The sequence below is a fragment of the Nylanderia fulva genome, unplaced genomic scaffold (assembly GCF_048542155.1).
Source record: "Nylanderia fulva isolate GAGA-0341 unplaced genomic scaffold, ASM4854215v1 Scaffold363, whole genome shotgun sequence".
Taxonomy (NCBI): Eukaryota; Metazoa; Arthropoda; class Insecta; order Hymenoptera; family Formicidae; genus Nylanderia; species Nylanderia fulva.
This window is the reverse complement of record NW_028190437.1, coordinates 42,151-109,514: the sequence shown is the minus strand read 5'-3', so window position 1 is coordinate 109,514 and position 67,364 is coordinate 42,151. Positions and strand designations below refer to the sequence as shown.

The following is a 67,364-nucleotide window of genomic DNA, read 5'->3' as shown; positions in this document are numbered from 1 at the left end:
TTTTTTTCCCCCGGGTTTGTTTTGCAACGAAATTTTGAAAGCAGGGGGGTAAAAAAACCGAAATCCCCGGATGGTCACAAAAATAAACGAGAAAACGGGAAAAAAAAAAACCCCAAGAAAAAAAAAAGGGGCAACCCAAAAAATTCAACAAGCAAAAGCACCGGAACGGTATTCGGTACTAAAATAGTAGAGTAGTATAGATTGGCGGATGGTTCCAGATTGGGCCCCCCCCGAGGGGCCCCTGATCCAGGACCCCCATTTTGCCCCCAACTCTTTTTAAAAACGAGTGTGTTTAGCCAGATTTTTCTCCATGGCTTATGAGTTCCACCCCCTTTTTTTTTTAAAAATTTGGATTTTAAAGAAAATTTCCCCCCCAAAATTGAATCTTTCTACCCAGAGCCGGACTTTGGCACAGAATGTATGGGTTTTTCCCTTTTTTTCCCCCCCCGCATAGTCGAAATTTCTGTTGCGAAGCGATATTGAATGGTGGGTTTTGAGTTTTGGTGAATGTTGTAAGGCCATCCCCCCCCCCCCAATTTTCCCTATTAAACCCGTGACCCGGGCCCGGGGTTTTTTTCATTTATGTCCTTTATCGGAATTGGCCTGCGGGGTTTTAGATTACCCCCCGGGGTTATGTTGTTTGTTTTTTTTTCCCTTTGTAAATTCTTACCCAAAAAAAGGGAAAACCCCCCATCTCCCGACTTTTGGGTTTTTTTTGTAGCCCCTTTCTACCCAGGGAGTCTGTTTTTGTTTCCCGGTATGCCTGAGCCCGGGCCCCCCCCCCCCCTTTAACGTTACTTTTTTTTTTTCCAAAACAGCTCCTCCAGCGAAAGCGCAGTCCCATCCCAAGCAAGACTCGGGGTCCCCACCCCCCAACCCAGAAGGGCCCCCCCCCCCCTTGTTTGCGTATATATTTTCCAAAAATTTTTTCCCCCTTTTGGTTTTGGTTAAGTTCGGAATCGAGGAGGGCGGATTTTCCCCCCTAAAAGACCGTGCAGTCCCCTCCCTTTTGGAATATTCTCCCTTTTTTTTTCCCCGGTATATATGGGGGCCCCAAAGCAGGGTTTCCCCCCTGACCCCCCCCGGAACCACATGTCCCCCTTTTTTTTCCATGTTTCCCCCCCCGGTTTTTTCAGCACTCATTTATCGGGTTTATCCATACAAAAGGGGGTTTCCCCTTTTTGATACTTTTTGTATTTCTGTTTTGTATCCCCTCAAAGGGGGTTATTTTTGGGAAGACCAAGCCTGGGGCCCCCCCCCGTGTTTCCCCTTTTTTTCACCCGCATTAGAGGGGTATGCCGTGGGTTTTGGGATTTATCAGGCCCAAAACCCTTTTTGGGAAAATGAGTGCTTTTTAAAAACCCCCTCGTGGGTGTGGTTTGGGGGCCCCCCTTACTGCACCCCCCTTGGGTTTTTTTCCCCCTTTTTGCGGGGTTCTAAGATTTTCTCTACCTCCCTTTATTTATTTCGCCACCCAACGACGGGGACCGTATACCCAGCCGGGGTACAGGACCGCCTGTCCCCCCCCAAAAACCCCTGCACCAGCGCGAGGGCCCCCACGACTTGTCATTCCCCTTTCCCCAAAAACCCACAGGAGGGCATAGAATTTTCCCCCTTTTGTCTATGAGATGTTTCCCCGCTAAGTTAGGCTAGAAAAATTTCCCAAGAAAATTTTCCCCGAGTTGTAAACGGATTCCTCTCCCCAGAGTTTAACGTTTTTGGGTTTTCAGGTTTTTTTTTTTTGGTAAAGACCATAATTTTTGTCTTGCTTTTTTAAACCCCGTTAGACATCTGTTCTCACACCAGTTTTGAACCCCCCCTTTAAAAGGTATCCTTTGCTTGGTCCCTAGGTGTTGAGAAATGGTCCTCAACCCCCACTATGGCACGTACCCGCATAGAAAAAGGTCGAAAAAAACCCCCCTCTGTGTTCCCTTTTTGGGGGTCGTCTTCATAGACACCCAACAAGGAGAAAAAAACCCCCCCCCGGGGGGCGCCTCTTTTGGGGTTTTCCTCGGGGGGGAAAAGGGGTTTGGACTCCACGTTAAGCGTCTTCCACTAGCATTTTTCCCCCCAGTCCATTTAGTGATTAAAAAACCCCATTTTTGGGATAGGCCTCCCTACCACCTCGGTGAAGTGCTATCGAAGCCCCCCTCGATGCCCAAAAGACCCGATCGAAGCCTTCCCCCTCCAGCTGACTCTAATTTCCCCCCTACAGGTAAATGTGGGGGGGTTCGGTGACCCCCCCCTGTAGGCTTGGAGTGGTAAAAGGTTGTTGTTATGGGGAGTTGGATTTGGGGAAATCTGCCACCAGCCCTTTTAAATTTTTCCAAAAAAAAGGGGAATTTAAGGAAATTTTGGTCTATAGTTTTTCCCCCATACGTGACCGTTTTGCCAGGTTTGGGTATAAAACCCCCCCTTGGTTTCCCCCCCCTTTGGGGGGGGCCCCATGTCTAAGGGAAAACTTCCCCTGTAGATTTTTGGGGGCCTAGCAAGAGGGCTCAGCCCTTTGCGGGAGGACGGGTTTTCCCCATCAGGGGGGGCCCCCTTTTAGGGCTCAAAGGGAAACCCGACCCCCCCCATTCCACTGTTGGGAAGACCACTAGCTGCACCCCCCCCCCCTTGTTTTTTTTGCAGGGGTCAGGGTTCCCCCCTTTTGTTTTTCTACCTCCCTAAACGGGAAAAAAAAATTTCCAAAAAAGGGGGCCGTAGGGTCTCCCCCCCGTTTTTGTCCCCCCATGGGATTTTTTAAAGGGGCACCCCAATTTTTTTTGGGGTTTTTCCTTGCGGGTATTTATCAGTCAGTTTGCTTCAGGAGCATTCCTTAAATTTTTAACTTGACCCAAAATTTTTCCCCTCCTTTTTTAGTTTTACTATGGTTTTTTTGAAAATTTCTTTTAGTTTTCCCGACCCCCCCCCAGGATTCGGTGTTTTTAATTCTACCCTTTTTTAAAGAGTTTTCCCCCCCACCCTTAGTTTGCTAGGCTTTTTTTTCCCCAAAATGGGTTTTGGGAAAGGGTTTTTTTAAACTCTAATGGGCAGTTCTTCGATGATTTTTTAAAATGGTTTTAAGTAGTCTCCCGTTTTTTCCAAATTTTTTTGGGTAATTAGTGGGGGTGTTCCTTGGGGTCACTCAAGGCTTCCTGTTTTCCAATTTTTTTTCTTAGGTTTTTTCCAACCCTTGGTCTTTTATTTTTTCCCCAATGGTAAAGGGGGCCCTGCCTGGCTGTCCTGAGGGCTAAAGGGGGACCCCCCACCCCCTAAACAGGCCCCAGTATTCCCCCTGAGTTTGGGTTATATTATATTCGGGTTTCTAGAGTCAGGAAGGTGGGGTTCTGTTCTTTTAGGAGTGAGCCCCAAAACCTCCAAAATTTTTGAATAGGCTCCCCCCCGGGTTTTATGGGTGCCCCCCACACCAGATGGTGCTTTTTTGCATGCATCCGGGTTTTTTATTTTCCCCTTTTTCCCCTTGCTAAGTCGTGATTTTAAATATGTTTTGGGGGGGGCCCTTTTTTAAAATTTTGTAGGGCATGAAACACTGCCCCTAAATAGACCCTGGATTCCACCGGCCCGTCTTTATCTTAGTCTGAGGAAAAAAAGAAACCTTTTCGGGCAAAATTTTGGGGGCAGGGGACAGGCGCATTTTTTTTCGCTTTTAAAGGGCACGCCCGGTGGTCGTTTTTCCCGGCCCAGAATAGTTTTTTCCACAGCCCAAACCCCCTCTTAGTGTCCCTTACCCCCAAGGGTTTTCCTGTATTAAAAAATATTTTACTTGTGTGCATACCGTGCGAAACCGGCTAGTACGCCGAGGGCTTTTGCTTTTGATGAAAGGGAAATTTCTGCGAAAAGGGTGAATCCGGTCCCCCAATTTATGTGAGGGTCGGTGATTTTTCCTTTGCCCCTTTTCCTTTTATTTTTTTCCCCAGAGGAACCTGATCGTTGCCTCCCCAAGTCCAAGGGGTTTTTTAAAAATTAAAAGCTCTTACCCCCAAAAAAGCCCCATCCCAAAAAGGGCAGCGAAGGGGGCTGTGGCGTCCTGCTTCGTACCCTTGCGACCCCCAAGTCCGGTGATGGAGCCAAATTTCTGCCGGGTCAAGTAGCCCCAACGTTTCCTTGCCCGGTATGTGGGTCCTCAAATGCAACGACGATGTTCTTAGGGACTCTTTCGACTCGCGGGTGCACGCGGGTTCGATCCCAAAAAATTTTGGGGTTTTGAGGTTGGGGTTTAAAAACCACCCCAGTTCCCTTTTTGGGTGCATTTTTAAAAAAAATGCCCCCCCCCCATGGGGTTTTTCCTCTGAAGAGGGGTTTGGTACCCTTGCTAAGAAAAAGGTTACGCCTTTGACCGTTTCTTTCAGAAGCGACCCCCGTCTTTTTCCAGTCTTTTTTGGGAACCCCAAGGGGAACCGGGAAAAACCCCAAAAAAGACCGGAGGAAAATTGGGAAAAAACCCTTTTTATCAGTTATGATTTTGGGGCCCCCTTTTAAACTGAGTGTTTCGCAGGCTGGGTGCTAGTCCGATTGAGTCGTTAAAACCCCCCCAAAAGGGGGCTCGCTCCCCCGGGGAGGGGAAAAAAGTAACTGCGAAACGAGTCATTTTCCGGGGGGTTTTTTTAAGTTCCCCCTTTTGTCCATCTGCTTTTTTTTTTTTGCGCCCCCTTTCCCCTCCCAAAAAGCCCCCCAGCGATTGGGGGGGGGGGCCCTTTTTTGGCTCCCCCCCAAATTTTCTGGGCTTTCCCCCCCCGGTCGTTCGCCCCAAGGTGGCCCCCCCCCGGGGGGGCTTCCAAAAAATTTTCTTTTTTATTTTGGTTGTACCCCTTTTTTATCCCCCGGTACCGCGCCCCCCCCCGGGGGATCACCGGGGGAAAGCCGCGAATGCCGGGGCCCTTTTGGCTCGTTTTTTTCCCAAGTCCCCCCGGTATCCGAGGGCACTTTTTTTAAAGAAATCCCCTTACGCCAGCAGCCCCAGCACTTTGGCAACACTTTAGTTGGGGGGGTTCTCTTTTCCGCCCCACAGGGGTTGCATTCCGAGCGAGGGGCCCCCCCCCGCGCGCCCCCCCCAACCCCCCTCCCCCCGCCCCCCCACCCGGGGGAGCCAAGGGGGCCCAGGCCAGCGGCACCCCTGAACGGGTGATATCCTTCCCCCGGCCCCCCCCCAAAAACCCCCCACCGCGGGGGTTTCGTCAAGGTGAAAAAACCCAGGGGGGGGACCAGTATAGGAACAAAAAAAAAAATTCACAAATTTTTCTTTTTCGGGCTTAAAAAAAGGTCGAAAAAGAAAAAAAAAAACTGGCAAAATTTTCGGCACTTTCCCCTCAAAAGTTTTTTAAAAAAACCGGTACTTAGGGGCTTCAATACGCGTCACGTACAAATCCCCCCTTTTCCCCCATGGTCAAAGTTTAAGAAGCGGGGGGCCGGGGCGAAATTTTCACCCAAAAAAAATTTCCCCCAAAAAACCTAAAAATCTTCCTTTACAGCACACTGTGACGACACTAAAAATTTTCCCCCTAATTAAAAAAAAAATAATTTAAAAAAACAAAAAGGGGGAAAAAAAAAAAAAAAGGGGGAAAAAAAATTTTTTAAAAAAACCCCCAGAAAAAAAATTTTACCCAAAAGAGAAAAAAAAAATAAAATTTCGGTAAACAATTTAAAAAAAAAAAAAAAAAAAGGGAAAAAGGGAAAAAAAATGGTGGTTTTTTAATACTCTCTCTTCCCCCTTTGGGGGTTTTTTCCCCCCGTTGGGCGCCAAAAAAAATTTTTTTTAAAGTCTTTTCCCGCTCCGAAAAAGCCCCAATCGGAAGGGGAGGGTTCAAAATTTAAAAATTCCCCAAGTTTTTAAAAAGGGGAATTTGGGGGGAAAAAAAAAAAACGGTTTTTTTAAGAGTTAATTTCTCGCACTTAGGGGCGTTTTTAAAACCCCGGTAAAAATTTTTGGGGGCCCCCCCGAAAGGAAAAAAGCGCACGAGAAATGTGAACGGGGGTTTAAATTTTAAAAACCCCGATGTTTTACAGATCGCGGGCTAAGGATGGTTGGGGGGATGGGAGAGAGGGTATAGAGAGACAACCGTGGTGGGTTTAAAATTTTTTTTAAAATATAAATTTGAAACTTTTTATTTAAATTTTTATTGATAAATATAATGGAATATAATTATTTGGTTTAAAAAAAGAATTAAAATAGCGGTAGGGAAAAAAAAATTAAAAAAAATCTGCGAAAACGGTATTCGGAATGGGTCTAAAAAAAATTTTAATTTCAAGTGAAACCCTTTTTAAAAATTTGCGACAAAAAATTTCAAACGAGAAAACAAAAACAAAATCTAAAAAGTTATTTATGGTAAAATTTTTTTTGCGGGCACGCCCGGGTTTTTGAAGGGTCACAATAAAATACTCCGGGAAGGCGCGGTTTTGCCCCAAAAAAAAGATAACAAAAAGAGACGGAAATCCGTGACTCTCTCGCACCGATTTTTCCCGAGTCGAAAAACAAGAAATAGTAACAAACCCGCCCCGGGGGGGTTTCCGGGGAATTTTTAGGGACGTTTTTTTTATGCAGATTAATAGATTTGGAGTTTTGGTTTTTAGCCTTTTCCCCGAGTTTGTTCGTATTTATTTTTTTTTACCCCGGCCCGGGAGAACGTGCGAGAGGGGTCACGAGATTTCCGGCATCTATTTGTTATCTTGTTTTCATACCCCCGCCGTGTCCCGGAGTTTTATTGGACCTCTGTCTATACCGCGTGCCCGCAAAAAAAGTTGGACCATCAAGTCTTCCCGCCTCCCCCCTAAAGGGGGGGAATTCTCTGCCGGTTTTTCCTGCTGCTCGAGGGATTTTTCCCGGGGCCTTTTCCCGCGGCTTTTTTTCCGGGGGACCAAGCGGGAGGCTGGCCCGGGCCCCCGGTCCTCTTTCCAGGAGCGGTCCCGGTGTAGGGGCGAGTCCTCTCGGGGTATCCCAGAATTCCGTACGGCTTCAACATTTGCGCGAGAGATAATAAATTAAATTCGGCTACTGGGGTACTTAACTGGCGCGGTCCCGTTGCTCTTCTCTCTCACTCTCGACCCCATCCTCTCTTCCCCTTTTGGTATTCCAGCATCTCCGTCTCCTTTTTGCTTTACAACTTCTCCTGCCCTCTTCGGGTCGTTTTGCTGCGCTTTCCCTACGAATCGGGGTTTTCACGCGCATCGGCGGGCCGGCGGGGTCGCGCAATGCGATTCTCGCAAAAATACGGGAAAAAAACGAAAAAAAAAACGCCGACGGTCGCACCCCCCCCCCAAATGAGGGGCGGGTCTAGTCTCCGCGTCTACCCGATCGGGCTTTTCGCCCTTGTGCCCGGGGCTCTCAAAAAACGGGCAGTCCCCAATATATAATCCCGATGGCGTCAGCGGACCGGACAGAGAAAGAAGAAAAGTTTCTTAAATTTTTATGAAAAAAGTCACCCTTTTTTACCGCTGTATTTTCCAGAACGGCTTGAAACCCATTTATTTCTTCTTGGCTCAAATTACTCGTGGGATGCCCCCTTTTAGGTTAATTACGTGGGAATTCAAAATTTTTTTTATTTTGTTTGTTTACCCCCCCCAAAAAAAAGGACTTGATGGGTGCCCCCCGGATAAGAGACTTTTTAGTGTTTTTTAAAGGGCTTTTAGGGTTTTTTAACCTGGCCGGAGACAATACCGCGTCTCCTAAAATTTTTATAGTTTAAGAAAAAATTGTATTTACCAAGTAAGGACTCCAACATGAAGTTACATATAGGGAACTATTGTACAATATACAATTTGACCCGTTTGGAATTTTTTTAAAACATACATAAGAAAGTAAGGGGTTTTTATTTAATCTATAAAAAAATACTTTTACATATCAAAAAATAAAAAATCTTAATAATTTTAATAAATCTTTAAAAATTGACGTACTCACCATTGTTAAAAGACAAAAGTTAAAGTTTTTATGACAGGTAGTTAATTAGAACCAAGTAGAAGAAATTAATTTTCAGCGTTTATAGAATAGTACCATTAAAACTTTCTGGCTCCATTACAATTTGGTTTGGGTTGTTTACATAAACAAAAGTATTTTTTGATTCACGTAGACAAAAAATTTTTCTTTAAACCCATATGACAAATTTTATTATCAATTTTAAAAAAATAGCATTTTTAAAAATTTAAATTAATATTTTTCTAAACTTACCAAAAATTTAAAAAAAGGGAAAAAGCCTTTTAAAAAGTGTTTGAATGTAAGTTTACAACCCCCAAAATCGCTGGTCAGTTTTTTAAACAAAAACTTATCCAAAGGTGAATTTAATAGATATTATTTAATGTAAAAAATATGTATTAAAGAAATAAGGGATTAGTTTGTGACTCACTTCCCAATAAAGAGAAAAAAGACTTTTTGCCAAGCTCTGAAATGGGTTACAAATTGTGGGGGAACTAAATTTAAAGATTTGACTCTTTGCATTTTTAAAAAGTGTATAGATTTTATTTACGTATATAAAAAAACAACTTTTTTTTTAAAAAATATATTCCTGTAAATAGTTATTAAAATCCCATGAGAGGTAAAGGAAATGAAAATAGCTTCTCTTTTGCAAACTTCACAGTAATATTATAAAATTAATTGATATAAATGATGCATTCCACACTCAACTTCATTGCTATATACCATGATCTATGTCCTATCGCCATAATCCCAAACACTATTAAAAACTATTTTCCCAAATTTAAATGTAGAGTTCATAGTTTTTAAAAGTAGATGTATGATTTTTTTTATTTACTGTAAAATGCAATTTTATTCAAAAAAAATTATAAAAAAAAGATTCATTATAGCGAAAAGGGAATCTAAACTTTTTCTTATTATTTCGCCTTTAAACCATGTATAGGCAGATTACATTTTCAAATTACGTCGACAATGGGTAAATAAACAAAATTTCAGAATATGCAATAATTTTCGACCCTTCCCCGAAGATGTATGTGCCCGGGAAAGAACAAGATAAAATGCATATTCCCGGCTTACCTACCATATGGCCCCCCTTTAATACACGTCGCCCCGTTCTTTACCTTGTAAGCAACAGGTGATCGTTCCCTAAACCCGGGTCGGGCTGCCTTTGGGGGAGCTAAAGAGTTTGGGCCCGTCGCTTCCTTGTAGGCTGCTGCGGGTCCTTGATGAAAGGGCCCCTGTGCGCTGTTGACCGTTTTTACGTAGGGTGCGTCTGGGAACTTCGAAAATTTTATACTCTTTGCTTTCAGGTCGCGAGGGATGTCCGTTGGGGGGCAAAAACGTCTAAACTAAAGGGGACAAACGTGGGATACGTGGGTGAAAAGGGAAGTATTCATACAATTTTTCTTGTCAAAGGCAGTATTTTCCATTTAACGCAGTGTACCTTTGTGACTTCCGTCAAAATTCACGTACAATTTCCGACAAATGTGCCGACGAATTCGAAATCGATCGGGGGGATTGCGCGGGCCGCGGGAAAGCGTAATTCCCCTTTCAAAAGTCGTCTATCGGGCGAGACGAAAGAACGAACGTTTTTCCGAAAAACACGGAACGAAAAGCAATGCCGATATGAACCCGACTTATGCACTAGTCGACTTCTGGTCATGATCAACTATTCACGGAACCGAAGTTTGCGGGTTGGAAATCCATTTACTGCGTTAACTCTCGGTGAGAGGTCGTCAAGAACTAAGTCCCGAACTGAAACACCCAGGCCCCGGGGGGAATTTCCACGGGGGTTTTTTACCCGGCCGCTGTCTATCTCCCGCTTCGGCGCCGGGAAAACCACCGCTACCCCCCGGGGGTCTCGGTTTAAAACGCCGCGTCGGGGAAGATCGGTTTTGTCGCGATTATTTTCCGAGTTGTTTAGGTAACTGTGTTTGTAAAAATTCCTATTTACTTAAACAACATGTAAGTTAAAACTGCCTGTCTCATTTATGATTATTATACATTAATACTAACTTATACCCACTTAAAATTTTTTATTTATTAGATTTAAATTTTTTTAAATGACAATATTTCATTTTTTTAAAAATAATTAACTTAAAATTATGTTTTTGTCACAAAATAATATTTTGCGCTTAACCTTTTCAAACTAAATAAAACGGAATCACAAATCTGTAAAAACCTCTAAAATGAAATTTGACAAATTATTTAGGGTAACTAAAACTATATATTTGTTCGATGAGGTTTTTTGAGGATCGGTCAAACGTCATTGCACAAAATAAAAAAAAGGAAAATTAATTTTACGCGACTTGACACGTCATATGTGACTCAAAAGGTTAAAATAAAATCATGCGCATCATCGTTTGGGCGTGAAAAAAATAAAAGCTGGGGACCTTGCGTCGCAAACGTATTACATTAATTTATATAGACTAAAATCAAAATAAAAAAAACCTCATTGGCGCGAGGAAGCGGGATGGGATCGGAAAAGCGAGAAGACACAACCCCTGCACTCGACACACGTATTGTTATATAAATTTATTTTAAGACTAAAGACAAAGAAAAATACAAGTATTGAAACCGCAACAGAATTACAAAAGATAACAAAATTTTAAAATAAACCAAAAGAAATAGCCGATTTCTTATAAAAATAACTAAATGTTCGCAAGCAAGGGTAATTAAACGGGATAAAACAAAAAAAAGACAAGCGATCCTTTTTTTACATAGAACCCACACTCTTGACGCGACGAAAATCGGAAAAGCGCCGGGGGATCACAGAGGGGGAGGTTTTATGGGCCTGTTTCTAGAATAGTCGGGGAATAATTTCTTTATTCTATCATTGGGTGAGGCGAAAGACGTTATGTAATATTTATTTTCCGGAAAAAAATCGTTTTGTGTTATCGGGACTAATTTATCTCCTCCTCGCGCGACCGCGGTTTTACATACCCGGTGATTTTGCCCTTTAGCGTTCTTTTCGCGCGCGGGGGTTATTTAATTACCGGGGGCCGCCGACGCATTTGAAAGAATTAATAAAAATGTGCATATGCATGTTGATGCCGATGCATAGTTTAACGCCAAAATTTTTTTAAGCCTTTTCCCCGTTCGTTAGCCGTTCGATTTTCAAAACATTCCGCCCGCTTTGCATATTACCTGCAATCGACTAAGTGTGCGAGAAAAGGGGGCCGCGCCTATTCACGCTCTCGCGAGTGACGGGCACGTGGAGCGCACGTCCCGGGGACGGATTTCGCTCAGGAAAATGCGAACGAACAGCTTTTTTTTCGAGGCAGAATTTAAGACGCTGTCGGTGAACGAATCGGGGGAATACCGACAATTCGTTTTGTAAATTTTTATTCCGTGATTGAATAATGAAACGATAGTGAGTGATAAAAAGATTGCAGCAAATAAAAAGAGTGGATGTAGTTAAAGTTTGATGTGGGGTATTTGGGAGGGTTGAAAATAAAGTGTTATAAAATTACAAATTGCTTGTGGTTTTAGGGGACGATCGTCAGCGTCGGGAAGAAAAACGAGTTGCAAAGGGGGTTCGCGTCAAGACGTGGTGGCGTGCGGACCTCGACGGGGAAAAGTGCCGTCGCTCCGGGGTGCAAAATTTTGGGGATGGTGCTAAGGCCCTCGTTGGCGCGGGGGCATTTCGTAAGTACAAAAAAGAGTCGGGGCGACGCGAAACTTCCGGTTTATTTGAACCATTTCGGGGAAAGAGCCAGCGGGGGGGTAGGTATTCGCGGGACCATCGGGGCAAATGATCCTTCTCTGTTTGAAAGCTGCCCCGGGAGAGGGGCGACGGCGATTCTTCATCAGCGGGCCCCGGGTTCGGGGGCGGGGGAGAGCGCGGAGCCGATGAGGAAAAGGGGCCCGGTGTCAGCGCACTGAGTCCTCCGGGTCGTCGGTTCAGCGGTTTTTTCCGCGGCCGAGAGTTGGCCAGCCTCGACCTGGGGGAGGAGAGTGGCCATCTCGTAGGTGAGTGTAGCATTCCTATCACTCGGGGAAGATGGTGCTTCACACTTGATGCGCTTCCAGATCCCCCGAAAATTTGGGGGCGCGGCGGGTTTGAACCCCACTGAATTGTCCGAAAAAGAAGGAGGCCCACGCGACGCTTCAGGGGTTTTTGGCTGAGGATAATTGGAGTTAGTGTCGGCGTCTATGAGGTTTGGGCCCACAGTGCTTTTTAGCGTTTTGGGGAACACTCGCGACGATTTTAAAACCCACGCAAGGATGCCAAGAAAGGGTCGGGCCGAAATAGTCCGAGGGGGACTTTAAGATGACCCGGGCCCTGGGAAAAAAAACATGAAGGGGCGACAATGAGGCTTAAAAAATTGTGCCCCCGGTCTTTGGGGGTTGCGCCAGACGGGGCCGGCGTAGCGACGCCAGTATGGAGGAAAAGGTCTTCCTGCGGCAATCGGGGGGCAGGGAAATCACCCTGAGAGGCTGGCTGTAGCCGACCCCCATCCCCGGGATCAACGCAGCGGTTTTATAAAGGTTTTTGACGAGGGATCGTCCACGAGGAACCAGAATTCTTGACGGATGGAACACAGGGTCTGCTGGGTGCCCCCATGCACGATCGTCGGTGATGTTCATCGATGACGAGGTGAGTAATTCGCGACGAACTCGGTAGGATGATTGGATGGGTAGCCTCAAAAAGACATTTGAGAATGTACGTAGACGCCCATCCGACGCGAATAACGCCCGAATCGTCCACAAACGGGCTGAGTTTATTGAGTGGGCTTCGGTGGGTAGTGATGTCAGTCCTCGCACCGATTTTAATTATTCTTGAAATTTGCAGCTTGGACGACCCGTATCCAGTGGATCAGCGCGTCATGAAGTTTTTCAGCGTCTACCTCGCCGTCGCGAATGAGAAGGATGGGCTGCCGTCGGCGTTGTCGTAACCACCGGAGACACAGGCGGTGATGCGAAAAGTAGTCGCTGCAGGGAGGAGTATCGGAGTAGCAGCTCCGGTTCGTCTCCCTCGCTTATCAAGACTGCAGCGTGCGAACGAGCTCGACGCTCGGGTAGCTCGACGTTGCTGAGATCATCTCCGAAGACAGTCCAAGGGCCGCTCTCCGTTTCAGCCAAGAGGGACCCTGCCACCAAAGTGATGCGCCTCAAGCTCTCCAGGGAAGATGCATCGAGAGGGCGGCAGCTCGGCCGGGTTTTCGCGTCCAGGGAATGATGCCAAAGGACGCGGGGAGCGACGTCTGAAATTTCGCTGACCCCGGTTGGCAACGAATGTGACCCAGGAAGAAGGATGTCCACGGATCCAGCCGGAGAGCCACCGTGGAGTCTGACCAGAGATGAAGAGGCGCCTTTTCATCTTCGATGAGAGGCAGCGTTTGCTGAACAAGGCGGACCAGAAGAGTTGCGGCTGATAATTCGAAGCCGAGGTAAGGAATTTGTTTCAGCGGAGCAACTTTCGTCTTGGCAGCAATCAGCGTAACTCCATACTCCCCGTTCTTCTCGGTTTTTAGGTACATCACAGCAGCGTAGGCACGGAACTGAGGCGTCAGCGGATCCGTGGACTTCCAGGCGGCAGTCAGTCGATCCTCCGCCCAGCCATCGAGGAACGTGCAGTCTCTCCAGTTGGAGGAGCTCCGCTTGGAAGCGTAACCAGGCCTTCTCATGGTCGTCCGGAAGGAGGAGTGTCCCAGTCGATACCGAGTAACTACGTAGACTGGATTAGAGTCTTGGCGGAGAACAGTCGTGGAGACAAGCAACCGAGCGGGTCCAATAGCTTCGCTGTCAACGATAAAACTGACCGCTTTGTGATCGTGGACAGCGTTGGTTGGCTGGTGGCAAAGGAGAAGAGTCGTCGCAAGGTTGCCACCGTAATCCTAGAGTGGCATGACTTTCCCCAGGCAACCACCATCTTGCCTCTTGCTGGAGGCAGTCTTCGGTAGGTAATGTAGACAGTAACTGAGGGTGATAGCTGACCATTTTTTTTAGAGGGAAGCCTCCCGCCTTGCAGACCAGAACAAGTTGTTGTGCCTCCGAGAAGGCACGGAAAATTTTGGGGTCTTAGTCGACCTGAAAGATGAGGATCCTAGGATCGGCGGGCGTCTCCACTTTGATTAACTTCGCTTTGTGTATTTGAATAATCTTTTATTTCGCTTATTTCTTGAGTTGGATTAATTATGTATATCCCACCTGGGTGATTAGTTAGGTGTGCTCGCTCTCGATAATCGGATTACAGGTGATAGTTATATCTGCGGCTTGTATTCGACGCCTAGTAGTTCTAGTTAGCGACTCGGACCTTTTGGATTTTCGTTAGCGACTGCCTTCGTCGCCTCGCTTTCCGTTCGCGGTGGTCTCCTGCACTTTTCTACATCTTTCGGGGAAAGATGTAGAGAAGCTCTTTCATTGGCTAATTTTTATTCACACACTTTTATCTAGGTGCAAGCGAAGCAGGTTGATTCTTCGCTTGCGGTCCGCGGGTTTCGGCGTAACGCTTATGTTTCATCGCGTTTGCGTCTTTTCGCGATAAGCGCTTCGCGAGAGCGTGAGAACGTTTCTCAAATGATTATATAATAGCTGACTTACTAATTTATTATAAAACTATGTTAATATAATATAATATGATATAGTTATAGTCATTCGGACTATAACATTTCTCCCCCGTTGAAAAGAACAACGGAGGGTACGAAGTTTTTCGTTCTTAATTTCTTACTTACATATAATAGTGGTTTCCCGTACAGTATAGTATTACAATCGTTCTTAAATTCTAGTACTTTGACTTCTTCTTAGGATTGATCTCGGTATTTCGAAGTCAATATTGTTTGTAGTTTTCGGTTGTTTTTTGTTTTTATTTTTTCTTTTATTATTATTATCCATGTTAAAATAAATATTGTAGCTACTGTCATTACTGTTCCGGTAAATGTCATTGGGTAGACAAATGCTTCCGTGCATAAAATTTTGTTCGTTGTTTTGTAAGTCGTTGTCTATAGTTTCTATTTTGTCTCTGAGTTTTTGTCAATTCCAAACGATGTTGTGAGATGTTTTCTAATGTCCTGATCATGTCCTATTTTTCCGTCTCGTTGGGAATTGTTCTATTTATATTTGGTAGGAAAGTTTCTAAGGAATTTCCGTACAGTTTTCCTGCCGTTTGTAATGTTGTGTCTGTTGTTGTCAGTTTACAATTTTTGTTTAATGTAATCTCGCCTGTGTTTTTGATTACTTTACTTTCTGATCGTCCGTCGCATCGTATGGTTATTGTCTGTTCAGCGGAGGTCAAGTATAGCCAAGTGTCTTCTTGGTGTAAGGTTATCCATATCGTGCGGGACGAGGTATAACATTACATTTGTCCTGATAACGTTGTCGCAGTGTATACATTTGAATTTCGCACGGTTCGTCTACATCTATGCGATATATAGGTGTATTTGTTTGCAAACATATTGTGTATTTATTTTACTACATTGGTTCTAACTTCTTTTCTGTTATTATGGCGTATGTTAATTTTTCCTTATCTACTACAATAATTGGGTTATTTATTTTAATATAATTGTATACATTCTTTATGTATGGCGTAGAAAATTTCTATCGCTTTTATAATGTCGTATGTCGGCTGTACAATTAAAGGAAAACGCAAAATTGTATATATTGTATCTGATTCGTGGTACGCTGTTATCGCAATGTTTTTCTTCTATCGATAACCAGTAGTCTGTACGAATTTTAAAGGGGGAAATACAATCCTTCGGGAAGTTTGTGCTGCTGCATCTTTTAAATTATTTATAATCTCGTCTATGGTATTAATCTGGGATGCATTTTGCCCTTTCGTATATATGTTAAGTATTCTAATACGTTTTCTGTATCTTTTATTAGTTCGTTTATAATTGCTTCTATCGCTCTGAAATGTTCGTTTATTTTTTCGAAGGTAAGAGTTTTGGCCATAGTTTGTTTTAGCAGTTTCTCATTATGGTCGATTATGTTTTCTAATCTATCTAAATGTGCATACTGTAGCGTTTATTATTTTTAGTTGGTTTCCGAATCGCGTGTTCGGATACCCGTTGCTATTTGCTATTAATTCTAGCTGTTCGTTTATTTGTTTTTTGTCGTCTGCGTCCATGATTCCGAATAATGTTTTGTTATCGATCCTATACCGTCTATTAGTCCTCGACGTTTGTTTGTCGGTCCCTTGTATATCAATTTGATTTTTTATGTTGTTTAGGTATTTTAATTTCTGTTTTATAATACGAACCGAATTTACGCATGAACTTTCTGTTTCATCGCACATCATTTCTGTCTGTTTCATGTAATTGACAATTTGTTCATGTCTAAATTTTAAAGGTGCAAGGTTTAATTTTATCACTAGTTTCCATGTTTTCTTGGAAAAGTGTAGTTGTCCGATTTGCTCGAAATATATCCCTGGACTGTGCTCGAACTCTGTTTATCTTATACAGTGATTCTTCTCACTTTCCTTTCCGAGTACTTGCAGCGTTGCAGGCTAAGAGTGAGAGTGCCCTGTAATGATATACATATAATTCTTCTTACTACTTTTGTTTCTTGATCTTGAATATGCTTTCGTTTGCAATTTTTTATCAAGCAAGAGGGGCGTTCGGTCTATATGTCTCCTGTCGTCCCTTTAGTCTTATGACAACCTTTGATTTATACTATCGTTGCGTCTTCAAAAAAAAAATGGTTGGTTCCGACATGTGGTTCGATTGTTCGCGATGCCATGTGGAGTTTGTGCCCTGGTGGGAACCGCTATGCTTCTCGTGTTTGAGATTTCTTCGATGTGTGGGCCCAGTTGTGGGGCCCGCATTGCCGACCAGCCGTTTCGAACGGGCTTTGGGGGCTGTCGCAAGATATGCGGCTAGCTCTTTTCCATTTTCTTTACACGTAAGTGTAAATGTGAGGTCTGGTGTGCGCGTTGTGCGCGAAGTTGCTTTGGTGCCTCCCGAGGAGGGATTTATGATTCCGGCCATGCAGACTTTGAGAGCTTTGCAAGAGGGGCGGCCCCTTTTCCTTATGGGCGTTTATGTCGCGAAGACGAAGCAGGACAATTAGGTAAGTCCTAATTTTCAATAAATAATTTTAATCTATTGTGTGTATGCGTATCGCTCTTCTTCCTTTCTTTACTGTGTAATTTACGCTTGAATTTTTTTCTATTATTGTATACGGTCCTGCCCATAATGCGTCTAATTTCTTGGATCGTCCGCGTCGGAGTGTCTCGTCGTATACGAGTACTTTGTCGCCTATTTTAAATTCGGTTTCTTTCGCGGATTATCAAAGTATTCTTTCGATTTTATTTTTTCCTCTTTAATATTTTCTTTCGCAAGTTGATTTGAGGCACGTATTCTTTTCCCTTAGTTCCTGTAGATAGTCATCGTAATTATACGTCAGTTTAGGCGGTTTTGTTAGTGCCGTCGGTAGTTCGACTTGTCGTCCATATATTAGTTCAAAGGGGGTATATCCCGTAGCTGAATGAGGAGTGGTTTATATGTAAACATTGCGTATGGCACCCAATTCATCCCAGTCGGTTTGGTCAGCATTTATATATTGTCGCAAATATTCGGCTAATGTGCGGTGCGATCTTTCTAATGTTCCATTACTCTCGGGGTGATACGCGGTTGTTTGTATCTTTTTTATTCTTAATAATTTGCATATATTTTTAAATACTTCGCTCATAAAATTTGTGCCTTGGTCTGTTAAAATTTTTTCGGGAATGCCGTGTTCGAAAATTATTTTCGTAACGAACTCTTTCGCGACGGTATTTGCTTCCTGATTCGCGATCGGTATCGCTTTACTGAGTTTCGTCAGGCTATCCTGAAATGTTAGTAAATATTTGTTTCCGTTAGTGGTAACCTGTTAACGGTCCGACGATATCTAATGCACATTTTTCAAATGGTTTATTCGGAGTATCTGTGATTACGAGGGGTGCTTTTATTCGGCGCGATAATTTATTTTTTTTGGCAGGATTTGCATTTTGCGATATATTGTTCGACATCTTTTGTCAATCCTGGCCAGTTATAGTTAATCGAATTCTTTGATTGTTCGTTCGATTCCTTGATGCCCTCCTGTGGGTGCATCGTGATATTCATAGAGTATTTGTTTTCTTTTCCTCTTCAGAATATTTCCTTGTATTATCTGCGAATTCTTCCTCTTCTTTTTCTTCTTCGTCTTCTTCTAACGTGAAGATTCTATTTTTTGTCTCCTCGTTGATATCTCGGGTACTTGTCGGCTTAGCGCGTCGGCATTCGCGTTTGCTCGTCCGGCCTTGTGTATGATTTCATAATCATATTCCTCAAGTTTTCAGTCTCCAACGGATTAATCTAGACCCGGGGTCAGTTACATTGAATAGCCATATCAAGGGTTTATGATCGGTAATTATTTTAAACTTTGTGCCATAAATGTATGGTCGAAAATGTTTAACAGCCCATACAATTGCCAATAGTTCCTTCTCCGTAGTATTATAATTTTGTCCGCGCGAGATAATACTCGGCTGGCGTATGCGATAGGTCTATCCTTGCCTACCGTTCCTTGTGATAGTACGGCTCCGATTGCATAGTTCCGAGGCATCGGTAGTCACGTTGCATTCTTCATTGAAATCCGGATACTTTAGCACTGGCGCTGTCGTTAATTTTTCCTTCAATTTTTCAAACGCGATTTGTTGTTCGTTTTTCCATTCGAACGTTTCCGTTTTCTTCGTTAATTTTGTTAACGGTTTTGCGATTCGCGAAAAATTTTCTATAAATTTCCGGTAATAACCCGCTAGTCCGATAAACGATTGTACGTCTTTTACTTTCCGTGGTGTCGGAAATTTTTACCGCCTCTAATTTCGACGGATCTGGCAGTATACCGTTTTCGGAAATAATATGTCCAAGGTATATTACCTCTTTTCGTAAAAATTCGCATTTGTCAGGCTGTAGTTTGAGACCTATGTTTCCGTAGGCGTTGTAATACTTCCGCGAGTCTTCTGTTGTGATCCTCTAAACTGGATCCGTATATAACGATGTCGTCGAGATAAACGAGACATCGGAGTCCTTGTATCCCCGGTTAGCACTGAGTTCATGAGTCGTTGGAAAGTCGCAGGCGCGTTTTTAAGTCCAAACGGCATTCTATTAAACTCGTAGTGTCCGTAGGGAGTCGAGAAGGGCTGTTTATTTTTGTCGCGCTCGGCCATCGGTATCTGCTGATATCCAGATGCAAGGTCGAGCGTCGTAAAATACTTCGCGTTTCCCAGCTGATCCAAAATATCGGTAATATTCGGCAGTGGGAATGAGTCGCCTATAGTCAATTCATTTAACTTTCGGAAATCGACTACTACTCTTAATCGCGGTTTGCCTGTTGCGTCAGTCTTTTTTGGCACTACTAATAACGGTGCATTCCACTGGCTAATGCTTGTACTAATAATTCCGTCTTTTAGCATTTCCTGTACTTGTTTGTTCACTTCTGATTTGTGTTTTTCGGGAAGGCGATACGGTCTCACATTGACGGGTGAGGTATCGACGCGCGTGCTTATCTCGTGTTTTAACGTTGCTGTGCATGACAGTGGTTCTCCGCTTAAATAAAACACGTCGCTATATTCTTCGCATATTTCTGTATCGCTTTCCTTTCTTCCTCGTTTAAATGCTTTGTGTGTAACAAATTGTCAAATTCGTTCGTCACGCGTTAATTGATTCGGAGTCTCGTCTATATGTATCGTGTACAATTCGTGCGCGTTATTTTTGCAAGCGTCTTCTACGGTTACGAGGGGTGTGTGTATCTCGACCGGCTCATCAGTTGTATTAATTACACTGATGGGACATTGGTAATTCTTCGGTTCTACCAAACATCGTCCGATATAGATTCCTGGAGCGGTTTCTTTGGCTCGAATGATCCCTGTCTTATTATCATTTGTTATCGCGTGTATAATTGTTTCACTACGCGGCTTTAAGATAATTTTGTTGTACGGTTGCAATTTTAGGACGGCGTTTCCGATTTGTAATTCGCGTTTTTTGTAATCGCACGTGACTTGCTGCTTCTGAAGGAAGTCGATTCCTATGATCCCGTCATATTCCATTGGGAAATCATCTTCACGACGTAAATCGCGTGTTTTATCTTGTTTCCGTTTAGCTCAATTGTCGCGTATATTTTTCCGATCGTCTTTGCTTTATGACCGGTTATTCCAACGAGGGTTATTTTATTATTGTAAATTTCGGTCTCGCCCTTCAAGTGTTTCACTTTTATCAATGAAATCGTAGCTCCCGAATCGTAAAGCATATTTACTCTTCCGCGTTTTGCTTCTCGCATAAGCAGAGTAATTATATTTAAAACTCGCTCTTTCTCTCGGCGTTCGGCGCACGTGTGTCACCTGATATTCGAGCGCGCGAGTCTTCTTAATCTTATCTCCGCGCTCTCCGTCTTCATCGCTGCTACGTTCGGACTCGGAATTTCTCTCCTGCCGGATTCTTTGATTATCTATTTTATTAATACTTCGCGGTTTTTTCGATCCTCTGGCTTGTTCCGTGGGGGCGTATTATTTTCGGTCGTCCGTTTAATTCCCAACATTCTTCGCGGTTATGTCCACGTTTTTTGCAATGGTTGCAAAATTTTCGATGGCGGATACGCGCGAGGATTTTTCCGGTTTTGGCAGAAACGTTTGATTGTGCTACGACAGTCTCGTCCGTAATGTCCGGGTTTTCCACATCTATAACATTGTCCCGTCGTTCGCTGTCCTGACCGCGTTGATTCAGGCTTATTTAGCGAGGAATTAGTTGCCCGTGACATGCTAGGTCCGATAAATCTCTCTTCCGCGCTCGCGCCGGCTATCGCTTCTTGAAGCGTCATATATCGTTGTGAGCGTACGAGTACCTTTAAGTCGCTTCGTAGCCCTAATTGAAAATTTAATAATGCTTGAGTTTGGATCGTTTGTAAGATAGTGCGTTTCTCTGAGCTCGTTTGGTTTTCTCCCTCTATCATTGAATCGTATAAATTCATAGCGAGCTGGTCGACGCGTTGCCCGAAATTTTGTGTTGTCTCATTATATTTCTGCTTTAGCGAATTAAATTTTAATTGCAAGTGGGCAGTACTTTGCTTGCATTGGTATGCGGTCTCTAGTTGTTGCTTTAATTCTTCAAACGTTGTATGTCTCGCGTTTCAAAGACTTGCATGGCTTTACCTTTTAATTTAGTAAATAGTATGCCCTGTATCAGAGACTCTTCGTCTCCGGGATGTATGTTTTGCATTGTATATGTGCATGCGTTTAGAAATTCCTGAAGGCGGTGTGTCGCGATGTACCGTCGAATTCGGGTATCATCATTCGCGCTTCTTTTAGAGACATATATTGTCGTGCAGTACCTTCCGTCGATTTCGTACGTCGCGCTCAGTCCGTCCGTAAGTCATACGAGGCTCGTAATCGGACTCCCGCTGTTCGTCTGTGTGTGTGTGTATGCCTGTGCGGCTTCTATCCTATTCATACGTGTGTTTAGTGTATGTAGCTCTGCATGTATCGCTTGTATTATATTAAGCATTTGTGAAGTTTCTCCGGGCGCTACGACGGAGGGTTGTTGTGACGTGACGTCTAAATTCTGTCCCATTTGTGCAAGGGTTTGTCGGAGTATGCTTATTTCGGCATCTATCGCGGTTGGCGGAATAGTTGCGTTCGCGTTTGTATTTTCTGCCATATTTATTTCGCTATAAATTTCTTCGGGATCGAATATTTCGCTGTCGTATGACGTTAATGAAAATTCTCTTCGCGAAGATACTCTACTCGGAGTTCGGCTGATATACGGTCGCAATCGACGCGGTTCGTTTTGAGTTACTTGAACGGAGTCGCTTGGATTTTTTGCGAATATACTCGCATCAAAACTAGTAAACGGAAATTCTCGTTCGTTTATTACGTTCGGAGGTAACTCGGTATTATTTTCGTTTGTCAAGTCGCTGTCTAAATTCTACGAACGCTTTCGAGATTTTGCGCAGTTAAAGGCAATACTCGCGTCGTTAACCGTACAGGTGTACTATGCAACCACGATTGGTTTTTAATCGCTTGTCGGGGTGTTTCGTCACCTTCCGACATTCACGCTATCAAATAAATTCGGACTTACAGTATTACGGCTCGCATCGTTACGCTCTATACGGGTCGGCTGCTGCTGCTGCAACTCGATCGCTCGTGGGCTGATAACGGCGGCTCCGTGTTGGTGATAGATACGGCGGGTCGTCGCTCGTGTTGATGCGCTGCCCGTGAGGTTGTCGTAGGTCGGCGTTGTCCTTGGACGTCGGCGATCCTTTCGATTCTCTGCTGTTTATCACTCGTTGCACTGTTTATGTTGTCTGCTCTCTCGTTCTCTCCTAGTCGTGGCTTCTGCTTATTTCCGTCAGAGTTACTGACGTGCCCGTCTAACACTTGTTATAATTGTATGTGTTTTACAGGTCTTCGCCGCTGTGAAGATTTTAGAGACGACGTCGGCCCTGCGGCTGAGATCCCACCGCTGCCACCAAATTGTTGTGCCTCCGGGAAGGCACGGAAAATTTTGGGGTCTCAGTCGACTGAAGGATGAGGATCCTAGGATCGGCGGGCGTCTCCACTTTGATTAACTTCGCTTGTGTATTTGAATAAATCTTTTATTTCGCTTATTTCTTGAGTTGGATTAATTATGTATAATCCCACCTGGGTGATTAGTTAGGTGTGCTCGCTCTCGATAATCGGATTACAGGTGATAGTTATATTCTGCGGCTTGTCTTCGACTCCTAGTTAGGTTCTAGTTAGCGACTCGACCTTTTGGATTTTCGTTAGCGACTGCCTTCGTCGCCTCGCTTTCCGTTCGCGGTGGTCTCCTGCCCTTTTCTACATCTTTCGGGGGAAGATGTAGAGAAGCTCTTTCATTGGCTAATTTTTATTCACACACTTTTTATCTAGGTGCAAGCGAAGCAGGTTGATTCTTTGCTTGCGGTCCGCGGGTTTCGGCGTAACGCTTATGTTTCATCGCGTTTGCGTCTTTTCGTGATAAGCGCTTCGCGAGAGCGTGAGAACGTTTCTCAAATGATTATATAATAGCTGACTTACTAATTTATTATTAAAACTATGTTAATATAATATAATATAATATAGTTATAGTCATTCGGACTATAACAAAGTTGTCGGAGGATTTCCTTGGCTTCCTGGAGGGTAGAAGCTCCAGACAGGATGTCGTCCATGTAAACGTCGGAGCGGAGGACCGCGGCTCCCTCAGGATGACGATCGCCTTCGTCCACGGCGAGCTGGTGCAGCGTGCGGATGGCCAAATATGGAGCGCAGGCTAAGCCGTAAGTTACTGTAGTCAGCCAATATTCCTTGATCTCGGTCTCTGAATCCTTCCTCCATAATATCCTTTGCACACTGTAAAATAATTCAGTAAATTTACACAAATAATAGATGTAAAAATTACATGACTAGTCTGGTAAATATAAAAAATCATGTAATTTTACAGAAATTATGTAATTCCACAAAAATTATGTATATTTGTCTTTTATTGTGTAAATATATCTTGTTTTACATGGAAACTTACAAAATAATGTAATATTTTAAATATTTTATGTAATTATCGAAATTTTTGTAATATTATGAAATACAACCGTAATATTCTAAATCGTGTGGTATATCCGTATGCCATGCGCGCTATATTACGCGATCATAGGTGGAAGTTGGGAGCGCTGTTGTCGCATTTCCCGCTTTTTGGCAATCACGTCGCGACATGTTACTGTTCTTATTAACTGATCAACAGTGATGCGTATATCAAGTACGTCTTACAAGTGTATATTACGAGTGCGTATTAGAGTGTCTCTCCGCACAAGAAAAGGAAAAGATCCATTTTTGTCTACTTGCCTTCTACGTTTCAACTTTCTACAAGAAAGGTAACTATAATATTTTATTAATTTTCTTCGAAACACGTACAATAGGTTAATCAGCAAAGGGAAAAATAGTAGGTCTTTTGTACATAGACTTTAATAGTGAAATTATTTAATATATTTATATTTATATTAAATTTAAGTCTTTTATGTATATACTCGCGATTCCTTGTTTGATATTCATTCATTTCGCGCACAAATATTGTGAAAAAATGTTTCATATGGCATGTGAAAAAATATTTTATATGGCATGTGCTAAATTCTTACACAGTATATATACATGGCTATAGAAACAAAAAATGTAATCTAAAAATATTACATACTAGTATAATTTTTATCTAGTCGCAATCGCGTTAATTCCATCGCATTGTTTAGATCAGCTATTTTTTGTACAATTAACGTAACCTAAAATCATAGTGTTTTGTTTATTAATAGTTCGACCTGACTTGTCGATAAAAAATTGTTTCTGTACACGTTTCGGCCTTAGGGTACGGGCCCTTCTCAAGTGTTATTAGGTATATCCTAAAATATTATATGTATATAATTAATGATATATATTTATGATGTTATATATAGGTGCGCATGTGAACGTGATACGTTGCAATATCATTTCTACAAGACTGAAGGAAAAAAATAATCTGTATTATATTATTATTGTTCAAAAGTTTTAATTTAAAAAAAAGGTAAGCTCGATAGTTTTTTTATTTAATTATTTTGAGATCTATATTGCAAAAGTTGCAAAAAATTCATCGATTTTTTTTTATTAAATTTTGACACTAAATATGACAAATATTATTATAATACACACACACACACAATATCAACTCATATATAAAACATTTTATGTGCATATGCTTTTATATTTTTATATTCAATGTTTTGTAATTAGTTAAATTTAATATAATTGTAAATGTATTATTTTTTCGTAACTAAAACATATAACTAAATCATTAATAATTTATACAAAAAAATTGAATAATTTTTAGATATCTTGAATATAATTCAATACAAAATAATGACTATATAAGAGAGAATATAAAAACACAACACATATAATTATTTTCTGAGTTAATGAACATATACTATATATAAAATATTTATATTTGATAGTTTTATTTTCGTTTTTAATAATTCTATGTATTAAATGTTACAGTGTTATTACTTTTGGAATATATCTAAAATTTCCTTCATAAATCCAATTTTTTCCTTCCTTTCATATACAATTTTTTGATTAATAATGTTCAAATGTTTAATGTGCAACTGTGTATTTTCATCTATACTTTTGTACAATAAGCACCAAATTCTTCATAAAGACATGCCGTATTTAAAAATAATTTGTCTGTTCAAAAATTGTAGGCAACAATTTAATAAATATCTCAATTTTAAGAAACATATTTTTAGACAGCATTCAACAGATAAAAAACAAACATGCATAACTTATTGTTGTAAAGAAAGAAATTGCAATGCTCATTTTAACGATAGATTAAATTTTAATAAACATTTATATAAACATATAAGACAAAGTAAAATTGGGATTTATTGCGGATATCCAGCTTGTTCTACTAATAAAATTTTCAAAACAGTCAGCACTTATACAGTACACATATGTAGACATCATCCAAGTGATAATTTTGATAAGCAATTTGTTACTAATAAAGAATTGATAAATTTTGATACCAATAATTTTGATACCAGTAATTTTGATACCAGTAATAATGACAATCTTTTTTTGCAAAAGGAAAGTTTAAATCAATTTTTGTGTGATGTGAACAATAATGAAAAAGCTATAGCACAATTATATTTAAATTTGACTACAAAATATTTCCTAACAGAATTTGCTCTACAAGCTGTAATAGATGGTATGTCATCTATATTTACACTTATTCAAGAACACTTTATTACAACTTTAAATGAAAGCGATCTTAAAGACGATATAAAAGAAAAAATTAAAGATATTTTTTAACGTAGTTATTTTTTCTTTTTAAATGTTCATAATCCTATAAATGGTTGTCTTCGAAATACACATTCGAGGAAAACATATTTTAAACAAAATTTTCAATGTCGATAAATATCCACAAATTTTCAAAGATATGGATGAGGATAACAGATGTTTTGGAGACGGATCTCATTCAATATATTTAAAACTTCGAGACCGAAATTCTTATTTAAATAGACCACATATGAAAAGATGTCTAAGTCAAAGTTTAAATATACCTCTAAAAAAACAAAAAAAAGTATTATCTGCTAAAGCTGGATGTAATAATTGGCAGCCAGAAAAATATATTGACACAGAAACAGAAGAGACAATAGAGGACAAGGCTAAATTTCTACGTCAAATAGTTCACGATGATTCATCAAGCGATCCTAAGATTCAACATAAAATTAATTTGTATCTTGAAGCTACATATCCGGCGCAAAGATTGTTTCTTAATGATGTCTATAAAACACCTACTATTGAAGATGTTAAAACTACATGGCCAATTCTTTTAAAAAAAAAATATATGTTTTGGCATTACGAGCAATTAATGGGACATTCAGTAGATCTTCTAAAGCAAGAAATCTTAAAAAAACAAGACAAAATACTTATTTATGGACAGCATAAAAAATATAAAGATATCATTAATTCAAATAATCCTCGAAGACGCCTACGAAATCGTCAGGATCAACCTGGCTCGCGCGTTCCAACACCAGCAGCGAAATTACGACTTGCGCAGGCGTGACTGGCGTCCAAAAATTGGGGACCGGGTGTGGAAGAAGGAACACCCGCTATCGAACAAAGAGCGGGGCTTTAATGCCAAGCTGGCACCAAGATTTGGTGGCCCGATGACGGTTGGCCGCATCATCTCCCCCGTCATCATGGACCTGAAGGACGACCGAGGTCGGTGGCACCGACATGTCCACGTCCGAGATTTGAAGCCAGCCTCAGAACCGCCGCCCGCGGACGAACCGTAGGAGGGCACTCCTCATGGCCCGCGCTCTTCCGCTACCCGTTCGCGATTTCCCGACCGAGCACCGAGAGCGGCACTCTTCATGGTCCGCGCTTTCTTTTCGCGTGGCTGTCCGGCCGAACACCGAGAGCGGCACTCGTCAGGGTCCGCGCTTTTTCGCTACACGTTCGCAAGCTCCCGACCGAGCACCGAGAGCGGCACTCGTCAGAGTCCGCGCTTTTTTGCTACACGTTCGTGATTTCCCGACCGAGCCCCGAGAGCGGCACTCTTCATGGTCCGCGCTTTTTTTTCGTGTGGCTGTCCGGCCGAACACCGAGAGCGGCACTCTCCACGGTCCGCGCTATACTCCGGAGAGGTATAAAAGACGGGCGCTCTCAGCCCTGAGTCTATCCTCGCCACGATGGGAAGCCCAAAAGCTGACCAGTCTCAAGGAGACCAACCGTCCGTTTCCGGACGAAACAATCCGTCCGTTTCCGGACGAAACAACCCGTCCGTCTCCGGACGAACCAACCGGCCGGTGCCTCGGGTGGGGACCTACATCCAACGGTCCGACGTGGAACAACGGAGCCGGAAAATGGCGTTTCTCGCAGCACCTCCGCCACCCCCGAGCCACCGTCGACGACCACGGGTCCTCTCGGACTCGCCAGCCTGCGCCGTCATCACCATCGCCGCCGCCACCAAGCCTACAACGACACCGACCGACGCACGTCGCCCAGCCCGACCACCATCACGACCGACACATCAATCAGACGCCGTGTGCCGATCGACCACGCGTCCACCGGCACCCTCCACCGCCGTGCCGCCGACCATCGCGCAACGACCGGCGCCCCCTACAGCGGTGGGCCAACCGCACCCCGTGCAGGTTACCCTGGGGAACGGACGAACGGTCGACGTTCCGTTTTACGCCGCCACCATCTCGCGGCGATATAAAGTGCGCACCCCGGACGGCCGCTGGATCATCCGATTCAATCGGCGTGGTCAGCCACGGATGATCCGCCGACTACCTCACCCCCCGTAAAAAGGGAGGGTGATGTGACGACCCGTTTTGTCGTCACTAGAAGCCGCGCAAGCACGAGGCCGACCGTCCGCCCGCGCTCATATAAACGGCCCCTGTCGGGGCCACCACACATCGAACACGTGGGAATTTGCCTTTTCGCCCCACCCGACCGGACCGCCCCACTCCAAGTTAGTTGGAGGGGGCTGACCGACGGGTATATAAAGCGGCGCAGCCGAGACTTCGACACCAGTCCCGTCCTGGTCTCTTGAGCGTACTCAAGGACCACTCCTCACCTCCGAACATCACCCCGGCCGACGAGCGTTCTCGTCGGGTAGGCCGAGCGTCCTCGGTCACCGGATCCTCTCCGAACAGCACCCCGGTCGACGAGCGTTCTCGTCGGGCAGGCCGAGCATTCTCGGTCTCCGGATCCTCTCCGAACATCACCCCGGCCGACGAGCGTTCTCGTCGGGTAGGCCGAGCGTCCTCGGTCACCGGATCCTCTCCGAACAGCACCCCGGTCGACGAGCGTTCTCGTCGGGCAGGCCGAGCATTCTCGGTCTCCGGATCCTCGCCGAACATCACCCCGGCCGACGAGCGTTCTCGTCGGGCAGGCCGAGCGTCCTCGGTCACCGGATCCTCTCTGAACAGCACCCCGGTCGACGAGCGTTCTCGTCGGGCAGGCCGAGCGTCCTCGGTCACCGGATCCTCTCCGAACAACACCCCGGTCGACGAGCGTTCTCGTCGGGCAGGCCGAGCATTCTCGGTCTCCGGATCCTCTCCGAACATCACCCCGGTCGACGAGCGTTCTCGTCGGGTAGGCCGAGCGTCCTCGGTCACCGGATCCTCTCCGAACAGCACCCCGGTCGACGAGCGTTCTCGTCGGGCAGGCCGAGCATTCTCGGTCTCCGGATCCTCTCCGAACATCGCCCCGGTCGACGAGCGTTCTCGTCGGGCAGGCCGAGCGTCCTCGGGCACCGGATCCACTCCAAACATCACCCCGGCCGACGAGCGTTCTCGTCGGGAAGGCCGAGTTTCCTCGGTCACCGGATCCTCCGAGAGCCACCGACATCTTGCGGAGCTCGCCCTTCTCAGGGCGCCCGAATCCAAGGCGGTTTACGGAGCTCGCCCTTTTTAGGGCGCTCGTATCCACGCCGCGTTGGGTAAATTTCGTCCGCCACGCTACTATCTTAGTTATAAGTCGTGTCCGCGTCCGTATGATTTGGTCGCGTTTCGTCCGTCGCGTTATTATTTGTAAACCTTTAGTTATAAGTCGTGCCCGCGTCCGTATGATTTGGTCGCGTTTCGTCCGTCGCGTTATCATTTGTAAACCTTAGTTATAAGACGTGTCCGCGTCCGTATGATTTGGTCGCGTTTCGTCCGTCGCGTTATTATTTGTAAACCTTTAGTTATAAGTCGTGCCCGCGTCCGTATGATTTGGTCGCGTTTCGTCCGTCGCGTTATCATTTGTAAACCTTAGTTATAAGACGTGTCCGCGTCCGTATGATTTGGTCGCGTTTCGTCCGTCGCGTTATCATTTGTAAACCTTAGTTCCAAGGCGTGTCCATGTCCGTATGACTTGGTCACGCTTCGTCCGTTGCATTCCTTGTATTCCTTAGTTATAAATCGTGTCCGCGTCCGTATAAGTTGGTCGCGGTCCGCACTTCCTGCGATTCTCCTCTGTACGCGTAGACTAGATAATAAGCCAACTCTTGCAGGGCGGCTTCAATAAACTCTGTTTTTACCAGAACGATTGGCGTGGTTATTGCGAACCTGAGTCTCCCCCCTCTTCCCGAATCCTGGCACCGACGAGCCGATCCGTGGCGTCGGGAAAGGAGCCCCGTTACACCTTAAAAATGTTGATGTCTGTATATTACATTTTCAATATGGAATATCCCAAAAATAGTACATGTACCTTAGAATTTTTACAAAAATATTTTTTAAATATTCATCCAGCTTGTGGTTCAAAATCTCATAAGGTGTCAACAAAATACAAAGTATTGTCACTTTTTAATAAATTGAGAAACATATCAGATCAAGAAAATATTGCTACAGATAACATGTAACAAACATAAAATAAAAGTAAGCATTATTCATATTAAAAAATTATGATATACGTTATTTATATTAAATATGTAATACACTTTATATCTTTATACATTTTAATACTTGTTTTATAATCTGTACTATTTTTATTTGTTTCAGATTTCTACAAAAGTAGAAATATAATCTATTATCACTATATTCTATATTCTATGTGAAAGTCTATAAAAAGCTTCATATGAAGATCAAAATAAAAACCACTTGAAAACACGCTACATATATTATTTTGCAATGAGAATCTCTTGGTGATTATACTAATAATTCGATGACTTCGAAGAAACAATGATTTTGGTTATAAAGTATATAACAATATCTATATTACAATATTTTTTACTGTTGTAAAATTATAATGTGAGTTTATTTTTTTTATATTTTTAAATATAATTTATTAATATATTTTTGTTTTGTAATCTCAAATATAAAGAATTTATTTTCGTTAGTTATTCTTAAATATATAATTAATATATTTATTTTTATATTACTAAATACATATAATTAATGGGTTTATTTTTTATGCTAAATATAAAGTTTTTAAATTGTCTTTATTTTGGTATTACTAAAAAAAATTCTTTATATGGTTACCATATATACGTTTATTTTTGCAAATGTAATATGAATTATTTGAATAAGTATCAACAAAAAGTTATTATTATTAATATTACATTAGATAATTATTATATTATATATTACAGTTTAATGAAATATGTATCTTTTATTTTTTGCTATTAACATTGTCAATAAAAATGATTGAAGGTTTTTGAAACAGGGTATTTCTTTAATCACGCGGCATATTGAGAATTATATATATATGTATATATATATATATATATTACTAACTGGTATAATCTTCCTGAATAATTGTAGTAAAAATTATATTTTAAAGTGTAATATCACAAACATGCAGAATTATATTACAAAAAGGTGTGGTAAACATAATCTCTGCAATGTGAATTTCATATTTCTATTTGTAACAATACAAACGCGTGAACTATTATTAAGTTCACATTTTGTGCATTTACACTCTGTTGTGTAAATTTAATATTTGAATGTTTAATAATACAATTGTAAAAAATATTTTTACATTACCGTTTTATAATTTTACATATATATTGTGAATTTACTTCTGCAATCAGCTCAATTACAAATGAAGAAATTAATTTTACTTCTACATTGCAAATTTACAAACGCGTGGAAATTTACAACTATTATAGTGGGTCCTATTATTACCCACTATAATAGTTGTAATTTTACACAAAATTTTTTTACAGTGCAGGCTCTGATCATCGGCATGTACCAGGATTTGCCGATACATTTTTTCAATGTCGGTAGCAAAGACGTACCGGTGCCTTCTCCGCCGTAGTAGGATGTCAGCTAGGGCGGGAAGCAGGTTGGGTCCCGTCATCAGAAATCGGTTGAGACAGTCGCCGTTGGCCAAGGAGCTCGAACCGTTGAAGACCACTCTCAACTTAGTAGAGGCACTGCTTTCGCTCAGGACCCCGTGGTGAGGAAGGTAGCAGGTTCGTTGTAGAGATCCAGTAGTCGACAGGGGAGCCGGCTTCATATGGTTGAGGTCCAAGTATTGCTTCATGAAATCCACGTACATGCTGCGGAAGGTGCTTTCTCGTTCTAGTTTTTTGCTGACGTGTTGCAGGGCCCGACTGGCGGCGCGTCGAGTGGCTGAGAGGTCAGGCAGAGGCTCGATCGTCGGCAGTCTCACCACATATCGACCGTTGGCTGTACGAGTGTGATGTCGCAGGAAGTGATCCTCGCACTCCTGGTCAGCCTTAGAAAAGAGTTGTGAAGGCCGTTGAAGCTCCTCCTGCTCCCAGAAGCGACGCACCAGGATAGAGACGTCGTCTTCAATTTGGCATTGGTGAGTGTGAACGTGATGTCCGGTAGTCGTCTCACCAACAACGCCTGACAGTATCCAGCCGAGCGTAGTTTGTTGAGCTATTGGTTCATGTCGATTTCCCTTTTTTAGGCCCTGACAGAGGATTGAACCGTAAACGTCCGCGCCAAGGAGGATGTCAACCGGATCAGCTGAGCGGTAATCAGGGTCCGCGAGTTCCAGACCCTGAAGATGAGACCAGTTTTGCTCGCCGCCGTTGTAGCCGCCGGCGTAGATGGTCAGCTTCGGCAGCACCAGAGCGTGGACGGTGATGGAAGGGCAGCCACTAAGAGACTGGAGGGTGAGTACTACTTTACCCTTTGAGACGCCTGTCTTTTTCCCGCCGACTCCATACACTGAAACCGAAGCGGAGCGCCGTGCTAGCCTCAAGCGTTAGGTGAGCCTTTCCAATACAATGGAGGATTCCGAGCCTTGGTCGACGAGGGCGCGAACTGACTGCCAGAAACCATAGCGATCGCATACGCGAACGCGCGCCGTGGCCAAAAGTACAGATACAGGCGTCGGAAACGGTCCCTTGCTGACGTGCGACGTCTTGACGGTCTCAGATGAGCGGTAGGCATCATGGAGTGAGGTATGATGCCGGTCATTGCACGCGGAGCAGTTCTTCTTGGAGGCGCAATCCTTGATTTTGTGTCGGCCGAGACAGTTTCCACACAAGTCGTTGCCTTCGACGTGCTGCTTGCGCTCTGAGGCCGTCATTTTCTTATAAGTGTCGCACAGCATCACGAAGTGGTCACCCTGGCAGGCTGAACAGCGTCCTCTGGTGTTTCCCTTGGGCTCTTTTGAGTCCTGCTTACGAGCATGGTGGGTACGAGTCGACTTCGACTGACTCCCGCCGGTTTTGTTGGGCGAGACGTCGATCTTCGTCGAGGGTAATGACTCCAGAGTGTGAAGACGTCGCTCAAGGAATCGCTCTAGCAGAGCGTATGGCGGAGGTTCGTTTGTCTCACTGATGGAGGTCTCCCACTCGCGGCGAGAGCGACTATCGAGAAGGTCAACGGCGAGGTGCACAAAGAGATCTTCAGTAATCCCTACCGGCCGGTCGATGCTCGTCAGCGAGCTGACCGTAGTCTTGATGCCATGGAATATCTTCCTAAGCTCAGCAGCGGATTCTCCCTTCATCTTTGGCAGGCTTAAAAAATTTGTTAAATAAGAGCGAGTTAGTAAGCGCTTATTTTCATAGTAGTCGCTTAGAGTTTGCCAGGCTCGTTCGTAATTAGTTTCGGTAGAACTGAGGTCTCTGATGAGAAGATCTGCTTCGCCCTTGACACAGCTCTTCAAGTAGTGCATTTTTTCTACAGGCTTCGTCGTCTTATCCTGGCCGATGAGGGAAACGAAGAGGTCTCGGAAGGCCGGCCAATCCTCGTATCTTCCCGTAAAGGTCGGCAGCTGGATTCGAGGTAGCGTGGTGCGAGGCGCCGATGTTGATGTCTCTGAAGTAGCAGAAGCAGCGGCGCGTTCCTTTTTCTGGAGAGTACGCCGCAACTCCAACATCAGGCCCTTGTTCACTAGATAAGACTCCTCGCCGAGTGAAGGTATGTCTTGTTTAGCATAGGCGTCATGTTTTAGTTCGTCTACACGCTCAGCCAAGATATCATTCATCGCATCGAACTTCTCCCACAGTTTGTCGAGATTCAGAAGCCGGGCTTCCACCGCGCCGAGTGTGATGTTGGCCTCGCCGAGCTTCCGAAGGTTATCGTATGCGCGCGAGATCTTGCCATATAGCGCGGTGGCGTTGGTAATTATAGTTGTCGTGTCTGCCATCTCTGACACTGTCTTACTTTCAGATGCACTGGTCACCTACACTGATAAACTCTACGCTTACGTGGCACCGGATTCACAGGAGGTTCTGGAGGATCCGGCTCGAAGGACCAAAATAATGTGCGCGACAGAAGGCAGGATAGGGAGTTCGGAAGCGAGAAGACAGCGAAACACTGCACTCGACACACACGTATTGTTTAATATAAACTATATTTAAGACTAAGACAAAGAAAAATACAAGTATTGAAACCGCACAGAATTTACAAAAAGATAACTGATTAGAATAAACCAAAAGAAATAGCCGAGTCGATAATTAATAACTAAATGTTCCGCAAGCAACGGTAATTAAACGTGATAAAACGAAAAAGACAAGCGATCCTTTTCTTACAGTAGAAGCACACTCTTGACGCGACGAGCAATCGGAAAAGAGCGCCGCGATCACGAGAGAGGAGGTTTTTATAGGCCCGTGTTTCTAGAATAGTCGAGAATAATTCTCTTTATTCTATCGTTCGGCTGAGGTCGAAAGAGCGTCTAGTGTAATTATTTACTTTCAGAAAAATAGTCGTTTTGTTGTTATCGGGACTAAATTGTATCTCCTCTCGCGCGACTGCGGTGTTTACCATTATCGGTGATTTGACGTAAGCGCTTCCTTTTCGCAGGCGCGGGGTATACGTATACCTGTGCGGCCGAGGGCTATTTGAAAGAATATTAATAAAAAATGATGCATGATGCATGTTGCATGTCACGATTGCATGAGTTTTAATGCAATAATGTTTTTAAGCCTTTTCAGTTTGCGTTTAGCCGTTCGATTTTCGAACACTCATCAATGCGCGTAGACTAGATGTTAATCAAATATTTACACTATGTACATATTCGTCAAAATCGATTATTAACTAAAATGAACTGAACTTTATTATGAAAGGTTGGCACGATGTGATTTTACCGATGTGGGCATGTCGGATGACTTATTTGTTTAAGTCGCTTAGTAATAAAAGCATTATCTGATCGAGAGGCGGTGTCATGCAGCGAGCGGCGAGCAATGTAGCGGCGCCGAAAAGTAAGATGATACTTTTGATACTAAGCGACAGCCAAATACAAAAGGAAAGAAGTGTTTTGATTGGTTTAAACTCGTGACGCGCGGCCTGACGCGCTCAGTGGAAATTCAGCCGCACTCTCATACAAAAAGCGCCATGCTTACTTTCGCGCGACATTGCATGGAAACATTAAGGTCGTTCTACATTAGTTGCAAATGGAGTCGCAAAGTTGCAAATCGCAAAAAATTAACCAATCACAATTGAAATTTAAGAAAATAATCGACTATGGTTGGCTAATTTTTTGCGATTTGCGACTCCATTTGCAACTAATGTAGAACGACCTTAATGTCACATGTTGCATTCGTTATTCTCGCTTTCATATAGAAAGTATCGTTCTTTCTTTTGCTCGTTAAACATAAATAATATACAAGGGCCCGTATTCATAGTCTGTTCTTATATTTAAGATCGTCTTAAGACATCGTTCAACCAATCAAGAGATGCTATGCGGCCATTTGATTGGTTGAACGAGGTCTTAAGACGATCTTAAATATAAGAACGACTATGAATACCGCCTTATGAATACGGGCCAATAAAGCGGGGAGCACAAACTTTTGCATAGACGCATAAGCGTAAGCATATAGCGGGGAGCACACACTTTGCATAAGCGTAAGCATAAGAATCTTGATTGGTCTATAAACGTATGCATAAGAAATTGAACCAATCGAATTTCTTAAGCCGGGTCTACATTGGTCGTAGAATCGTAGATCGTAAGAAAATTGATCCAATCACAGTTGAATGTGAGGAAAATAATCGACTCTGATTGGATCAATTTTCTTACGATCTACGATTCTACGACCAATGTAGACTTAGCTTTATGCATATGCTTATGCGCTTATGCAAGAGTGTGTGCTCCCCGCTTAATACCCAGAGCACAGACTTTTACATAACGCATATGCATAAGAAATTCAACCAATCGAATTTCTTATGCTTATGCGTTATGCGTTATGCAAAAGTCTGTGCTCTGGCCTTAAGAATCTTGATTGGTCTATAAACGTATGCATAAAGGTAATATTTCATGAGCAGTGAAAAACAGCAGCAGTTTAGTAACTAACTAGTATTGTTTGGTAAATTCACAGAATTGCTGCGCTGTCCATGAAATAGGTTTCCTGCTGTTCAACAGGAATGAACTTCAAACAGCAAAAACTTGCACCAGAAATACGTCACCGAATCTAGTTACTTTCCAGAATGCTGCTGCTTTTTGTGGCGGCCCACTTGTCCAATTCCCTAGATGGGGAAATACGCAGATGGCGACAGCAATCGACATCGACGCTCACGCAGGTCGCTTCGACTCAACCTTCTTCCTATTATTATTATTCCGCCCTAATATACGAGAGATTACGCCTCGTGTGTGATATTAAGTTAGTCGCGGCTAGATTTTGTATTTTTACAATAAACTTATTGTTAGAATTAATAAAGTGGGTGGAACTATTGCTGTCTTAATCCTCAGCGTTACAAATCGCGCCCTAGAGTAATACGGGACTCAAAAGGCGTGTCGGCGAGAACGCGCACGTGGCCTGAGCGCCATAAGTGGTGACCTCGACGTGATCGCCGGTAACATTTTTTTCGCGAAGTGACTTTTAGTGGACAGAGTGACATCCAAGAGGATGCCAGTGGACCGTACGCCAGACAGGTCGAACGACACTTCTAACGTGCCGGAGACAAAGGACTTGCAAGGCCCGCTCGACAGCGGAACACCGGGCTTGCCGATCACCCCCGCGAGAGGAAGCATAGCGATCGAGGCGAATACCGTGCGGCTACCACCTTTCTGGAAAGAGAATCCGCAGCTATGGTTTGTGCAAGTGGAGGCGGCGTTTGCCATTCATCGGATTACAAGCGACGAAACCAGGTTTCGCTACGTAATATTACATTTAGACCCGGCTATTCTTTCTTTGGTCGCAGATATCGTGACGTCTCCACCGGAAGTAGATCGGTACGCGGCAATTAAAGAACGTCTCACCACCGTATTGGGCGAGACCAGCGCTTCGCGATTGCGGAAATTACTAACCGCGCATGAGTTGGGAGATAACAAGCCGTCCATCTCCCTACAGAAAATGCGTAATCTCGCGGAAGGGCAGGTGACTGACGGGGTCCTGCGCACGATATTTCTCGAGCAACTCCCCGAAAATGTTCGCGCCATTTTATCTATATCCGAAGTAGGCGACTTGAGCAGGTTAGCCAACCAGGCTGACAAAATTCTAGACATGGCAAAACCCGCCATGTTGGCCGTCCAGCCAGTTCACCGCTGAGACAGGAGTGCTCAGCAAGATGGCCACCGAGATCGCCACTCTAACCAAACAGATGGCGGCATTGAACAAGCGGATCGGAAGCCGGTCGCGTAGCAGATCACGAGGACGCAGCGGATATAAAGACCGATTGAGGAGCAAATCTCGCGGCAAAGAAGATAACAAATTTTGCTTTTATCACTGCAAATTTGGAGCCAAAGCCTATAAGTGCGAAAGCCCATGCGCGTGGAAGGACGAAAAAAAGTCGGAAAACTAAGCCCACCGCCACGATGCCAGGCGGTCGTCGGCGGGAACCCGGGGAGCGCACGCCTGAAAATTCGCGATAGAACAAACGGCACTACTTACCTGATCGATACCGGAGCGGATGTTTCCGCGATACCGCGAAATCTAACCGTGGTACGCTCCGACCTACTGATTTAAAGTTATTTGCAGCCAACAATACCGAAATATTTACATACGACAGCAGAACATTGGTATTGGATCTCGGCCTACGACGACCTTTTCGCTGGAATTTCGTGATAGCCAACGTGAGACAACCGATAATTGAAGCCGATTTTCTGGCGCACTATGGACTTTTGCCGGATCTGAAAAATCGCCGACTGGTCGACCAGCACACGACCTTGTTCACCAGCACACGCCCCAGTCACGCTGCACAGCTTTCCGTATTAACTGTGAGTAGCAGCTGTAAAATAAAAGATTTACTTAGAAAGTACATCGAGATCACGCGCCTTACGGCATTGTCGAATACAACGCATAAGGTAAAACACCACATCATGACTAGCGGCCCTCCGCTAGCAGAGCGACCGCGCAGGCTTGCGCCGGAGAAATATGCAGTAGCAAAAGAAGGAATTCGAGATGATGGTGGAGCAGGGGATCTGCCAACCATCTTCTTCACAATGGGCCAGCCCGCTACATCTAGTCAAAAAGTAAGATGGTAGTTGGAGACCGTGCGGGGATTTCCGCAGACTGAATAGTGTAACGGTCCCGGACAAGTATCCGCTTCCGCGCATCCAAGACTACGTACCATTTGGCGGGATGTAAAATATTCAGCAAAATCGATCTTATTAAAGCGTATTTCCAGATACCAGTGGCCAATGAGGATAAGCATAAGACTGCGGTAACAACTCTATTTGGGCTGTTCGAGTTCAATCGAATGCCATTTGGCTTGCGCAACGCCGCGCAAGCGTTTCAACGATTCATCGATACAGCGTTACGTGGTTTGAAATATTGCCACGCATACATAGACGACGTTTTGGTAGCATCCAAGGACGAAGAAGAGCACAAGCAGCACCTGGAAGAGATATTCAGACGCTTGAAGAAGTTTGGCTTATCGATCAACGTAGCAAAGTGCAATTTCGCGGAAGAAGATATTGAATACTTAAGATACAAAGTAACCAAAGACGGCATACAACCTCTAGAGAGGAGAGTGACCGCAATTACTGAATACAAAAAAACCGACCAATACTGTCGAGTTACGAAAATACTTGGGCATGATAAACTATTACCATAGGTTCATTAAAAATGCAGTGGAAGTTCTAGCGCCGTTCAACCGATACCTGATTGGTAAGAAGAAAAGAGACAAACAGGCTATCGACTGGTCAGCAGAGACGGAAGAGGCCTTCTATGAGAGTAAAAAGCGATTGGCAGAGACGAAACTACTGGCACACCCTTTCGAGAACGCTAAGCTAGCAATTAAAACGAACGCTTCCAGCAAGGCGATGGAAGCGGTCCTCGAACAACTTCAAGGCGAAACGTGGAGACGGTTAGGTTTTTTCTCTAAGAAATTGTCCGAAACGCAGCAAAAGTACAGTACGTACGATCGCGAACTTCGAGCCATATATTCATCATTGAAATTTTTCAGACACATGGTGGAAGGACGCGAGGTGACAATCATAACGGATCACAAACCGTTACAATACGCATTCCAGAAACCATTAGACAAAGCATCCGAGAGACAGAGGAGGCAACTGAGCTTCATTAGCGAGATCACCACGAAGATTGTGTACATCGCTGGGAAAGAGAACACGGTAGCAGATACGTTGTCACGCGTAGAAGCCATTGACATGCCGACAGTAGTAACAACGGACGAATTATACGAAGAGCAACGGAAGGATGAAGAGCTAAAGACGCTACTCGAGTCTAACACAGCGCTCACCCTTGAAGAAACTTTGTTTGGACGATGGAGACAAGACCATCTACTGCGACGTCACAGACGAAATTAAAATATACGTTCCGACATCGTTACGGAAAAAGATATTCAACGTCACGCACAGAGCTTCACACCCGAGCGGCGTACCACGAAGAGGATGATCGCGCAAAAATTCGTGTGGCCTAGCATGAGGAAGGACATCGCACGATGGCAAAGACATGCCTAGCCTGCCAGTGAGCTAAGATCCACAGGCATAATGTACGTAATCCTGAGTATATACCGATACCTAATGATCGATTCTCGCATATACACATAGATATAGTGGGACCCCTTCCTCCTTCAAGAGGGTTCCGATACTGCTTAACCATGATTGATAGATCTACAAGATGGCCAGAAAAAAAACCCCAAAACCGATTGTACCGGATACGTGGTCGACGCGTTTTTTAAAAACAGGATCTTGCAATAGGGATCCCAACAAATAAACCCCACAGGGGCCCCCTTTTTTGAGCCCGGTTTTTCCCGACCCCTATTTAAAATTAATTAAAAAGCAGGGGATTAGAACCCCCCCTACCACCGAAATAAAGGGGGGGTATCGGAGATGGAAACCGCCCCTTAAATAAACGATAAAGTGCCATGGACCAAAATTTGGGTAGATACCCCCCCCAAAATGGTTTAGGGGGGCCCTTTGGGTATCAGAAAAGGAGGACAAAAAAAACCTCAGCGGCGGGGGCTATTTATGGCACCCCCCCCTAAAATCCCCGGAGAATCTTCACCTACGAAGATCCGATGGGCCCCCCCAAAAACTTCGTGGAAAATTTGGGAGGGAAGGGTTACCCAAGACGAAACCGCGGGCCTCACAGGGCAAATAAACCCCCTTAAATTCCCAAGGCCCGGGGGGACGCTACGCAGTGTTCTTTGGGTTTTTACCCCCCGGGGGCCCCTTTTGGAATTGCCCCCCAAAGGGGGCCTTTTCGAAAAACAAAAAAAACCTTTTTTTTTCCTTTCCCAGAATCGATTTAAAAAGGGGGACGTTTTGGGGGAAATAAACACCGTAGGCAAAACCCCACCCTTTCCCCGAGAGTGAGAGGGGAAAACTATCCCCCCCCCAAAGGGGGGAGATCATCAAAATTTAGGAACTGGAGAAATTTCCCCCCCCAAAAAGAGATGGACATCCGGGGGAAAATTTCCCTTCGCATCGCTGCGATCCTAGAGGGGGAGTACTGTGGCGGCCACCCCCCAAAATTTCTCAGATGGGGAAATACGCAATGGCGAAGCGGTCGACATCGACGCCAGGGGGGGGTCCTTCGACTCAACCTTCTTCCTATTTTTTTAAATTCCGCCCAATATACAGAATTACCCTCGTGTGTGATATTAAGTTAGTCGGGGCTAGATTTTGTTTTTTGCAATAAATTATTGTTAGATTTTTAAAAAAAGTGGGGGAAAACTATTGCGGGAAAAATCCTCACTTTAAAAAATCGGCCCTAGAGTAATCGGGACTAAAAAGGGGTGCGGCGAGAACGCTCACGTGGCCGGGCGCCATTTTTTCACTGTCTGAAATTTTTCCCTTTTAAAGAAATTAAAAAAAATCTCATGCAGGTTCACATTTTTTCCGAAAATTCGAGTACGATTTCCCCCTTTCCCTAATAAAAAATTTTTAAATTTTTTAAAAAAAAAATTTTCTGATTGGATGGGGGACGTCTACGTCGAAAAGGGGAGCGTGTGCCTGCATAATTTCTTATGCATTTTTGCTTATGCACTTATGAAAAAGTGTTTTTTCTTTTTTAACTTTTTAAAAAAGGGCATAAAACGACATAACAACGCAACATCACATTAAAGCTAATTTTCGCTATATGCTTCCATGCAAGTCGAAAAAAAGTAAACATATTTCCCTTTAAACTAAAAAGGGCCCAAAAAAAAAAATTTAAAAAAATTTAGAAGGGTTTTAGTTTTTTTTTAATTCTGCTGAATTTCCCCTCCAAAACTTGAAAAAGAAAACTTAAGCGGGTTATTGGGGGGTTATTAAAAAAATTAATCGAAAAAATTTTTTTTTTTATTTTTTTCCCCCAAAAATATTCATGTAATTTTGTTGATGTACTGGGGGTTTTTCTCTCGTGCTTTTAACACCCAAAAAAAAAAACGGGTGCCCCCCAAAAAACACCTTTTGGGCACGTACGAATTCTTGCCAAACAAAAGAAATTTTATTTATTTATCTTTGGGCCCGTACTATTAGAAAAATGTATCTACCTATTACATAGCCCATACAAAAAAAAAAAAAAAAATTTACATTCTTATCCTAAATAAATCTTTTTTGTTTTTAAATTTCGAATAATTGCTTTTACAGTAAAAAAACCCCTACACCCTTTTTAAAAAATTTTGAATCTACATAATTGGGGGAAAAATATTTTTTTAAGGGGGACTTGTGTTTTTTGGGGATGTAAATTTCATACTGATACGTATATTATTGAAAAGCGTTATTTTACAGACTATAAGTAAGGATGGTATGATTTAAAAAAAAAATTTAAATTGAAAACGACTCATTAAATTTAAAAAAAAATTTTAGACAATTTTTTCACTAATTCTTAAATTACAATTTTGCTAATGACTCCCGCGTTTTTTTAACGATTTTTTTATCGCGCTTTTCAAAAGAGAACCGTTTTTTCCCGGGCTTTTTAGAGCAGAGCCGGAACGGTGCCCCACTCCTTTACCCCCCCTGTCCTGCGCCCTCGATGCACACGCAAAAGACACTGGTTTTTTCGTCCAAAAAATTTTTCCCCCCCGGCAAAAATTCCCCTTTTGCACAAAAAGGTTTTTCTCTCCGTCTACCTCGGTGGGTTTTTAAAAAACGGGTTCTATTTTTTTTTGGGCCCCCGCTAGGCCGGGGGTACCCAGGGAAGCCGGAAAAATTTTAAGATCGAAATTTTTGGGATCGGACAAGAAGGAACTACGGGTTTGGGTCGATTTTAAAAAAGAATTTTTCAAGTATAATTCTTTATTATTTTAAAACCTTTAAAGTATAAAAGTTATTGGTCCCCACGTGATTCTGGGGGCTTGAAATTTAAATTACAATATTCTGAGCTCCTGTTTAGAATTTTTAGGTTTTTAAAAGGGAAGTAAAAAAAGAAGGGGAAGTCGGGCCTGAGCTTTTCTGAGACGAAGTTACAGTGTCTCGGATGTGAGGTTCCGGTGTCCCCGTCAAAAATTAAATTTTTTTTTTGGGGTTTAAAAAGTAAAAAAAGGGTCGTATTTGACGATTTCAAAATTTTTTGGCTTTTATCTGGATATAAATTCGGATCGGAAAGAAAAGGGTTAGGGGGTTTTTTTTTTAACGTATTGACTCTAAAAAGGGAAAGGGCTCCGGAAATTGCGGGGGGGGAATAATCAATGTGCGGGAAAGGGGTTTTTTTTTAAAGGGGAATAAACTCTGGAAAGGGGGGGAAAATTTCTCGCGTGGAAAAAATTTGGACAGTAATTTAAATTTTCCCCTTTTTCCCAAAGTTCGGGGTGTCATGGAGACGTTTTTTTTTTTACGATCAATTTGATTCTTCCTCGGGGAAGGGGGGGGCCTCTAAAGGGGTTTAAAAAATTTATTGAATAATACGTTTTATAAACCCGAAAGAATTAAAAAATCAAAAGTAACGAGTATGACTACTTTTTGTCGTTTATCTACTTGTTTTGAAAATTTTTAAGGGGATAAAGGGGAATCTTTTCGAGGAAAAAAAAATCCCTTCAAACCCCCTTTAAATTTGTTTTTGCTTGTATCAATTAGAATTAATTAAAAAAAAACTGAAAAAAATTTTAAAAAAAGTGGAAAAGGGAAAGGGGGGCTATACGTGTTTAAATTTTTAAGAATATTTTAAAAATTTACTTTTTTGCATCAAAGATTAAAGTTTTTTAAAAAACGAAGTAAAATTCTTAGTAATACAAGACCTCTTCTTTGGTTTTTAAATAAATTTGTTTGGGGGTTTAAAAAGCAGAGAGGGAAAAAGCAGGGGTGGGGGAAGAAAAAAACGGGTTTTTCCCGGGAAATTTTGGTCCTTAAAACAAAGCATACGTTCATTTTCTAAAAGTGCCTCTCAGAAACGTACAAAAAAAAATTTTCCTTATGACAGGGGGATTTTTAAATTTGGGTTTGAAAAGGGGGGTTGGGGGTATACTTTTCAAATGAAAAAAATACCCCCTTAAAGATCACTGTCATTGGTGTGGTAAGTTTTCCCAAAAAATTTTGGGGAAAATGCAAGGTAAAAAAACGTAAAAGAATAGAAAATGGGGGGTTTATCCTTTCCGGGTTTTTGGGCCCCTTGTTTTTAATAGCATGCTTTTTTTCCCTTTTCAAAAAAGGCACCTAAAGGGGTTACTTGCGAATGTCCCCCTTCTAAAGGGGTATGTTTCAATGTGTACAGAGGAATAAGCGGTATTAAAATTTGCAAAAATTGGGGGGGGTACAGGGTTATACAAATTTAAAAAGCTGAAAACAAAAAAAAGTAAAGTATATTTATTATAATAGATTGAAAATACGATAGGGTTTTTAAAAAGTAAAAAAAGTTTGGAGAAAAAAATTGAATAAACCACGTTTAAAAAGCAGACGTGGCAGATGCTTTTTGTGGATCGAATAATATGGGGAATGAGAGAATATTTTGGTTTGTCTTTTTAAAAAAAAATTTTAGAGTTCAAAATTTTAATGTAAATTGAGTTTTAAAATTGGAAAATTTAAAAAATTTTTAAAGTTAAATTAAAAAATGTCCGTCGCTTTTTACATTTAGGATATGTGAATGGCTTAAAAACTACAAGGTTACCCCAAAGTCTTTGTGCCTTGTAGGGGACACTTCGTACTGGTTTTTTCCCCTTGAGTCTGAAGATCTAGGAGCCTGGGGCCCCCTTTGGGCCAAAGGGGGGCGTGCCTTTTCTTGGGGGCCCCCGTAAAAAATTTTCTGGTTGACTGCTATTATTGTTGATTGACGGGGAACCCCCTTTGCGACGAAATCACTGCCGGTCCCCCCTGGGTGCAGGGGGTTTTTTACCGAAAATGTGGCTCCTTCTCCATCGGGGGATGCGGTTAGCCAATGGCAAAGAGATTGCCGGGAAGTAAACCCGGGGAATCTGTTCCTGGTTTGAATTGCGTCGGTTAAGTCCCGGAAGATGGGTTCTCAGTAGCGATAGCGGGTTCCTTTGGGGACCATCGCAACGGTTTTTCCAAAACCCTTTTTTTCCGGGGCGATAGCGGTTCTTTGATGACTCACGCTATGGGGCTCTGACTTTTTTATGTATTCTCGGAATTTTATTTTTTAAAAGGGGGCCTTTTATAATGGGTTTTTTGGTTTTTCAACGTGTTTCCCCGTTTCATCATGCATTGCATCATGCTTCTGGGGAAGTAACGGGGTTTTTTTCCGTCTTTTTTAGAACCCCCTTTTGAATTTTTTGATGTTTTTTGGGGAGTAAACCGATTCACATAAAAAACGTGTTTTTTTTTTCCTAAAATTTTTTCATCATTTATGTACTACTTAATAAAAGATTTTGGTATTTTCCTTTTTTAAATTTGGGAAATTTTTTAAAAAATGGGATTTTGGAAAAAGTTAAAAATTATCAATTTCCCTTTTACGTTGCCTAGCTATAGTAAAATTTTTTTTAAAAGTTTTCAGGAAAAATTTCTAACTGTCCCTACTAAAATTTAAAAATCAATTCGCACTCTCCTTGCATACTATAGTTTCTTTTGATTTTATACGGATATAATGTTTTTTACGCATTTGCTATGATTTTTTGTTTCCCAATTTTTTGGTGAGATTTTTAAAAGGAAAATTTTTTGCTATAGACGGTTATTGGCTGGTAATGTTAGTCCTTTAATTTTTCGTTGGTCGGGGGGGTTTTTCTCCCCTCATTATAGGCAAGTTTTTTTTTGTAGTTAGTAAGTCAGGGTTTTTGTTTTTTTATCGGTCGGGGAAATTTGATTTCCATATTTTTGGGGGTTTTTTTGGGGGGTGAAAAGGCCGTTAAAGAAAAGTTTCCCACATATTCGTGGCTGTAAAAGTTTTAAGACACTCAGGGGTTAGGGGTACACGGGGATATAAATTTGGGGTTATTGGGAAACAATGTGTACGGGCCAGGGGGGCGCAAATATAAAAGGGGGAGAGTAACAGGGGCATTTTTTTCATTTAAAATGTACGGTTTTTGGGGGGTTTAAAAATACATTCATTTGATTTAAAGGGGCGGGTTTTTCTTAAATTTTTTTTTCCCAACGAATGATCTGGAGGGAGCCCCCCTTTTTTTTTTTTTTGCCTTTTTTTGATAGAAAAAAATTTTTTAAAAAAAAGGGGTTTTTTTCTTCCCTTTTTATTTTTGAGAAGACTTTTTAAAATTATGATAATTTTTAAAGTTTTATTAAAAATTTTAATACCCCGGCTTTTTTTCGGTTAGAGATTGTTATGACTAAAAGTTAAAGGATAAAAATTTTTTTTTAAAAAATTAAAATTTTTAAATTTTTGGGTTTCTGTTTGGGTGATCAGGGGGGCGTAATTCGACGATATCCGCCGGACGAGATTTTTTTACAACTCTCGCCCCCAAATTTTAACTTTTCCTCAATTAATTAATTTCATAAAAGAGACCCCAATTCTTTTTTTTAATTTTTATTTTTAAATTTTTTTTAAATTTTAAAAGTTTTTTCCATGGGTAAATTTACAACTATTGGTTTAAAGGAAAACCCCATGTTTTTTGGGAAAATCATTTTCTTTTGGTCCCTCCCATCAAGTATAAAAAATTTAAAACGATTTCCCCAAAATTTTTTTTGACCATGCAATTTTTCGTAACGAACAAATTTTAAAACAATATTGAGTTGTAAAAAAATTTTTTTAATAAGTTTTTTTTTGGGTAAATTTTTTAATATTGTAAAAAAAAAATTAATGTACTGAATAAAAATAGGAATTTAACGGTCACAACGGATAAAACGACAGTTTAAGTAATGTTTTAAAAACAAAAAATTTTAATGGAATTGGGCTCAAGATAAGAATTTTTTTTAATTTTCCACCCCCCTAGTTAAGGATTTTTGGAAGTTTTAAAAAAAGGGCACTTGTAAATCTACATAAATGTCGTTTATATTTTTCCAAAAAAAAATTAATAGGCGAAAAAAAAGGGGGAAAAATTTAACCCCCAATTTATTTTAAAAAACGAATTTAGTAAAACAGTTTAAAATTTTAAAATTGAAAAGCTCATACATTGGAAAAAAGAAAAAAAAAAATTTTGCACAGAGTAAAGGGAACCTGCCAGAATATTAAATTAATGATCTAACTTTTGGTTCTGGGGAAAAACACGTTTGGGTTTTTTGGGAAAAAAAATTTGGGTTGGGGAAAACACGCCCCTTTTACACAAAAAGAAACATTAAGAAAGGGGAATTTTGTAAATGTTTTTCATAAAAAAGCTGACAATATTTTAATACAAAAAACCCCGAGAATTTGACAAATTTTCGCCCAAAAATAATAAAATTGTTTTGGGGGCCGTTAAAAAATTTGTCGTTGACGAACTCATAACGTGGGACTGTTCTTTTTTAATTTTTTAAATTTTACATCATAACGTGGGAGTTTTTCCCTCTTTTAACTTTTAACTTTCGATTTTAATAACACCGGGTTTTTTCCGTTGTTCCCTTTAATTATAATTTTTAAAAAAATTTTTATTTTTTTTTTTTAAATTTTAAAAACCCTTTAAAAAGGGGTTTTTCGTATTTTTTAAAAAACTATTGTGTAATATTATTTTTTAAAAATTTTATTTTAAAAAAATAAAAAAACCCAAAAAGGTCGAAACTGGGTGAAATAATTAAAAAAAATTTTGGGCTAGTTAGGGTCGAAGAAAATTTTCTAAGTTTTAAATTTAATTACGTAAAAAATTTGGTAGTTGATGAAAAACAAAAAATTTTTAATACGGGGCGCTAACATTAAAATATCGCTTGGGGCGAGGGGGTTTCGGATACATTCTTTTTTTTTCTCTACGTTTACTATTCAACTACGACTTAAATCTAAAAAAATATTCTAACCCCTTTTAAAAATTAATTTAAAATTTTTTGGTTTTCCGGCCCCCCTTTTTTTCCTGGCTTTATTCGGGTTTTGGGAAAAATAATTTGTATTCCCAAAGGTTTTTTTTTTTATTTTAAAAACGGTTTTTCTTGCCCCCGTATTTTTTGATTCCCAAGACCTTCGCAAAACCTTTTAAGCCCCCCCTTGTTCGGTTTTGTTTTTAGCTAATACTTATTTTATTGGATACCCCTTTTTAAAAGCGATCTCCCCTTTATTAAGCGGTTTCTTGCAAGTTTGCTCAGTACCCCTTTTGTATCCCCTTTCTATTTTGGGGCCTTGAAAACGCCTTTCCCTGCTAATATTTTCCTTTTTTTTTTTAGATTCGCGTCCCATATCTACAATATTTACATACTTCGAAAGTGTAAAAGCAACTGCTCCTGCTTTGTATTCCAAAAGTTTGCAAAACCGGAGCTCAAAACCCTCGCAACCACCATTGCCTGCAATGGTGGTTTAAAAAAGAAGATGATAACATGAGACGTAAATAAAAATAAAAAAAAAATTATTTCCCTTTAAATTTTAAAAAATTAAAAAAAAAACAAATGTAAAGTTTTTTTTTAATTTAAATTTCATTTTTGTTTTTCCCTAAAACAAAAACCCGCTCATGGTCGCGAGCTGGTCGCGGACGTTGGGCCCCGGGCGAGGACGAGGAAATATAATATACATAAATATTAAATTATGGTGGCACCCGATAAAGAATTCATATTAATAGTAGTACAAAACCGTTGATTGATATTTAAATAAGATTTTTTTTTTTGGGTTTTTAATTTAAATTTTGTATGCTACTTGGGGTGTTAAAATCTATTTAATTAAATTAAAAAAAAAAAAGAATAAAGCTTAATAATTATACAAGAGCGTATTTATTTCTGGGCATGTTAATACAATGTTTGGGCACATTTGGGGTGTAAGATTCCCTTTTAAAAATTTTTTTGCAGAAAGCCGTCCGATGTAATTTCGATAGTCACAGCGTTATTTGGAATTAAAATTTGTAGGGTTTTTTTCAAAGAGGACGATATTTTTAAAAACTATACTGTGATATAATGTTTTAAGATAATTTTGATGCTTCATTGGGCCACTCGAGCAAGGTACGGAAGGACTGATCCTCTTTAACTTCGTTTTTTCTCGGCTGCGCTATTAAATTGGTTTTAAATTACTCAAACTTTCTTAATCAATTTTTTCCTAAATACAAACTAATGACTCCCGCACGTATATTTTTTATCACAACTATATAGCGCTTCTCAAAAGAGAGTGACCGTTAGTCGCCGGCTTTTTGGAGCAGGGTCTTCGAACATGCCCCACTCCTGTTACCTCCTTTTTTTGCCCTGCTGGGATGCGCATGCAAGAACAGTTGTGAAAGGGTAAATACGAAATATGACGAGTTCCCCCCGGAACACGCATATATCTTCCCAGCTCGGCCACCTGATAGGGAAATTTCGCCCAAAGTTTTTTTTAAACAAATTAGTAAGTTTACAATAAAAATATTTAATGATGAACAAAACATGGGGGGCTAGCCTATCATTGTACATCCGTTAGACACGTTATCGATTTAAACATTCTTTCTTTTTTTTTTTTTCTCTTTTTCCCTTACTACTTTTATAACATACTTTTAAATTATATTTACTACAATCATTTTAACATTTAATTAACACTTATTCTATGGGTTTTTTCCGGCGCCTTGACCCTTTGGTTTAATACGATCGCAAGATAGTATAGTGTTCAAAGGGTTTTTGGGTTATTTTGGAAACCCAACATCCGGGCACTACGTACCGATGGTTTCCTAAAAATCTTTGAAATCTGATAAGGCCCTTAAAAATTTGGGTTTTTAATTTTCCCCTGATTCCTTTTTTCCCCCTCGATCGCCCCTTTAACGAGAATACAATCTCCTATGTTATACACTGTCGGTTTCTTGGAATGATTGTCCCGATACATCTTTTTATTTTCTCTGACTACCTCAGTTGCCCGCAATGCTTTTCTCTCCTATTTTCTCTATCTTTTTCCAGATTCACGTCAGTTTGATGAGAGCTTTGCTAAACCTGGCTAGAGAGCTATTATTGTGGCCACGTTGGTCGAAGCCAAAAAAAATTTTTTTGGGGCCGGATTAGCCTTTATGGGGAATGTAAGTATGTTAAGTACAATTGCATTGTGTTTAACCTTTTCTTTCCATTCGTTTGGAGTATCTATTAATTTGGTGAGAGATGACTTAAAAAATCTATTCACCCTCTAAAACCAAAACCATTTGCCCAAGGTGCTGCCACCGAAACCTTCCAAATGCTTGATTTTTTTGTCTTTAATGTATTCTAAAATTTTTTTAAATTTGTAATACCCCCCCCCTATTTTGATACTATTTCTTGAGGCTTCCCAAAAACTGATATTATGTTATTAAAAAAATTTAAAACCCTTCTTTGGGTCCCATAGATTTGTAGGAAAAAGCCATGTGAATCTCGTAAAGGCGTCAATTATTTTTAAAAAATGTTTTATAATTGTCTGCAGATTTTTTGTAAGGGACCAAGTGGTCAATGTTAATAATATTAATGGCATCGTGGGGAAGGGTACAGTTGTTTTTCCCCCTAAAAAACGATTTGAAAAAATTTTTGGGGACATCACGCGGGTTGGGGACAATTATTTATATAATCCTGTACTCTTTTTCTCATTGTGGGAAACCAGAAATTTTTACTAAGGCTTTGATTGTTTTTTTTCAGCGCCGCGTGAGCTATCATCGTGGTGGACACGCAACATTTTTGTCACCATTGACTCCGGAATTACGAAAAAGGGTCTATCTTTATTTTTTTATATACCAAACCGTCATTTAACTAAAATTTTTATCACTATTTTCTACTTCTAGATGCTGACTGATTTCCCCGAATTCCCTTGGCGGGCAGCTGTAAAAACTCTTAAAACCCCCTCCAATGGAAAACCGTCTACATGGGCCACGCATCTGCTGAGGGGGTTACTGGCCATGCGACTTCCTGGACGGTGCATTATTGGGAAAAGTATAATTCTGAAGAGTCAATGTCCACCTGGCTTGCGTAAACCAGCTAGGGAGCTATTGCTGTGGCTACGCTGATCGAAGCCAAAAATTATTTTTTGCTGGACTAGCTTTAATTGGGGGGAAAGGTATGTATTATTAATAACGTACTGCATAAAAAATTCAGTCGCTCTTTTCCCCCTCACTCGGTGAAAAATTAATTTATGAGGGCGACTTTAAAGAAACGGTTTACCCTCTTTAACCCCTACTGTTTGCCCATGGCGCTTTCCACCCCCAACCTTTTTATGTTTGATATTTTTCTTTTTTATGAACTCTAAGAAATTTTTTCGACGTAAGACCCTGCCTCTATCTGAACTATTCTTGTGGATTTCCAAAAACCGATATAATGTTATAAAAGCAAAGCAATGACTTTAGTCCCCCGTAGATTTTGTAGGGGAAAACCAAGTAAAACTTGAAAAAGCATCCCATTACTATAAAAAATGTTTGAAATTATCCCAGATTCTTGAAATGGACCGAAGTGGTTTTAACAGCAGTAAATCAAGTGGCATCGTGGGGAAAAGGGGATAGCTGTGTTTCTCCCTCAAAGCGATTCAAAGAAATATTTGACATAATACAGGTGGACATTTTTTTCACGTACTCATATACTCTTTTTTGCATGGTCGGAAACCAAAATTCTGATAAAACTTTGGAAAGTTTTTTTTTAGGCCGCAGTGAGCCAATCGTCGTGATGGACTCGCAACATATTTTCACCATTGACTCGGGGACCCAAATTTTAACCCGTCTTTTGATTTTTTTATGTACTAAAAGGTATTTTTCCCAAACGAATATTTTTAGCATTTCTGACCTTAAGCCGACCGGATTCCACGGCCGTGTCCCCCTTTGGGGGGGCGAACCTCTCCTGGCCGACTTGGTCACTTGGGTGGATGCCGCCCCAACGTTGCCCCCGTCCGTCGCTTTTTTTTGGGCCTGTCCACTTTTTTCCACCCTCCGGACCCAGGAGTGAACGTTGTCGTTCTCCGTGCCCAAACCCAACTCCGGAAAATTGGTGGGCCACGCCTGCACCGCCAATCCTGACGACCACGACTCCGTCCGAGGGGCCGTCCCTTTTTCCAGGACGGTGACACACCCGGGGGAAATATCGTGCGGACCCCCCCTCGCTTCGTCCACCCGCCTTTGCGCTGGGGGTTCCCCTTTCCCCCTGTTCGGCTAACAGTTTTGGGGTTTCTGACTTAACTTGTCGTGTTGCACTGCTTGCTGCCCCATTTGGTCGTGTTTCCTCTGCATCGCCACCAGCATCTGCTTCAACACGTCCGCTGATTCCCTGAGAGTTTTCCCCCGCTGTTGCCCAAGGGGCCCTTTGTGGTCTTCGGAATCCCCAAACCCCAAGTTGTCTGTCTCGGAAGGCCAGCTGCATCAACTCCTTGACCGACCCATGGTCTCCAGATGGGTCCCTGATCGGTCCATTAGAGAGTTTTCCCGTTCCCCGAGATAGGTGCCGATATTTTTGGGTGCCTCCGATCTCAATTTCCCCGTGAGAGAGGTTCCGGTTGTGCTCTGTTCATCTTTCCTCGTGCCCCGGGGCTTTACCATGCAGATAGGTTTTTTTTACCGTTAAATTTTAAAAAAAGGGCCCTTGGGGATGTTTAAAAGACTTTTTTTTTCTATCTGTCCTGATGCCCTTCAGTTCTGGGTTTTCTACAGAGCTTGACTGTATCAATTTTTGATGTTTAAAAACCTTATTATACAGACTATAGGGAAAGGGTGGTATGATTTAAAAAGAAAGTAATGTTTATTCATTGAAAGTATAAAGCGAAAGCAAAAAAGAATTAAATATAACAAATAAAAAATTTAATGTGTTGTTATGGAAATATATTTTTTTTCTTAAAAAAAAATATGTTAATGAATTGAAGTTATTACAAATGATAAAGATGTAAAAAGTGAAAAAGTGCAGTGAAAAGTGTAAGGTGTAATAAAAGTGTAGAGTGTAAATGAAAGGTGTGGATGATGAATGCTACAGTACTCCCCCCCAGTGACGATATTCGTTGCAAAATGGACTTTCTTCTTCTTTTGGTGGGTAGGTACGTAGAGCTTTTCCAACAGTAGAAGAAGAAGAAGGAAGGATTTGAAGTAGCAGAAACAGGAGCTGAAGATCTGGTAGAAAGTTCAGAAGAATCTGAATTCTAGGAATGAAGGCTGGCTTGAGACGTTCTGTCGAATATTGACAATCTTCCTGAAACGTTAACTGCAAATAAATGATCAGAGATACGTTTCTCATAGGAAAAGGGCCAGAATAAGGAGGTTGTAGTGACTTCCTAACAGCATCTTCTCGAATCCAAACATGAGTACAATCAAAAAGATTCTTGTAACGAAAGGTGATCTTTTGCAATGATGACTTGTAGGAGATGATCTGATATTCCTCATATGAATCCTGTGTTTTCAAGAAGATTTCAGGATCTGCAGAAAAATCTTCTCAATGAAAAATTCTCCAGGAATACGAAAGTGGATCATAAGAAGTTCTGCTGGTGAAGCTTTTTAAATCTTCTTTGAAACACGAACGTATCCCAAAAGAACTGAAGGTAACGATTCTATCCAGTTGGTTGTTTCGTGGCACATAATCGCTGTTTTCAAAGTTCTATGCATCTTCCAGAATTCATTTGAAGCAGGATGATAAGCAGAAGTTCTAATCCTTTTACAGCCAATTAGTTTGTTAAAGCTTTGAATAAAGCTGCTTCAAAACGGGGGACTTGATCTGTTGTAAACGATAGGAAACCCAAAAAGCGCTACCCAAGTGAAAAAAATGTTGTAAACAGTTTTCACGAAAAACTCAAAATAGGAAAGCTTCAGGCCATCTGGAAAAACATCAATCATAGTGACAATAACGGAATTTTGACAATAGGAAGGGGCCAACAAAGTCTAAAACACTGCTAAAACGTTTTATCAGGAATTGCAAACTTAATTGGAGAATTCTTGGGTGTCTTTAAACTTCGACGTTGACATGGAAGACAATTCGAGTCCCTTCCTTTACACTTTTTTCAAAGAAGGCCAAAAAAGAATTTCAGTAGTAATTGTTTAATGTCAATCTACCCCTGGGGTGAGCGATCCATGAAAAACATCAAAAAATTTTCCCTTTCGTAAGAGTTTAGGAACTATGGGCGAATTAATTTCGAAGAGCAAACACAAAAAATAGGTATGGTTGATCCTGAAAAATAAGTTTTTTTAACAGAGTAAGAATTTGAAGAAATAAAACTTTAATTCTTCATCTTCTTCTGATAATTACAATTTTTTCTAAAGAAAAATAATAGCATTGAAAAAGATTTAATTCTTGCAAGCATCAGCAACGAAATTATTTTTCCAGAAATTAGGAATATTTGTAGAGAAATTTAGCAATAAAAATCCATTGCTATCTTCTTGGTGACGCTTTTCCAATTTCTGACGGAAGCAAAAATCAAAGTTTATGATCATTTTGATAAAAAGTTTTTCTTCCTTCAACAAAAAGCCGGAAATGTTTAATAGCCAAATAAAAAGTAAGAATTTCTCTATAAATGCTAAATTTCTTTGAGCTTTTCTATTTCTTTGAGAAAATGCTTTGGTTTATATCGTCGTAATAGACTTTTCAAGTGAGCCCCAACGCAAAGTCAAAGCATCACAATTAAAAAAAAGAGGAGCGGGAGCGGTGAAAGGGGTGTAACTTGTAAAATTTCTTTTTCATGACTCGAAAGCTAATTCCGCTTCTTTACCCAAGAAAAATTTTTCTATCTCTTTTTGCGACTGTCCTTTAAATATTCTGTTAACAGAGCTTGATTTTGCAGCACCCTTTGAACAGGGGCGATAAAAATTGATAATTCCTAAGAATCTGGGTATTTCTTTAAAGGGGTCTTGGTTTAGGAAATAAAAAATTTGTTTCACTTTTTCGGATTGGTTTAACTCTTGGGTTAGAAACTAAAGTAACCAAGAAAAGAAAATCTCGTTTTGACCAAAATTTAAAAGGGACATTTTGTTTTGGTCATTCCAGCTTTTAAGACGGGATCAAATAATGGTAATGAGCAATAATTCTTTCTCGTCTTTAAAAAGCGAAAAAATGTCTCAAGATAACAACAGGCAAAACTCAAATCTTAAGTAAAAGAGTTCATGAGCCTTTGAAAATTTTTTTGGGGGCTCGTTTCGTAAACCGAAAGGTTTTACGAAAAATTAAAAAAACCCCAAATGGAGTAGTGACAGCTGTTTTTGAATTTTCTTTAAAACGACGGGTCTTGATAGTACCTTTTAAACTAAGTCATTTTAAAAAAATTATTCTCCAAAAAGTGAGAAAAAAAATCTTGAATATTAGGGGGAAACGATCCGGATATCACTGAATTGAGTGAAACGATAACCCACACAGTTCCAAAATTTTGTTCCTTTTTAGGTACCATTGTAGAGGGGCTGCCCAGGAGCTGCTTGAAGGCCTCAAATTCCTTGCCCATCATAGACTTAAATTCTTCTTGGCCATTTATTTTCTCGGGAGAAAGTCTTCGGGAGTCGAAATTTGGAAACCCTTCGAAAAGATATGATGTCCACCAGTTTTTTTTACCGGGGAAATTGGGGAAAAAAAACGGGTGAGTCCGGGAAAATTCGGTTAAAAATTTGTGGTACACAGAATCAGGGAGATGTGGTAAAAATTGACAAAGCGCAACTTCTTGAATTTTTCCAGTATTCATAAGACCGGTAACAGTTATCAATCAATTTCTTGTTTTTAATGTCAATCAGGAGATTTAAAATGACAAAGGAAATCGGCGCTAAAATGGGAACGTTGATATCCGCGACACAAAATTTCCATTGAATTTCCTCCTAAGACCGAGGTTCAAATTTAAAGTTTTAGAACCGTAAGAAATAATTTGAGTCCCATTTGCGGCAAAAAAGTTTTTAAATTAGTATGCCACCGGTTTCAATAAAACCTTTTAGGTAACAACGTATTATCAGCCCCGTATCGACAAGAAAATTCAAATTTGAATGTCTGTCGAAATAATTGAGGCGATGTTAGAAACAAACCGTCGTAAGCAGCCTCAGTCTTAACGGCGTTTTTAGTTTTCCTGTAAAGCCAAATGTTTTGGGGACAAGAACAAGGTAAAGTACATCGTTTTAGCCTTATCACCAAACTTCTTATGGTAAAAGCAAATTGATGTTTTTTAATATCTTTATTTGATTTGTCTTTGTTACGCGATAACGATCTAAATCTTCTATTCTCTCTAAAACCGGGCTTTTGGAACAATCTCGACGACGAGAAACTTCAAGAGCTTCGATTCTTCGTAGCAAATCCGCGAAAATCCGAAGATTTATTATTTCATTATTGGAAACTTTCCGCGCTTGCAAACCGCCGTCCCGATCAGCAATTTTATCGGCTATTCCGCAAGTTTAACAAGAGGAACTTTCTACTACGGCTAAAGTCGTTTGAATTTATGTGGTAAGCGTTAAGCCAAATCATTTGCAAAACACTATCCGCTAAAGATCCCCAGACAATGACGAATTTCTCGAAGTAATTCCGAAGGCTTTTTTCGTTAAGTTCAATTCCAGCTAATTTTGGGCTCAAAGTTTTTCCTCTGAATTCCGTAAAACGATTTAATTAATATTTTCTTTAAATAATTATATTTATCTTTTCGGTGGATTTTCAAAAGACTTCAGATATGTTTATTAAGGCTTGTTCATCAAGATGACGAATAACAGAACTATATTTAATATCATCTGATCGAATTCGATAACCGAAAATCACTTCAATAGAACAACCGAGTTTAGGTTTTCTTAGCCAGAAAGTGGGATTTTAATAAAAAACTCATTTGAGTAATTTGTAACATAAAACACTTACTTGATGTCCAGTTTAGAAAAATAAAAAATTAAATTATCTGATCCAACCCGATTTGATCCTCGCCAATCCTACAATTTGTTCCCTACAATCTAACTGGTGATCTATCATTGGCATTTTTCCCTTTTCGGGAATCCGATAAAAAGATTTGAGAAATTTTCCCTGAAGGACTAAACCGCCTCTGGTTTTTAAAAATCCAGAAAGAATCTCTTAAAATTTAAATATCCAGCAATTCCTCCAAGCGATGATAAAAATTTCGCAGACGTCAATCACGATCACTTGACATTTTCCGACAGCTTTTTAAAAAGCTCGGCTTAAATCACGTCGGGTCACCCAAAAAGTGCGACTTTAAAAAAATTCACCCGATTTTTTAAAGAAAGTAATGTTTATTCATTAAAGTATAACAAAGAAAAAAAATTAAAAAATAACAAAAAATAAAAATGTGTTGTTATGGAAATATATTTTTTTTTAAAAAAAATATTTTAAAAAATTAAAAGTTATTACAAATGTAAAAAGATTAAAAAGTGTAAAAGTCCCGTGAAAAGGTAAGGGTGGTAAAAAATGTAGAGTGTAAATAAAAGGTGTGGATATGAATGCTACATATTCACTATATTCTCTAAGTATTAAAATTTTGGGCTAATGACTCCCGCACGTATATTTAATAACTTCTATATCGCGCTTCTCAAAGAGAGTAACCGTTTTTTCGCCGGTCTTTTTAACCCGGCCGTCAAACCGGTGTCCCACTCTTGCAAACGCTCCTGCCCCTGCGCCTGCTCGAGTGCGCACGCAATGATCAGCTGTGGATGATCAGGACGACGAAATTCCCGACGATATCCGCCGGACGCACGTAATTTCTTACAATATAAAAGTCTGAGTATCCAAATGCTTTAAATTCATATTTTTTCCTTAATATACATTTTTTATTTATGAAATTCGCGTAGAAGTTATTTTCATTTTTTCCCATCTCATAGTGATTAAATAACTATTTACAGGAAATATATATTTTTTAAATAGAAAATTTGTTACAACGTAAAAAAAAAATCGATAAAATTTTTCTAAAAAATAAAAGAGAGATGCAGATCTTTAAAGTTTTTGTTAAACGACAAATATTGTAAGCTCTTTTCAGAGCTTGCAAAATATTTTTTATGCTTTTTTTTTTTTCCCATTTTAAGGTAGTCACAAACACATACAATTATTTTTTTTAAAATAAAATATTTTTTACATTATTAAAAAAATTTATATAATTTCACCTTAGGAAAAATTTTAAAAGTTGAGAAACTGGCTAGCAAATGTGTGTTGTAACTTACTTTAAAACTTTTTGGGTACAGAAACTTTTTCCTTTTTTATTTATGGGGGAGTCTAAAAATAGATATTTTTTTAAAAAAGGCATATTTTTTACATAAGAAAAAATTTTAAATTTTATATATTTTTGTCATTAGGTTATATGAAGAAATTGTATCTATGAAGATGAAATAAAAAATTAACTCTTTGTTCATAGTAAAAACGCAAACAAGACTGTAATAGAAATCAGGAAATTTTAAGGGGTTCTATACCTATAACTGCTGAAAATTAATTTTCAAACCTGTTCTAATTAACCACCTGTCATAAAAACAATTTTTGCATTTTATACAATGGTGATACGTACAATTATTAAAAAAATTTTTTAGTAAAATTAGCTATATATTTTTTAATTTTTGACTTTGTCAAGTTTTTTTTATGATTAAAAAAAAACTTCTTATGTACTTTTCCCAGAGAAATTCCAAACTGTCAAATTGTATGATTGTATTCATATATGAAACCCATTTTGGGAAGTACTTATTTGGGTTAAATAATTAGTTTTTTTCTAGAATGAAATTTATAAATATAAAAAGGGTTTTTTTAAAACTGCACACGTTTTTTACAGTAATAAAAGAATTAAATACAATTGTTTCAGTACATAGGGTTTTATAAACAAAAGGGAAAATTGTCCTAAGACAAGAGAGACAACCGAAATCCACCTATTTGAACTTACACCCGACTTTTTAAAATTAATTTTTAATACAGAAATCGATAGCATTTTGTTTTTATTGTTTGTAATTTAAAATAAATTTCGTTTGTATTTTAAATTTTAAATTTTAAAAAAAAAATTTTTAAAAAACTCGCCCCAACATTAAGATAAACGCAAATCCGCTTGCGCAGTTTCTTCAGAATCGTTTTTTGTTGTTTTTAAATGATTTTCGATTCCCTTTGTAGTCGAACAGGGGCCTTTGTTATAAACAAATTTTTTATACCAGTTAAAAGCTAACTTTGTCAATTTTTGAGATAATTCGCGAATCCGCTTTTCGCAGGGCTTCTTCAGAAAAACGTTTGTATTGTTTGTATTTTTTTCGATTCGTTTGTAGTCAAACGGGTCATTTGTTTTAAAAAATTGGGTTTTTACCAGTAATAGCTAACTTTTTCAATTTTTGAGATATCGCGAATTTTGCTTGCGCAGTCTTCTTCAGAATCGTTTTTTAGTTTTTTTGTAGTGATTTTTGATTCGTTTGTAGTCGAACGGGTCCTTTTTTTTAAACAATTGTTTTAAAAAAACTTTTATTTTAAAAGCTCCCTTTTTCAAATTTTTTGAGGGGAAACGGCGAATCCGTTTTTGCCGCAGGTTCCCTTTTCTTTCAGAATCTTTTTTTTTAGGTTTTGTTTGTAAGGGGATTTTTCCGAAAAAATTTTTTTTGGTTTTGTAGTCCCGAACGGGGGGTTTTATTTTGTTATAGAAAAAATTGTTTATTTCCAGTAATAGCTAACTTTTTCAATTTTTTGAGATAAGCGAAACTGCTTGCCAGTCTTTTTCAGAAACGTTTGTAGTTGTTTTTAGTTTATTTTCGATTCGTTTGTAGTCGAAAAAGGGGCATTTTTTATAAAACAATTGTTTATACCAGTAATAGCTAACTTTGTCAATTTTTAGATATCGCGAATCTGCTTGCGCAGGGTTTTTTCAGAAACGTTTTTTAGTTGTTTTTAGTGATTTTCGATTTGTTTTTTAGTCGAAGGGTCCCTTTGGGTTTTTAAAAAATTTTTTTATACCAGTAATAGCTAACTTTGTCATTTTTTAGATATCGCGAATTCCCTTGCGCAGTCTTCTTCAGAATCGTTTGGAGTTGTTTGTAGTGATTTTTTGATTCGTTTTTTAGTTGAACGGTTCAAAAATTACAACATATTACAATAAACAAAAAACGCAATTTTTAAAAAATTTTTTTTTTTTCGTATTTTAAAAATTTTTTTTTTTAGATTTTATTATATTTTTGTTTACTTTATTTTTTTATATTTAAATATATTTTATAGCTTTTGTAATAAAATTTTTTATATTTATTATAAATTATTTTTGTGCATGTCATCCGCACAGGCTCCGATTGCCGTCGATATTTTATTTTTATTGTAACACAATAATTCGAGCCGAGATTAAAAGTTTTTTTTTTATTGAAAATTTTCGCTGGCTGGGAATAAGCGTCCGTTGAGGACTTCTTTTTCCAATTTGTTGGACCAGTTTTAATTTTTGCGCGGGCAAACATTTGAAGGAGTTGGGTTTAAATTAAAAAAAGAGTCGGGTTAGATTAAACTTGGGAATCAATTTTTTTAAAAAATTTTTTTTAAAACAGGATGTTACAAAACCCTCTCATCTGAAATTTTTCTTCTCGTTATGCTAAAAATTTATATCATTATAAGTCTGTATTGAAACAAAAATTTATTATAAACGTACTATCAAAGACATTTTAAGAAATAAAATTTTGATCTCTAGACAGAGGCACAAAGTCAGATTAGATTTTATAACCTTCTACATCATATAGATCTCCCAGTGTTTTATTGGATGGGTTTTTGGGTGAGCAAAGCAATCTTACAATTTTTTTAAATAAGGAGGGGGTTCGACGGGATGATAAATTTAGTTGTCTTAGAAAAACAAAAAAAATTCATAATAGGAATATTCGTCCTATCCAATATTATTACACTTGTCGAAAAAATTTCTTAAAGCCATGTGAGTCAGGGCCTCTCGTCTCTCAGGTTTCCTTGAGCCCGACTTCCTTTGTTTTTTTTTAAAAATCGATGTTGCTTACAAAAAGATAAATGGTTTTAAATTTATCACCGGGATCGTACCGTATAAAATTTCGAGATTTGTTGCGTTGGGTAGAATTTTTCTGCCAGTATTTGACAAAGATAAAACCCCCCTAGATTTTTGGGAAAAATTTGGGAAAAAAATTTTTTTAACTCCCTGGGGAAAAACGATCTCATCAGAAGTAGAGCCTTTCCCTAAAAAAAAAAATTCCTATTTCTTTTCAGAAAAGCTCAACAAAAAATTTTTTGTAAGGCTTAAAAATTTGAGGGGAAAAATTCCCCAAACAATCCCGATTTTTTATTTATAAAGGCGGATAAGGGCAATTCAGGGTTGCGATGAATAGAGATATGTAAAAGGGACAAAATGTTGATTGCGGCTGCCCGGGGATACTTATAACTGTTGTAAAAAAATCCGCTGGGAACCTATTAATCAATTCCCGGGATTTTAAATGAGTGGAAAACGAAAAATTACTTTTCTTCAACAACTTTAAACCCCCTGAACTGAAACGGACGGGGTTTTACCGAAGCGTTTTGGTCTCCCGAGGTCATAAACCGAATTCCCTTTACGTGCATCGTGTCATCTGAATACACCTCTTTATTATTTTGGAAAATTTTTTACATAAAAAAAATAAAAGCAATTCCGAAACCTAAATCGGCTATTCTGATATTTTCATTATGAACAAATTAAATGTTTTGTGTGGATAGTGATGTGAAGCAGTTTTTTACTAGATGTTTCTCATTGTTTTACCACGTACCATTGGGTATGGCTATTGAAAATTTATTAACAGATGGGGGTATATTGAAAAAGATTGTATATTCCCCCCGAATGAATTTTTATGGCATCGTTTTTTTATGAACTCGACTTTTTTTATGGGTTTTAAAAATTAAGTTTTCAACAGACTTTTTTGGGCCCCCTAGGGTTTCCCCCCCCTCAAACCCATCATTGCGGATACACGTTTCAAAAATTTGGAAGTAGAGCGATTGCTGCGATTCCTTGTCTTTCCATTTTTTTTAGATATTTGGATATCGGTTGGCGGCCCCACCCTCCCCGGCTTAAATAGTTTTAAAACACTTTCAAAAATTTTTTCCATCCTAGATGCAGTTCACACCAGGAGGAGGGGGTTGGACACCATTGAATTTTTTTTGATGTCCCCATTATTATAAATAAAGGGAGCATTGAGTTTGATTTGTTTCATAACCGACGTATTCAGGTAAATATTTAATTTTGAATCGCCATCCTCTCGGGCTAAAAAAAGGGACCATTTTCAGCCTCAATAGAGTTTTTTGGCTCTCTCCGAATTCCATAAAAGGGAACTTTGAGTCCCATGATTTTGGGGGTCTTTTGTCTAATAATTACCTCTCAATTTGATATTTTTATTTTACTTGCAAACGCGGTTAAAAAAGTTTTCTTTTCCCCTATAATAATTTCAACATGAGCAAAAATATGCATGACAAAAATTCAAAAGCAGAAAAAGTTTCGTCTTTTAAAATTCCTTATTTATAATTTCGAAGAATCGAGGACATTACACGTATTTGGATGTCATTCCATCAATACAGCAATTAAAAAGTCTCCGTAAATTCATTAAAGTACACAAGGTAAGTTACCAAGGGGAAATCCTAAAATGAGTTTTATAAAAATTTATTGTATGGATTGTGAAAGCGTCGTCGTAGGGGAGACGGGTTTGATGTGAAAACTAGGAGAAAGAACATCGCAACAACATAAAAAAAACGCGTCAACAATACAGTCATATCGAAAATAATTTTTGAACTGAATTTTTAAAAATTTGGGGGGATTAAAAGTCTAGACAGAGCCTTTTTAAGGGGAAAAATTTATATCCACCTGTCCACATAAACGTCAGAGGATAGTTTTAAAAAATTTTCATAGCGACACTGATAAATTAATGAGAATCTTGATCCCGTTAATAGAAAAATTTCCAAAATCTAGCGTTTGGTGATTTTACATAGCCGGTTTTTTTGTTTGACTTTGACTGAGTGCCCATTAGTTTATTTTTTTTTTATTTTTTTTTTTTTTCATATTTATTTTTATATTTTTTTTTTTTCGTATATAGTACGACTGTTCGAGGTGAAAAACCGCACAGTCGTTAGAGGATTTTGTCACGTGTACTTTCCTTTTTTTTCCTCTTTTTTTGCTGTCGGGGTGGTGTTTTCTTCCGGTTTTTTAAATTTTTTAAATTTTTTCTTGTAAAGTCTACTTTAATTTAATAACCAGTTGATTAGTTTTGGGTAAGGGAGTCACGGGGCTCGCTTCCTTCCTGACGATGGTCCCGGGGTTGGGGAGACACTTCCCCCGGCCGGACGGTTTGAATAGGGAGGAAAAATATATTTAATTTTTATTTGCGGATTGAAATGAAATACCGATTTTAAAATTTTTCCCTGATTGAAACCGTTTAAATCTTCTTTTTTTGTTCTTGTATTTTGCAGCTACGAAAAAGACCCCGAATTGGGTGGGAAACTTTTTAGAATTTAATAAATTGTTTGATTTGAGATCTCATTTTATTTTTATTTTGGGGCCTGTCATCCGCCAGGCTCCGATTCCTCGATAGTTTTTTTTTTGAAACAAAATAATTCGAGCCGAGTTAACAGTTTTTTTTTTTATTAAAAACTTATTTTTATTAGTATAGTTTAATCTTTATTCTAATTACCATTTTAAAATTTAATATTTTAAAATTTCCTTTTAGTTATTGTATATTAATATATAAGCGTATGTTTATTATTATAATAACTTTTATAGCAGCATTTAATAAAAAAAGGGAATTTAAAGTAAAAAAAAAAAATTTTTAAAAAAAATCAGCCAGATTTTTTTAAAAACTGAAAACTTATTTTTTTGTTGTTTTTTTGTATTTTTTTTATTTTTTTTTTTTGTATTTTTTATTGTATTTTTGTTATTATTTTTTAAAATTTATCATTTTTATTATATTTTAAGGTATGTTTATTTTTAAATAAAAGATTTTTATTTGCAACATTTAATAAAATAGGAAGTAAAAAGTACAAAAAAAAAATTTTTTAAAAAAATGCGCCACTATTAAAAAAACTTAAATCTTTTTTATTTTTTGGGAAAAAGTAAAGTCGAATAGAAAAGAAATTAAATATGTGTCTACTTTCGTAAATTACATAAATTTTTTTTTTTGGGTGTTTTTTATTACTTTTTCTGAGTTTTAAATTGGATAAAAATAATAAAGTATTCCTTTCTTTTCAAAAAAGGGTGCCGGTCTTTATGGTACATGTTTTTTTCCGTTGAAAACCATCATACAATTCCCATTTTCCAGTTTTTTTCGTAAAATATTAACATAGACCAATAAATTGACCTGGGAAAGAAATAAATTTCAGCGACAAATTTATATTTTTTTGAAAAAGTTAAAATTTATTTTGGTAATTCACTAAAGTGAATTGTTTCAGATTCGGGTACCAGGAAAGTGTTGCTAATAAACATTTTCGAGACATTCTATGTCTATAAATATATGATTCCCCCAATACACTTGAAATTTTTACTTTTTCGCTTTGCAACATTGCACTAAATTGTTTATTTGCAACATTGGTCATTTTCCCTTTTTTTAATCCTTTTTTTCCATTTTTTAAATGGGAAGGTGTTTCATTTAACACAGGTTTTGTGTTGTAAAGAAAAATTTCCCCAAACTTTGCATGAAGTGTGAATTTGAATGATGGCACATTATGCATTTAAAACTTAAAATTTAAAAATGATCAAATTTATACACAATCTAAAACAACATTCTTGGGGAAATAAATTGCTCATATTGTAGCGCCCGTCGTAAATTTTTTTTGCGAAGTTTTCCCTAGACATAAAGTTTTGACAAATTCAAAGTTGGGTTACAAATTTCATCCACATATTGATTATACTGAGGCCAATCGCGGTAGCCAGCCAATAATACATTGTATTGTTGCATTCAAAAGGACAAGTATTTGTTATCATTATACGTTTGTTCTTACTTTGGCGGGAAGTTAAACAATTGCCATTTGGTTAATAAGGGTGTAGTATAACTGAATTTCGGTCGCTTATGTAAATTTCAATTTGCGGGACATGCAGTCAGATTTTTCCTCGTGGCTTTTTATTTTATTGAGACCTTTCCACGATTCCATTTCATTAAGAATGAATTTGTGTCATTTACAGTTTCATCCGATATATCGATGACTTCAGATTATATTATTTTCATTTTTAATGTTTCAGTATCTGCTTCATTTTTATGTGATAGACTGCAATCAATATTTTTATTAGACTTAACATATTTATCAGAATTATTGAAAATATCACTATCATTATCATTAGTGTTATTATTAGTATCATCATTAGTACTATGAGGATTAATATGAGAAATATTTGGATTATTATATATATTATTAGAAAATTTTTTTTTTTTTTCATCAAATGTTTTATTGTTAGATTTTATTTTATTTTACGTAAAAAAGTATTAGGTGCATTTAAAAGTTTCATCGTTCCAGCTAATGATCTTAAATGCAATATAATAAATTTGTCAACTTCGAATTGATTTTGAATCTTTAAATATTAGATTTTTAACTTCTCTAAAATTTCTTCGCTACGAGAAGAAGTAGGCAACTAAATTTATTTCACTTATAGAGTTATTCAAGTGGTTTTCTTTTGCAGATATGACTGCAGTCCATAGCGCAAACTATTTACTCAATTTTAGCAGGGCGCTTTCCGAAGTCTGGACAATAATATGGATTAGGACGATTTCCGCTATCATTTTTCATGCTATCCTTTTCTATTTTCAAAAATTATCGATTTCATCATTAGATGTACTATCTGTGTCATCTTCGGTATCTTGAAATGTTTCCAATAAATCAGAGTCAATAACTTCATATGCAATATCTGTCTTCATGAGTTGAGAATGAGATGAGAGAAGTCTGCGTTGCGCATTATAACAGTGATTATTAATGTCCTCCACATCTTCCATATTTGAAAAAGACACTGACAACACATCTGTACAGAAATCACTGAAATCATTGATTGTAGTACATTTTGATAAAATACCTACACAACGGATGTAAAAATCTTTAACGCAGGCAGGCGTGTGATTAAAACAAGGCCATCGACATACTAGTTTTATCAAATGTGCAATATCAATTCGGATAATGCATGTTATTAATTTTTTGTAATTTGGCGGCTAAGAGCATTTGCATGCAATTATTAACATAAGATTTAAGATGAATGTTATTGAATGAAAAGGCTAACAGCGTTAAGAAGCGCCATCGAATAGTCCGTCACTACTTGGTTAGTGACACGGCACACCCGAACGCAGCCACTCTCTCATCCAATATGTTAATATATTTGTGTCGTGCTTTTCAGAAATCATTTGAAAGATAGGTAATATCTTTCCATGTAATGATGCTACTGTTTGATACAAAAATATAGGAGTTTTGGAACCATCCGGTTTTTAAAAAAGATTTTATCAATGATCCAGTTGCATCAATACTGATGCTACCTGTATTAATCGTTTTTCATAAATGTTTTATATAAAAATATTTGTTCCGGGGTCCAGTACAGGGACGTAACATTTTGGGGGCTCGTCCGGGATTGAAAGAACGTCGAGCTGCGAAAGAATCGACGGATGACTACGCAACATTTGCCGAGAGTAACCCGCTCGCAGGCTCCGCTTATATTCAACCAGATGCAAGCAGCTCCTTTTGGGGGAGGACGTGCTGCAAACCGCGCTCGACGAAATCCGACGAATGCGAGAACAACGGGAGCGAGAACATACGCAATTTGAGGCCTTGCCTGCGGCAGAGGGACAGAGGAACTACGCCGCCTCGAACAGAGAATCGCTTCACGGGAAGACAATATACAGCTAAGTCTTTCCGATAAAAGAGCTTCCAATTCCGATACTAGAGCTTGCGGGGATTCGAATAATGATTTTTGCGCGAGAACGGGCTTAAAATTAAAGCCCGACACATTTGACGGAAAAGTTCCGCTGCGAGAGTTCCTCTCGCAATTTCTTTTGATCGCGCGCGCGAATAATTGGGACGAATCGACAAAAACTGTTGCTTTGGCCGCGAATTTAAGAGGAAAAGCGCGAATTGTTTTAGAGAACATAGAAAATTTTGATAACCTAAATTTCCTCTCTTTCCGATGGATTCTTGAGGAGGACTCTTCAATTAGAAAATCGTTTAAATTAATTCAAGGAGAACATTTTGAGAGAAAAAAAAAAATTTTAATGGAAAATCTAATAATTTTGGAAAATTTAACAGCGCGAATTATCAAAAAGCAGAGAGGAACGACGCGCGGAAAGACTATAAAAACGAGAACGGAAATAAGAACAGCGAGAACGCGTGAAAAGGGAATGAAAAGAGAAATCTTTCGGGAGGAAGATGGCGAGGGAATGATTTTTCCTCGAAAGAAAAAGAATGTTGGACGTGCGGAAAGACAGGGCATTTCCGATTTGAGTGCCCTGAGGAGAAAGGGAAACACGGCTTAGTCGAGCTTCGTAGGGTGAGCTCGACTTTTTCTTGTAAAACCCCGATGAAATCGTTTTGTTAATTTTAGTGTCGCTAGGATTATAGAAAATAACTTTATTTACAGTGGAAAAGTTAATAATAAAAATTGTTCTTTCAGAATAGACACGGGCTCCGATATTTCTCTGTTAAATAGAAAACTGATTGATAAAGAGATTAAAAAGATTCGAGTTAGAGATTATAGTTTAAGATATCCAACCGGAGAAAAAGTGTCAATTGATTTCGAAGTTGAAGTTAGAGTAGAAATTGGAAAAAATTGTATTGTGATTCCTGTTTGTTGCCGCCATTAATGATGATTGCATATTGGGCACTGATTTTCTTAAAAAAATTAATTTAGAAAATATTTTTGACTCCGAATTTAATGAATCAAATAAAAATCTAAAATTAAATAAAAATAAAATTTATAATTGTTCACGGATAGAGAATTTTCTTGAAGTCCCAATTATTTTAAAAAAACTTTTTGAAAGTAATTTAATGAATTTAAGAGATACTGAAAAAAAAATTTTTGCCAATTTTCTAAATAATTATCAAGATGTATTTTCTGAAAAAATTGTGGCTGGTAATTGTAGCATTGTAGAACATGTCAGTAAAAGACTCTCTCTCCATAAAATAGGTACCTCGACGAATTCCTATTCATTTGAGAAAAGAGGTTGATCAAATTATTGAGGACATAAGGAACAAGGAATCATTGAGGAATCTCAAAGTCCATGGGTCTCTCCGGCCGTTATGGTCAAAAAGAAGGACGGCAGTATAAGATTCTGTATTGATTATCGGAAATTAAATGATGTGACGGTAAAGGATTCTTATCCCCTTTCTCGTATAGATGAATTGTTAGATCAACTTTCAGGTAACTCATGGTTTTCCACATTAGATTTAAAAAACGGTTATTGGCAACTTAAAGTCCGATCAGAAGACAAGGAAAAGACGGCTTTCTCGATCGGTAGGGGTCTTTGGCAGTTCACGGTAATGCCATTTGGTTTATGTAACGCTCCCGCG

The 67,364-nt window shown here is 39.7% G+C and overlaps 3 protein-coding genes across 3 annotated transcripts; 2 read left to right on the top strand and 1 right to left on the bottom strand.

The window, feature by feature from the left end:
• The first annotated feature begins 25,699 nt into the window (after positions 1-25,699).
• Positions 25,700-26,433, top strand: LOC146722143 (uncharacterized). Its single transcript, XM_085485386.1, has one exon. The coding sequence runs from the start codon at positions 25,717-25,719 to the stop codon at positions 26,431-26,433; it is 717 nt and encodes a 238-aa protein (XP_085341512.1). The 5' UTR covers positions 25,700-25,716.
• A 4,340-nt stretch (positions 26,434-30,773) lies between these two features.
• Positions 30,774-33,431, bottom strand: LOC114931580 (uncharacterized). Its single transcript, XM_029303697.2, has 3 exons — positions 32,078-33,431; positions 31,099-32,002; positions 30,774-30,780 (listed from the first exon to the last, which is right to left on the bottom strand). Exons 1-3 carry the CDS (start codon positions 33,429-33,431, stop codon positions 30,774-30,776), a joined length of 2,265 nt encoding a protein of 754 aa, XP_029159530.2.
• A 2,695-nt stretch (positions 33,432-36,126) lies between these two features.
• On the top strand, positions 36,127-36,768 carry LOC146722142 (uncharacterized). Its single transcript, XM_085485385.1, has one exon. It carries the CDS (start codon positions 36,127-36,129, stop codon positions 36,766-36,768), a length of 642 nt encoding a protein of 213 aa, XP_085341511.1.
• The last annotated feature ends 30,596 nt before the right edge of the window (positions 36,769-67,364 follow it).

What these genes read in the sequence shown, in the direction of transcription:
- LOC114931580 (XM_029303697.2), bottom strand. Translation starts at nt 33,431, where the DNA reads ATGGCAGACACGACAACTATAATTACCAACGCCACCGCGCTATATGGC. An exon ending in TCGCGCCCTCGTCGACCAAG is followed by an intron (nt 32,003 to 32,077) that starts GCTCGGAATCCT and finishes CTTCGGTTTCAG; the next exon opens with TGTATGGAGTCGGCGGGAAA.
- LOC146722143 (XM_085485386.1), top strand. Translation starts at nt 25,717, where the DNA reads ATGGTTGTCTTCGAAATACACATTCGAGGAAAACATATTTTAAACAAA.
- LOC146722142 (XM_085485385.1), top strand. Translation starts at nt 36,127, where the DNA reads ATGCCAGTGGACCGTACGCCAGACAGGTCGAACGACACTTCTAACGTG.